The sequence below is a fragment of the Enhydra lutris genome, unplaced genomic scaffold (genome assembly GCF_002288905.1).
Source record: "Enhydra lutris kenyoni isolate GAN:26980312 unplaced genomic scaffold, ASM228890v2 scaffoldscaffold4, whole genome shotgun sequence".
In the NCBI taxonomy this organism is placed as follows: Eukaryota; Metazoa; Chordata; class Mammalia; order Carnivora; family Mustelidae; genus Enhydra; species Enhydra lutris.
In genome coordinates this window covers 37308588-37380354 of record NW_019154088.1, presented here as the reverse complement: position 1 = coordinate 37380354, position 71767 = coordinate 37308588, and the positions used below count along the sequence as shown (strand labels likewise).

Sequence of the window (71767 nt, the reverse complement as noted above, 5' to 3'; positions counted from 1 at the left end):
TGCAGGGAGTACAGGTAGCAGGTAGCCTCTGGCAGACACCCCTTCCTGTGTGATCTAGTGGATAAATAACAAGGGAGTACAAAGGTGGGGTCATTTGAGCCTTATGTGGGACACTGACAGGCATTCCTCACTCCAAAGCTCCCTCTTGGGAAGTTTGTAGAGCCTGCACTGTGGTTTGACTTTGTCCTTAATCCTGCCTTCTCCCCCTTCCTTTCACAAGTGGTGATCCTTTGAGCCCCAAATTTTCTCATCATCTACTTCTAGAGTACCCAGCCTCAGACACTAGTGATCCAAAGACACAAAACAGGGAGATGGCAAAACATACATTTGGGGCCATGATTCGGGCTTGTCACTCCATGGTTCATTGTACCTTTGTTGCTTTTGAGTTGCTGAAGGCCGTGTGTTTTTTTTTGTTTTGTTTTGTTTTGTTTTTTTTAAGATTTTATTTATTTGAGAGAGAATGAGTGAGAGAGAGCATGAGAGAGGAGAAGGTCAGAGGGAGAAGCAGACTCCCCAAGGAGCTGGGAGCCCGATGTGGGACTCGATCCTGGAAGTCCGGGATCATGACCTGAGCCGAAGGCAGTTGCTCAACCAACTGAGCCACCTAGGCGCCCGAAGGCCATGTTTTAATTCTGTCCGCTTTTTCTTATTCTGCCTGCTTTAGAGTCCTAACAGAAAAGAGATGAGTGTTCCATTTTGAGGGATGGCACTACTCTGTGCTTGAGGAAATGTTCTGGAAGGACTATTTACCACGTGTGGAGAGGATTCAGGGAAACCAACAATAGATGTAACATCCCCAGGCATGAAAGAACAAGGAGCACTACCTGGAGAGAACTATAGGCAAGGCCTGCCCAACAGGAACTCAGTTAGAAAAACCTCACTCTCCAACTTTCTGAACTCCCAATGGTAACTTCCATTGACCAAACCCAGCCAGATGCCAGAGAATAAGGGAACCCCTTTGGAGCAGTGGACTGAGGAATGGATAGGGAGGAGCAAAAAGAGAATATGCCGCACATGGTCATTATTCCTTTACTATGTGTTTTTGAGTAATAGTATACAACATTTTCAACATCCAAGATGATAAGTGTGAGATATTTGCTGATCAGGGAATTGAACTGATTAGTCTCATCTATGCATAGGAAAGGAATCTAGTATTTGTTGAGCACCAATTTTGTACCAGTGAGCTTAATATTTCACATACAAATCTCATCCTTTAGAGTGGATATTATTTTTTTTTTAAAGATTTTATTTATTTATTTGACAGAGAGAGATCACAGTAGACAGAGGCAGGCAGAGAGAGAGAGAGAGGGAAGCAGGCTCCCTGCTGAGCAGAGAGCCCGATGCGGGACTCGATCCCAGGACCCTGGGATCATGACCTGAGCCGAAGGCAGTGGCTTAACCCACTGAGCCACCCAGGCGCCCCTAGAGTGGATATTATTTATTGAATGCCCAGATGTATCAGACACTCTTCTAGAGACGGGAGATATACAAGTGAACAGGACAAAGTCCTTGATCTCTTGAACCTTGCATGCTAATGAAGGAAGACAGACAAGAACAAGCAAACAAATGAGCAAGATAACTGCAGGTAGTGATAAGTAATTATGGAGAAAAGTATCTACTTAGATAAAGTTGTCAGGAAAGTCATCTCTGGAGAGTGACATTTTACTTAAGGTAGGGGAATAGGAAAGCAGAACATTCTGTACAGAGGGAAGAATTAGGGAGGAGGTCGTACTTCATTGTCTGAAGCTTGATTACCAAAGATTTAAGGGAAAAAAATGAAGGAGGCATATCGGATGCATTCCATTATGTAAGAGACAAGTCTTTAAGGTGGAAAATAAATTGGCAATACAATAAAAAAAACAGAAAGGCAGGGGCGTCTGGGTGGCTCTGTGGTTAAGTGTCTGCCTTTGGCTCAGGTCATGATTCCAGTGCCCTGGGACCGAGCCCACATTGGGCTCCCTGCTCTGTGGGGAGCCTGCTTCTCCCTCTCCCACTTCCTCTGCTTGTGTTCCCTCTCTCACTGTGTCTCTCTCTGTCAAATAAATAAATAAAAATCTTAAAAAAAAAAAGACAACAAAAAGGCTGGTGAAGAGCAATAGGAGATGAGGTAGGAGACAGAGAGGTCCAATCATGCAGGGACTTTGGGCTGTGGAAATAAGTATAAGTTTTATCCTAAGTGCAATGGGAAGCCATAGGAGGTTTTAAGAAAGAGAATAACATTATTTGTGTTTTTATTGTATAATAATCATTATAATTTATAATAATTTATAATCACTTTTTTCCTTTGCTAACTTCTACTTATTCTTCTAGTATCTTAGGCTAAATCACTTAATAAATAAATTGATGACTCAATAACTTTTTATTGAATGAACGAAAAATACATTCATGAATGAATCAATGAGTTGATTTACTTTCAAGAGCAAGATTCTTTATGCCTCGTGACTAAATGAAATTTTATCTTCAACTGTGCTGCTCAATTACTCTCTTTCTCTCATTTCAAAAAGAAAGTCAGGTAATCCTTTTGATTACATTTTCTTTTAAAAATTTGACAAAAGGAATTGGATCTCATATATATCTTTGTCATTGCATAGGTATTAGTAGCAGCAGTGTTAATATTCAGCAAGCAGTTTTAGAAAACCTTTGGATTCCCAAACATTGTAGGTAATGCTTGACAGGTTGCTATATAAATAAGTGAATGAGTAATAGTACAGACATATTTAGTATTCTGATTAATTTCTAGTCATCAATAGCTTAATGTCTTTTAAGAACGAATATGGGTCAATTTTACATACTCTTATGCCATTCCTTCCAAAATCATCCACTTTCACTGTCTGCTGCCATCCTGTCCCCATTTATGTCCCTTTCCTTCTTGCCTCTTTTGGTGCCCATGTCCCTAAGTACTTCATGTCCCCAAGCTTCTTTAAGAAAAAAATTAACTCACAAAAATATCAGTAACTTAATGTTTACACCTCCCCCAGATACTAAATTTTTAGAAGAGAATATAGAATACAATTTCTGCATGAAAATGAATAGATAATTTCTTTTTGTTTATTTATTTTATCTACTTCTTTAAAAGATGTGTAGAATAATGGATCTACTACTATCATTCTCCTTGTTTTATTTTGTTCTCTTCTCTCTCTTCCAGGTTCTCTGGGACATAGGAAAAAATGCCCTCTGTCAATGGACTCATGCTAGGATCCGGCAAAATACTTAGCTTCTTGGAGCTTCAAAGTCTTTGCTCATAAAATGAGAGACTTGTGCTTAAGGACCTCCTCCACAAGTCCTTCCAGCTCACATATCACATCATTCTCTGAAACATCACTGATGACTGCAATCAGAACATCAAATTGGACCTGGTGAAACTTCTGTTAATGAGCCCACACTGGATTTCTAAAACTTGATGGCCACAGATTGAAAACAAATAAATAAAGAGGGTGTAGGGATGCATCCCACTATGTTGGATAGAAGGGATTGGGATATGAAAATACCATTAAATAGTAATATAAAATAAAATGTGCATTCATTCTTTTCTTTAGTGATAGCTTTTGAGTGTCTACAATGTACTAGATACTGTATGAGGCATGTGGAACACATGAAGGAATAAAGCAGATAGACAATGTCCTTGCCTCCATGTGTAAGGGCCTGCCCCTCCCAGAGGAACTGGCTTGTGGACCCTGGATGTAGGGGCGGGGCAGGCCGGGTGGAGATGTCCAATCGGTGGAGCACGCGTATATCCACTTGGGTGAATTGGGATTCCATTAGCCGCCTGTGTAGGAGCGGGGCTCAACCACCCCCATAAAGGTTGGTCTGCGAGGCTGGTGGGAAGAGAAGAAGGAGAGCTGTCAGAGGAAGAAGAAGGAAGAAGAAGAAGCAGAAGGAGAAGAGTCGGCGGGAGCAGCAGAGAGAAGAGTCGGCAGGAGCAGAAGAAGGGCTGTAACAGCTCTTGTAAGAGCTATAAGCGCCACCTGCGGTCCCGCTGCCGGCAGTCCGGACGCCAGCGGTTCCGCCACCAGCGGTCCCGCCGCCTGCGGCTCTGAGCCGCCAGCGGTCCCGACGCCTGCGGCCCCGAGCCACCAGCGGCCCCGAGCCGCCTGCGGTCCCACACCGCCCCCCACTCCCCCGCCAGCGGTCCTGATGCCTGCGGCCCTGAACTGCCAGCAGCCCCGAGCCGCCAGTGGCCCCGACGCCAGCGGCGCCATGGGGAACAGCCTAGATGCCAGCAACCTCGCCGCGAACCCTGAGCTGCTGCCTGGCCAGAGCTGTGTCATTCTGGGCAGCGGCTTCATCTGGGAAGATGCCTCCTCTGTGAGCGGCCCTGCAGGAGCACATCGTCAGGAAAGAGGCTTCCTCCAGAGTGGCCTCGCCAGAGCAGCCTTGTCTGGGGAGCGGCCTCGCCAGAGCAGCCTTGTCAGAGTGGCGTCATGGGGAGCAGAGTCTGTGTCATCAGTGTTGTCCTCCTCGTCATCATCGCTGTCGTCATCGCCTCATCGTCATTGGGAGAGGCCTTGTCCTGGGAGCGGCTTCCTCCAGAGTGGCCTCTTCTTGGGAGCGGCTCCAACCGGGGAGACCGGGGAGTGGCCTTGTCGGTGAGCGGCCTCGTCTGGAGCGGTGGCCTCATCTGCGGAGCAGCCTTGTCCGGAGCGGCCTTCTTGGGAGTGGCCTCTTCTTGGGAGCGGCTCCAACTAGGGAGCAGCCTCATCTGAGGAGCAGCCTCCTCCAGAGTGGCCTTCTTGGGAGTGACCTTGTCGGAATCATCATCGTTGTCTTTTCGTAAGAGACAGCCCTGACCGGTCAGTTTGATTTTTGATGCTTGGTGTGAAATAAAGCTTTGTTTGATTTTCACTTTATATCAGTCTCCTTCTTTTGATCACGGACCCTAACACATGGAGTTTATAATCTACAGGAGCCAAGACAAACAAGACAACTCATTTCTAGAATAGAAAAGAGATATTCAGGATTCATGATTAGGGATTGGTGATTAATTTGTTGTGAAGCAAGGGAGAAGGAAATGTCAAGGATGACTCTGTTTCCTAGTTGGACAACTGAGAGGGAATATGGTGGCACCACTAACAGAGACAGGAGCACAGGAGAGGAGCAGGATTGTAAGAGAGGTGGAGGAAGATCATGAGTTTGGTTTAGGACATTTTAAGTAAATGAAAGTAAAGCAATGCAAATTATTTCCAGAAAAAATTAAAATTTGATGGTTTTGAGAAATTTTTCATAAGCCTTTTTTCAAAATGCTTACCTAGGGGTGCCTGGGTGGCTCAGTTAGTTAAGCATCTGCCTTCAGCTCAGGTCATGATCTCAGGGTCCTGGGATCAAGCCCCCCATTGGGCTCCCTGCTCATCCAGGAGTCTGCTTCTCTGTCTCCCTCTGCCCCTCTACCTGCTTGTGCTGTTCTCTACCTCTCTCAAGCAAATAAATACAATCTTTTTAAAAAGGCTTACTTATTTTGAAACAATTTTAAATCTTTTTAAAAAATATTTTATTTATTTATTTGACAGAGATCACAAGTCGGCAGAGAGGTGGGCAGAGAGAGAGGGGGGAAGCAGGCTCCCCACGGAGCAGAGAGCCCAATGCGGGGCTCGATCCCAGGACCCTGAGATCATGACCTGAGCCGAAGGCAGAGGCTTTAACCCACTGAGCCACCCAGGTACCCCAACAATTTTAAATCTTCAGAAAAGTTGTAAATGTAGAATTCCTCTATATCCTTGACCCAGGTCCCCCCAATGTCAACACCTTATATACCCTTATATAAACATAGTACAGTGATCAAACACAAGAAATTAACATTAGTATAGTACATTAACTAAACTACAGATTTTACTATGATATTCCTAGTTCTCTGACTAATGTCCTTTTTCCGTTCAAAAATCAAATCCAGGATACTACATTATATTTAGTTATCATTTCCCCTCAATCTTCTAGGACAATCTGTGACAGTCTCTTACTCTTTCCTTGCTTTTCATATATTGATGCTTTTTAATGTCCCTCAATTTGGATTTATCTAATGCTTCCTCTTGATTAGACTGAAGTTAGTCTGTGGGAAGAATATCAGAGTGGTGTACCCTTATCACACAGCCTATCGGTGGGTATACATGATATCAATATGTCTAATTACTCATACTATTAATTTTGATTACTTGGTTAAGATTTGCCAGGTGTCTCCAGTGTAAAGTAACTGTTTTTCCTTTTCTGTATTCTGTTCATTTGACAGGAGTTGTAAGTACAGCCCACTTTCAAGAGAGGGGAATCTAACTCCATCTCCTGGGGGGATGACTATCAAAGAACTCAACAGTAAGTTGTCCAACAGTAAGAAAACTGGTTCATTATCTATATTTACTTATTTGTTCAACCCTAGCATACATATAAAATAGTTTCAGATTGATAACCCAGACTCTGATAAACAAATTTACCAGTCAGACTTAGATGTTTATGTGTAAGACTTTTTGTCTTTAGCCCTACAGTAGCTAACCAGAACAACTTTTTATAAAGCCATTTAGGTCAGCTCCTTTCCTAACCATCCCCTTCAGTGCAGTTATGTCATTCATTCATTTGTTTTTGGTTTTGTTTTTAAGATTTTATTTATTTGAGAAAGAGAGTGAGCGAGAGAGAGCACAAGTGGGGTGGGGGGTTGGGGAGCAAAGGGAGAGGGAGAAACAGACTCCCCATTGAGCAGAAAGACTGATGTGGGACTTTATCCCCGGACCCTAGGATCATGACCTGAGCTGAAGGCAGAAGCTTAACTGACTAAGCCACCCAGACACCCTATGTCATTCATTTGTAATACAGCTAGATTTATGTCATAGCCTACATTCCATCTTGGGTTCCCTTGCCATTCAAGCTGATTTTTTTTTAAGGATTTTATTTATTTGTGAGGCGGGGTGAAAGGGAGAACGAGTTGGGGGGAAAGGGTAGAGGGAGAGGGAAAAGAAGACTGTCCACTAAATGGGGACTCTGGGATCATGACCTGAGCCTAAGGGAGCCGCTTAACCAACTGAGCCACCCAGGCACCCTCAAGTTGATTTTTTAAAAATTTGCACACAGTAAAATCAACTCTTGGTAGCATAGACTTCATTAACTCTATGTAGCATAGAGTTCCTTTTGACAAATGCATAGTTGTGTACCCACTATCACTGTACCATACAGAACAGTTCAAAGTCATTTCAAGTTAACATTTAAGCCAAAAACTTATTTTATCAGAATTATGTGGAGAATTCTTAATTTTGCCAATTCCATTCATGAAGCTTATTAATTCTTTTTTTTATTAACATATAATGTATTATTTGCTTCAGGGATACAGGTCTGTGAATCATCAGTCTTACACAATTCACAGCACTCACCATAGCACATACCCTCCCCAATGTCCATAACCCCTAATTCTTAAGCAGAATAGAAAGATACTTGACATTTAAGATTACTGAAAGCAAAATAAATATATCTTTTGACTGTTGGAAGACAAAATTCCAATAAAGGTTACCTTTGAGTCTTTCTACCAGTTCAAAGTTGAAGGTGCTTAAATGAATAAATATATCTTTTGTGACTTTTTTCATTAGGTAAATCACAAGGATTAGATAAATCACACAAATATGATACTAAGTGTACAAAAAGAAATGCAAAATAAAAATCAATTATAACACTCATCAAATTTAATTAAAATACATTTGGAGGAGCACCTCGGTGTCTCAGTCATTAAGCAGCTGCCTTCAGTTCAGGTCACGATTCCAGGGTCCTGGGATTGAGCTCCGCATCAGGCTCCCTACTTGGCGGGAAGCCTGCTTCTCCCTCTGCCCACTCCCCTTGCTTGTATTTCCTCTCTCACTGTCTCTCTCTCTGTCCAATAAATAAATAAAATCTTTCAAAAAATTATAAACATACATTTGGAAATATAATAACTAGTTTTTAAAATGTTGTTTCTCGGGGCGCCTGGGTGGCTCAGTGGGTTAAAGCCTCTGCCTTCGGCTCAGGTCATGATTCCAGGATCCTGGGATCGAGCCCCGCATCGGGCTCTCTGCTCAGCAGAGAGCCTGCTTCCTCCTCCTCTCTCTCTCTCTCTATCTCTGCTTCTCTGCCTATTTGTGATCTCTGTCTGTCAAAATAAATCAATAAAATCTTTAAAAAAAATAAAAATAAAATGTTGTTTCTCAAATAAATAATTTTCATGACCCATTCTTATGCCAATACACTGACAGGCAATTTTGTCTCCTTTTATATAACTGTCCTCCAAATAAGCTTTATTCCTAATGAAGTGGTGGTGGAAATGGCAATGAAAAAGGAAGAGAGAAATAACTGGAAGGGTAGGAAGGGCTTAGGTAAGGGCTGATTGAGGTGAGGTAGGTGCCCTGGGCTGTGAATACTGGCCTCTCCTCCATAGGCAGCTTTCAGAGCAGAAAGGATTAAGAGAGAATGGACCCAGCAGGCTTGTCCTAGTTCAAGCACACATGTTTTTTCTTCTCCTCAGCCTGTCTCTATGGGATAACACTCAATGATTTACCACACACTAGCCTACTATTTAGTTTAAAAAACAACAAAAGTATACCATCTGACTAACCTCAGGAAAATGCATATGATACCATTTTAATTGAGCAAACTCTATAAACAATGTACAGTTAATGATGAAGACATTAATCATTTGAGAGGATGTTTTCCAAGGCTTTGTACACAAACCAGAATTGATCCACTAAATTCATTCTAATTATACTACTAAATATACCCAGCCTTTTAGCCGCAGGAGTAACTATGACTTGAGCTCACCATAGCTTCATAGAAGGCAATCCAATAACAAAGGTCCCAAACATTTTGTATTATTACCACCTTAGGAGATTATTTTACATTTCCTCAGGACACAATATTTTTAAACACTACCATTTATGATGTATATGAGTCTACAGTTTTCATTAAAGCAAGATTTCACACAACAACCATCTTAAGTATACATTTTCTCCACCAAAAAATATTTGACTTGACATCATATCAGTAAGATTTTTACTGACTCACAAAGTTGTTGTGGGGCAAGGTTGCTAGTTGAGACCCCAAAAAATGTGGCATGATGTCATCCCAGCCAGTGAGTCTAAGCTGACAACTCATGATTTTTTTCCTGGGTCATGTGGGATATTATGTTTTGTTTATTTGTCTCCCACAATATGATGATAGATGTTGGGAATTTTTCTTCACAAGCCATACTATTTTGGAAGCTTCTGAAAATATCTGAATATTGTTAGTGTTATGGTCAGTTTAGGAATGACAAATTCCCTTCCTAGTTATAAATTTTTCTCAAAGACTTATTTATTTATTTTAGAGAGAAAGAGCAGGAGAGGGTATAGTATGGGGGAAGGGCAGAGGGAGAGAAAGAGAATCCTAGCAGACTGCTCAGAGATCATGACCTGAGCCAAAATCAAGAGTCCAACACTTAACCTAATCAACTGAGCCACTCAGGTGCCCCTCTAGTTATAAATTTTTAAAGCATGTTAATCATGTCATTGCTCACTTCAACACTGCAGATCTTGATATCACTCAAGGAAATTCTAAAAATGGTCTCCACTACTGTATTAACTTTACTGTTCTCGATAATTTTTTTTAAAAGATTTTATTTATTTATTTGACAGAGAGAGGGGCAGTGAGAGAGGGAACACAAGCAGGGGAAGTGGGAGAGGAAGAAGCAGGCTTCCCACTGAGCAGGAGCCCAGTGCGGGGCTCTATCCCAGGGTCCTGGGATCATGACCAGAGCCGAAGGCAGACGCTTAACAACTGAGCCACCCAGGTACCCCTCAATAATTTTTTCTTTCTCTTCTTTTTATTTGTTTGTTTCTTTCTTTTTTTTTTTTAAACACAAATTACCCTCTGGACTAAGCAGTATTCTCTAACCGAAGGGACATCAGGTATCAACTTAGTTAACCTCATTAACAATGAGAATAAGTGAGTAATTAATATTTGGATTTGGAACATATTATGAGATCCTGGAAGATAATTGCCAATACTTTTTAAGTGGCATGTTTCTTGGGGCACCTGGGTGGTTCAGTCAGTTGAGCAGGGTCATGGGATCCAGACCTACCCCATGCTGGGTGCTCAGTGGGGAGTCTGCTTGAAGACTCTCTCCCTCTACCCCTCCCGCATTCTTTCTCTCTCACTCTCTCTCAAAAATAAATAAATCTTTTTTTAAAAACAGAATGTTTCTTAAACTTATATTAACATGAATTTATATTTCTCAGCACATATGTAAACCAAAGGCAAAAAAGAACCATCTTGGTAGTAATCTTAGGGGCAAGAGAAATTTGGTTGGGATTTAAGTTTCCTGCAAATAACCACAGAAGTAAAAATTCACATTACAACCACTGTATACTATGACTAAGCCTGACTCTGTTATAATAAACTTCTTTTTTTCTCCAAGATTTTTATTCATTTATTTGAGAGAAAGAGTGTGCACAGAGGTAGAGGGAGAGAGAGAAGCAGAGAAGCTCCATGCTGAGCCAAGAGCAAGACCAGGAGCTTGATTCCAGATCCCAGGACGCTGGGATCATGACATGAGCTGAAATTAGACAAAATCGCTGAGCAAGGGGGGAGGAGTCAAGATGGCGGAGAAGTAGCAGACTGAGACTACTTCAGGTAGCGGGAGATCAGCTAGATAGCTTATCTAAAGATTGCAAACACCTACAAATCCAACGGGAGATCGAAGAGAAGAAGAACAGCAACTCTAGAAACAGAAAATCAACCACTTTCTGAAAGGTAGGACTGGCGGAGAAGTGAATCCAAAGCGACGGGAAGATAGACCGCGGGGGGAGGGGCCGGCTCCCGGCAAGCGGCGGAGCAACGGAGCACAAAATCGGGACTTTTAAAAGTCTGTTCCGCTGAGGGACATCGCTCCAGAGGCTTAACCGGGGTGAAGCCCACGCAGGGTCAGCGTGGCCTCAGGTCCCGCAGGGTCACAGAAGGATTGGGGGTGTCTGAGTGTCGCAGAGCTTACAGGTATTAGAACAGGGAAGCCGGCTACAGAGACAGAGCCGAGGAGTAAGCTCTAAGCTCGGGGTTACCTTGAACCGGTTGCAGGCTCGGTCAGCTCGGAGCGCGGCCGGAGGCAGGGTGACGGGAGTAAATCGGCGCTGTTCTCTGAGGGCGCACTGAGGAGTGGGGCCCCGGGCTCTTGGCTCCTCCGGGCCGGAGACCGGGAGGCCGCCATTTTCATTCCCGCCCTCCGGAACTCTACGGAAAGCGCTCAGGGAACAAAAGCTCCCGAAAGCAAACCCGAGCGGATTACTCAGCCCGGCCTCTGGTAAGGGCGGTGCAACTCCGCCTGGGGCAAAGACACTTGAGAATCACTACAACAGGCCCCTCCCCCAGAAGATCAACAAGAAGCCCAGCCAGGACCAGGTTCACCTACCAAGGAGTGCAGTTTCAATACCAAGGAGAGCAGCGGAATTCCAGAGGAGGAGAAAGCAAAGCACGGAACTCATGGCTTTCTCCCCATGATTCTTTAGCCTTGCAGTTAATTTAATTTTTTTTCTTTTTCTTTTTTTTTTCAATTTATTTTTCTTCTTCTGCTAAATTTTTTTAACTTTTACCCTTTTCTTTTCTAACGTTTTTTAACTAGTTTATCTAATATATATATATATTTTTTTTTCCTTTTTATATTTTTTTTCTTTATTGGTTGTCTTTTTTTAATTGTTTCTTTTTTTTTTTTCTTTTCTCTCTCTCTCTCTCTTTTTTTTTTCCTTCTTTCTGAACCTCTTTTTATCCCCTTTCTCCCCCTCATGATTTGGGATCTCTTCTGATTTGGCTAAAGCATATTTTCCTGGGGTTGTTGCCACCCTTTTAGTATTTTACTTGCTCCTTCATCTGCTCTTATCTAGACAAAATGACAAGGCGGAAAAATTCACCACAAAAAAAAAGAACAAGAGGCAGTACCAAAGGCTAGGGACCTAATCAATACAGACATTGGTAATATGTCAGATCTAGAGTTTAGAATGACGATTCTCAAGGTTCTAGCCGGGCTTGAAAAAGGAATGGAAGATATTAGAGAAACCCTCTCAGGAGATATAAAAGCCCTTTCTGGAGAAATAAAAGAACTAAAATCTAACCAAGTTGAAATCAAAAAAGCTATTAATGAGGTGCAATCAAAAATGGAGGCTCTCACTGCTAGGATAAATGAGGCAGAAGAAAGAATTAGCGATATAGAAGACCAAATGACAGAGAATAAAGAAGCTGAGCAAAAGAGGGACAAACAGCTACTGGACCATGAGGGGAGAATTCGAGAGATAAGTGACACCATAAGACGAAACAACATTAGAATCATTGGGATTCCAGAAGAAGAGGAAACAGAGAGGGGAGCAGAAGGTATATTGGAGAGAATTATTGGAGAGAATTTCCCCAATATGGCAAAGGGAACAAGCATCAAAATCCAGGAGATTCAGAGAACCCCCTTCAAAATCAATAAGAATAGGTCCACACCCCGTCACCTAATAGTAAAATTTACAAGTCTTAGTGACAAAGAGAAGATCCTGAAAGCAGCCCGGGAAAAGAAGTCTGTAACGTACAATGGTAAAAATATTAGATTGGCAGCAGACTTATCCACAGAGACCTGGCAGGCCAGAAAGAGCTGGCATGATATATTCAGAGCACTAAACGAGAAAAACATGCAGCCAAGAATACTATATCCAGCTAGGCTATCATTGAAAATAGAAGGAGAGATTAAAAGCTTCCAGGACAAACAAAAACTGAAAGAATTTGCAAGTACCAAACCAGCTCTACAGGAAATATTGAAAGGGGTCCTCTAAGCAAAGAGAGACCCTAAAAGTAGTAGATCAGAAAGGAACAGACACAATATACAATAACAGTCACCTTACAGGCAATACAATGGCACTAAATTCATATCTCTCAATACTTACCCTGAATGTTAATGGGCTAAATGCCCCAATCAAAAGACACAGGGTATCAGAATGGATAAAAAAACAAAACCCATCTATATGTTGCCTACAAGAAACTCATCTTAAACATGAAGACACCTCCAGATTTAAAGTGAGGGGGTGGAAAAGAATTTACCATGCTAATGGACATCAGAAGAAAGCAGGAGTGGCAATCCTTATATCAGATCAATTAGATTTTAAGCCAAAGACTATAATAAGAGATGAGGAAGGACACTATATCATACTCAAAGGAACTGTCCAACAAGAAGATCTAACAATTTTAAATATCTATGCCCCTAACATGGGAGCAGCCAACTATATAAACCAATTAATAACAAAATTAAAGAAATACATCGACAATAATACAATAATCGTAGGGGACTTTAACACTCCCCTCACTGAAATGGACAGATCATCCAAGCAAAAGATCAACAAGGAAATCAAGGCCTTAAATGACACACTGGACCAGATGGACATCACAGATATATTCAGAACATTTCATCCCAAAGCAACAGAATACACATTCTTCTCTAGTGCACATGGAACATTCTCCAGAATAGATCATATTCTCGGTCCTAAATCAGGTCTCAACCGTTATCAAAAGATTGGAATCATTCCCTGCATATTTTCAGACCACAATGCTCTAAAGCTAGAACTCAATCACAAGAGGAAATTTGGAAAGAACCCAATTACATGGAGACTAAACAGCATCCTTCTAAAGAATGAATGGGTCAACCAGGAAATTAAAGAAGAGTTGAAAAAATTCATGGAAACAAATGATAATGAAAACACAACGGTTCAAAATCTGTGGGACACAACAAAGGCAGTCCTGAGAGGAAAATATATAGCGGTACAAGCCTTTCTCAAGAAACAAGAAAGGTCTCAGGTACACAACCTAACCCTACACCTAAAAGAGCTAGAGAAAGAACAAGAAAGAAACCCTAAACCCAGCAGGAGAAGAGAAATCATAAAGATCAGAGCAGAAATCAATGAAATAGAAACCAAAAAAACAATAGAACAAATCAACGAAACTAGGAGCTGGTTCTTTGAAAGAATTAATAAGATCGATAAACCCCTGGCCAGACTTATCAAAAAGAAAAGAGAAAGGACCCAAATAAATAAAATCATGAATGAAAGAGGAGAGATCACAACGAACACCAAAGAAATACAGACAATTATAAGAACATACCATGAGCAACTCTACGCCAACAAATTTGACAATCTGGAAGAAATGGATGCATTCCTAGAGACATATAAACTACCACAACTGAACCAGGAAGAAATCGAAAGCCTGAACAGACCCATAACCAGTAAGGAGATTGAAACAGTCATCAAAAATCTCCAAACAAACAAAAGCCCAGGGCCAGACGGCTTCCCGGGGGAATTCTACCAAACATTTAAAGAAGAACTAATTCCTATTCTCCTGAAACTGTTCCAAAAAATAGAAATGGAAGGACAACTTCCAAACTCATTTTATGAGGCCAGCATCACCTTGATCCCAAAACCAGACAAGGATCCCATCAAAAGAGAGAACTACAGACCAATATCCTTGATGAACACAGATGCAAAAATTCTCGCCAAAATACTAGCCAATAGGATTCAACAGTACATTAAAAGGATTATTCACCACGACCAAGTGGGATTTATTCCAGGGCTGCAAGGTTGGTTCAACATCCGCAAATCAATCAATGTGATACAACACATTAATAAAAGAAAGAACAAGAACCATATGATACTCTCCATAGATGCTGAAAAAGCATTTGACAAAGTACAGCATCTCTTCCTGATCAAAACTCTTCAAAGTGTAGGGATAGAAGGCACATACCTCAATATTATCAAAGCCATCTATGAAAAACCCACCGCAAATATCATTCTCAATGGAGAAAAACTGAAAGCTTTTCCGCTAAGGTCAGGAACACGGCAGGGATGTCCGTTATCACCACTGCTATTCAACATAGTACTAGAAGTCCTAGCCTCAGCAATCAGACAACAAAAGGAAATTAAAGGCATCCAAATCGGCAAAGAAGAAGTCAAACTATCACTCTTCGCAGATGATATGATACTATATGTGGAAAACCCAAAAGACTCCACTCCAAAACTGCTAGAACTTGTACAGGAATTCAGTAAAGTGTCAGGATATAAAATCAATGCCCAGAAATCAGTTGCATTTCTCTACACCAACAACAAGACAGAAGAAAGAGAAATTAAGGAGTCCATCCCATTTACAATTGCACCCAAAACTATAAGATACCTAGGAATAAATCTAACCAAAGAGACTAAGAATCTATACACAGAAAACTATAAAGTACTCATGAAAGAAATTGAGGAAGACACAAAGAAATGGAAAAATGTTCCATGCTCCTGGATTGGAAGAATAAATATTGTGAAAATGTCTATGCTACCTAAAGCAGTCTACACATTTAATGCAATTCCTATCAAAGTACCATCCATTTTTTTCAAAGAAATGGAACAAATAATCCTAAAATTTATATGGAACCAGAAAAGACCTCGAATAGCCAAAGAAATATTGAAGAAGAAAGCCAAAGTTGGTGGCATCACAATTCCGGACTTCAAGCTCTATTACAAAGCTGTCATCATCAAGACAGCATGGTACTGGCACAAAAACAGACACATAGATCAATGGAACAGAATAGAGAGCCCAGAAATAGACCCTCAACTCTATGGTCAACTAATCTTCGACAAAGCAGGAAAGAATGTCCAATGGAAAAAAGACAGCCTCTTCAATAAATGGTGTTGGGAAAATTGGACAGCCACATGCAGAAAAATGAAATTGGATCATTTCCTTACACCACACACGAAAATAGACTCAAAATGGATGAAGGATCTCAATGTGAGAAAGGAATCCATCAAAATCCTTGAGGAGAACACAGGCAGCAACCTCTTCGACCTCAGCCGCAGCAACATCTTCCTAGGAACATCGCCAAAGGCAAGGGAAGCAAGGGCAAAAATGAACTATTGGGATTTCATCAAGATCAAAAGCTTTTGCACAGCAAAGGAAACAGTTAACAAAACCAAAAGACAACTGACAGAATGGGAGAAGATATTTGCAAATGACATATCGGATAAAGGGCTAGTGTCCAGAATCTATAAAGAACTTAGCAAACTCAACACCCAAAGAACAAATAATCCAATCAAGAAATGGGCAGAAGACATGAACAGACATTTCTGCAAGGAAGACATCCAGATGGCCAACAGACACATGAAAAAGTGCTCCACATCACTCGGCATCAGGGAAATACAAATCAAAACCACAATGAGATACCACCTCACACCAGTCAGAATGGCTAAAATTAACAAGTCAGGAGATGACAGATGCTGGCGAGGATGCGGAGAAAGGGGAACCCTCCTACACTGTTGGTGGGAATGCAGGCTGGTGCAGCCACTCTGGAAAACAGCATGGAGGTTCCTCAAAATGTTGAAAATAGAGCTACCCTATGACCCAGCAATTGCACTGCTGGGTATTTACCCTAAAGATACAAACGTAGTGATCCAAAGGGGCACGTGCACCCGAATGTTTATAGCAGCAATGTCTACAATAGCCAAACTATGGAAAGAACCTAGATGTCCATCAACAGACGAATGGATAAAGAAGAGTGGTATATATACACAATGGAATACTATGCAGCCATCAAAAGAAATGAAATCTTGCCTTTTGCGACGACGTGGATGGAACTAGAGGGTATCATGCTTAGCGAAATAAGTCAATCGGAGAAAGACAACTATCATATGATCTCCCTGATATGAGGGAGAGGAGATGCAACATGGGGGGTTAAGGGGGTAGGAGAAGAGTAAATGAAACAAGATGGGATTGGGAGGGAGACAAACCATAAGTGACTCTTAATCTCACAAAACAAACTGAGGGTTAATGGGGGGGTGTGGGGGGGTGGGATTATGGACATTGGGGAGGGTATGTGCTATGGTGAGTGCTGTGAAGTGTGTAAACCTGGCGATTCACAGACCTGTACCCCTGGGGATAAAAAGATATTATATGTTTATGAAAAATAAAATTAAAAAAAAAAAAATCGCTGAGCAACCCAAGTGCCCCTGACTCTGTTATAACTCCTAATTTGTTTTCAATATCTCATACCTATGGTATCTTACCTAAAGGCCTCAGTGCAGATATTTTGCATTTTTCAACATTAAAGTCCCTTGTGATTAGTTCTCTTGAACTTTAAAGCATATGCATTATTAGAAACAACACTATGGCAGACAATGACATCACTAGTATAGCTCTGAGGCGTATGATTCTGTGATTCAGCTGGACAGGACAAAGTGCAGAGATATCTTTCTAAACTCTTGGGAAAGTAATCGCTCTACAAATGTCTTCTGTTTATCATTCTTCCTGGTCTTTTCTTCCTCCTCTTATCCTCATCCCATTTCCCCCTTCAAAAAAGTACAACTTTTGGGGCGCCTGGGTGGCTCAGTGGGTTGGGCCGCTGCCTTCGGCTCAGGTCGTGATCTCAGAGTCCTGGGATCGAGCCCCGCATCGGGCTCTCTGCTCAGCGGGGAGCCTGCTTCCTCCTCTCTCTCTGCCTGCTTGTGATCTCTCTGTCAAATAAATAAATAAAATCTTTAAAAAAAAAAAAAAAAAGTACAACTTTGGCTTTGTCAAGTGCTACAATCCTTGACATCAATCTAGGATTCTAAATCAAATGTCATTTCCCACTATAGTTGGATGATAAAAATATAGAAAAGGATTTTTGTGGGGCACCTGGGTGGCTGTCAGTTAAGCATCTTACTCTTGGTTTGGGCTCAGGTCAAGATCTCATGGGTCCTGGGATAGAGCCCAGGTCTGGCTTCCAGCTCAGCCAGGGGTCTTCTTGAAGATTCTCTCCCCTGCCTCTTCCCTCACTTGTGCAGGGGGTGTTCTTTCTCTCAAATTAATAAATCTTTAAAAAGAAAAGTAAAGAAAAGGGGGTTTTGTGTGTTTATAAAGCCTTTTTAAAAGAATAACCTCATTGGGTTGTTACAAGTTATGAATACTATATAAACTTTAAAAGCTTCAGTAATAATGTTGGTTTTGACCTGTAATTAAAATTCCTAACCCCTTTCCCAAGAGCTGACAAGATGGTGGAAGTGGAGCAGCAGAAGCGCACATTCTGCAAGTTCACCTACAGCAGCGCAGTCCTTGACCAGCTGCTGGACAGTCCTAGGAGGTTGATGCAGCTGTACAGCACCCAGCAGCAGAAGAAGCGAAACTGGAGTTTGTGGGGGGAAGCCACACTCACTGTTGGAGCCCCTGTGCAAGACCAAAAAGGAAGCCTCACCCCCCACGGCATAATCCCGAGGTGTTCCTCTGGGTCATGATCATCATCCCCAAGATGGTGGGCAATGTGGGGGGCATCTAAAATGGCAAGACCTTCAACCAGATGGAAATCAAGCCCGAGATGATTGGCCACTACCTGGGCAAGTTCTTCACCACCTACAAGCTTGGGAAGCACTGCAAGCCTGGCATCAGGGCACCTACTCCTCCTGCTTCATCTCTCTCATGTAGCCTGTTTGGCCAATAAAGGCACACAGACTTCTCTTAAAAAAAAAAAAAACTGATTACAAAATAAGTAAAACAGTAACATCAAATAAACCAAAAGGAGAAGGGAGCTTTGCCTTTATTCTTTGAGCTGCCAAAATATCTAGAAATACTTAAACCATGTGGCTACCCAGAAAGGTTTAGGAACAGAAGTAGTACTTTTTTATTTGGGGAAATACTAAAACACTGAAATCATGAATAGAAACAAAAGAAGTGCCACCTGCACTGTATTAGTTTGAAATTTACAAGTACCCATCCCCCAGTAGATCACTAAACTATAACTTCACATAACAAAATTTATCAAGCTCTTCTGATATTACTTTATGAATTGTCACATCAGCCTCCAAGGACACATGAGGCATTTCCAAATTTTTGCATTAGTTATATTTCAAGAGCTGTTCACCTGCTGGTTGATGGGCATATGCACTTTGCAAATTATGTGTAACTGGAAATCAACTTACCCATGGGATTTCCAGAATTAACTCCTAAAAAGTCAATATTAAATAGAACTATGTTAGGGTAAGCTACGATATGGCATAGTAACAAATAAAACACAAAACATCTCTTTGACTAAGAAAAGGAATGGCTTCTTTCTTACTCACAAAGTCAGTTATGCAACTTCATGTGGGGGCTTTCTTCCAGGTGGTGCCTCAGGGATCCAGAACCCTTCCATTTCATGATTTTGTCATCTTGAGCATGGGCCCTCTGATGTTAATGTAAAAGGGATAGAGACTGTGTGAATGATAATGCATGGACTTTTATGGCCAGGCCTGGAAGTGTATCTCCATTGCCCACTATCACTGGGCAGTACCTAATCACATGGCTACAAGCTAACTCCAAGGAAAGGTAAGATATGCGCACCCAGGAGGAAGATATACTTGATGTCTAGATAGTGTCTAGCTAGCTAGTTTCTACCACAAGAAACCTTGTAGTATGGTTTTGTGCAAACATTTATTATCCTGAACTAGGCCTATACAAAGATCTGTAATGTTAATCTTTGCTTCTGTAATTTCAGCATAACATGACTTCTTTAAACAAGCACTAAAATGCGATTTTGTTCAAATAGGTAAGTACTGAACAACTGTGAGTATGAGGTCATGTTCCCTGACGATATGTAGAATGTGACTGTTCTATCTTGCCTGAAGATGCTGAATCATATACTTTAACTCAGTGGAGTAGACATGAGACTGATATTGTTTTATGAAAGCTAGGAGTTCAAAAGTTCTAATGACTAAATAGAAAGTCACCTCCCAACCCCACCTTGAAAGTAACGCAAAGGAGAGCTTGAGGACAGACCAAGACTTCTCAAAAATTAATTTTGCACTTGTCCAACATACAGAATGATCCAGACATAATGTTCTAAATCAGCATTGTCCTATAGAAGTAAACAGTGAGCCACATGTGTATTATTCTAGTGGCAGGGCATCTGAGTGGCTCAGTTGGTTAAGTATCTGCCTTAGGCTTGGGTCATGATCTTGTACTCCTCTGTCTGCTGCTCCCCCGCTTCTGTGCTCTCTCTTTTAAACATAGACAAATAAATAAAAATAAAGATTTTATTTATTTATTTGACAGAGAAAGGGAGCACAGACTGGGGGAGAGACAGAGGGAGAGAGAGAAGCAGGTTTCCCACTGAGCAGGAAGCCCAATGCAGGGCGAGATCCCAGGACCCTGAAGTCATGACCTGAGCTGAAGGCAGAAGGTTAACCAACTGCGTCACCTCTGTGCCTCAGGGGAGCATTTTTTAAAAAGATTTTATTTTTAATTATGTGGGGCTCAAACTCACAACCCCAAGACCAAGAGTCTCATGCTCTACCAGAGCCAGCCAGGCATCCCTCAAGGGAGAATTTTTTACTGTCCTGGCCTCCATTCTCATTTGGCTATTTTTTAAATGTGTACTAATTTTTAAATTTTATTTTCAACTGAAAATATGAGTCAGAAGTTAAAATTCAAACTTGCAGAAACAAGAAAAACACTGAGGAAAATAACCTGAAATCATAAAGAAATTTGTGATGGATATGGTGGTGGTCTCTTAAGCTCCCCAGCTCAGCAAGCAAAGGGGTACCAAACAGGGTGGTTAATCATCATTAGGGTTTTCCAGAGAAATAGAACCAATGGAATGGATATCTATACACACACACACACACACACACACACACACACACACACACACACACACAAAAAAAGATTAAACGAAGGGCGCCGGGTGGCTCAGTAGGTTAAAGCCTCTGCCTTCCCCTCAGGGCGTGATCCCCCGGGGCCCTGAGATCCCCCCCCCCCCACCCCCCCGCCCTGCATCGGGCTTTCTGCTCAGCAGGGAGCCTGCTTCCCTTCCTCTCTCTCTGCCTGCCTCTCTGCCTAGCTGTGATCTCTATCAAATAAATAAATAAAAATCTTAAAAAAAAACTTGAATGAAAAGTCCCAAGATGGGCAGTTGGCAAGCTGGAGATCCAAAAGAGCCAATGGTGTAGTTCCAGTTCAAGTGTGTAAGTTAGAGATCCAGGAGACCCAGTAGGGTTAAATTTCAGTCCCCAAACCAGCAAGCTCTGAACTCAGAAGCCAATAATTCAGTTCAAGTCCAAAAGTTGAAAAAAAAAAAACCGCATCCCAGTTCAGAGCAGTCAGGCAAGAGGGGCAGCCTTTATGTTCTATTCAAGTCATCAACTAATTGGATGAGGGCTACCCACAATCTGCTCTACTCAGTCCACCAATTCAAATGTTAAATCTCATCCAAAAATAACCTCACAGACATACCCAGAATAATGTTCGACCAAATATCTGGGCACTTGTGGCTCAGTCAAGCTGAAACATAAAACTTACTATCACATAATCCAAAAAGCAGAGGATGAACTTGAATACTTATTTAATATCTAGATTTTTATTGTTGTGCAAATGAAAAGCATTTCATTCATCACCCATCCTAGTGTTTTTTGAGATCCAAAACCCCACAGAAAAAACAAAAGCTTTGATAAATAAGTAAAAAGCTTGTAAAACCATCATTTGTACAGTGTCACTTAAAAACAAATTTTTCAGAGAAAAAAAGGGCATATAAGTGAACTCCTGTAAAGCATACTCCTTTCTTAATACACATCCAAATGAGTAAAGAGGAAAATGTCATTTTTTATTAACAAAATTGTCACTTATTTTGACATTTTTTTTAAAAAGCCCAATTCATATTACAAGCTCCAAATTAGACCCGTAAAAGATGTTTCACATCAAAATTTTAAAAGGATGTCAGGAGCTAACAACAAATCCCTATTTTCTTGGCACAGTTAACTATTTCAGGTAACAAGTAAAAGAAATTCAGAAAGACCCTATAAATATCCCTCCAGTTGAAAGGGATGTGTGCTGAAAGCATAAGCAGGGTACAAGAAGGATAAGAAATTCTTTTTTTTTTTTTTAAAGATTTTATTTAATTATTTGAGAGAGAGAGAGCATGAGAGGAGAGAGGTCAGTGGGAGAAGCAGACTCCCTGCTGAGCAGGGAGCCCGATGTGGGACTTGATCCTGGGACTCCAAAATCATGACCTGAGCTGAAGGCAGTTGCCTAACCAACTGAGCCACCCAGGCGCCCCAGGATAAGAAATTCTTTCAGAACATATTTGATAAGGGCAGTTCTAGAAATTTCATATAGGAAATGGCACTCTACTTGGAAAAAGATGGGGGATTTGTTTGAAATTATGTTTGTAGAAGATGCACAGTTTTTATTTAGATCACACGTTCATTAGAGTGTCCAGAGAGTTTATGAGGATAAAGGTGTCTCCTGAGACATCTTTTGGCACCTCTGCTGTCATCTGTTTACAGATCTCAAAGGAGGCAGGCCAGAAAGATGAACCCTTTGAGCAAGGACTCTCTTAAATTTTTTAATGAAAATTTTGAAACAAACACAAAAGCCTATGAATTCATGTATACAAGCTTCATGTATTCATCATTTAGCTTCCAACTCTTACCAGCTTTTTGTAATCTTATTACCTCTTTCCCCCACTCACACTGTTTTTTTTGGGAGGGCTAGCTATTAAAGTAAATCCTAAATATCATGTAATCTCACCCATAAATAACTCCAGTGATAGTAACAGATAAAGACATAACTACAATGGCATCATCACATTTAATAAATTTAACCCTTTAACACATATTCCTTAACACTTTCTAATACTTAGACTGTATAATTTTTCTCAGTTGTTGCAAAAAAAAAAACCCTTTTACAGTTGAACAAGATTCAAAAAGATCCACATTCAATTGATATTTATTTATCTTGTAAGTCCTTATAAGTGTAAAATAGCTCCCTTTCCCTCCTCCTCTTTTAGAAAACGCAGGGTAAAGAATTCTTTCCCTTTATTCATCAATTCTCAGGGGCGCCTGGGTGGCTCAGTGGGTTGAGGCCTCTGCCTTTGGCTCCAGTCGTGGTCTCGGGGTCCTGGGATTGGGCCCTGCATTGGGCTCTCTGCTCCATGGGGAGCGTACTTCCGCCATTCCCTCTCTCTGCCTGCCTCTCTGCCTACTTGTGATCGCTGTCAAAAAAAAAAAAAAAAAAAAAAAATACACTTCACAGAACTCAGTATTGGTAAGGATGTGGAGAGAGAAGTACTCTTTTTTTTTTTTTTTTAAGATTTTATTTGATAGACAGAGATCACAAGTAGGCAGAGAAGCTCCCTGCTGAGCAGAGAGCCCGATGAGGGGCTCGATCCCAGGACCCTGGGATCATGATCTGAGCCGAAGGCAGGTCAGGGGTTTTAACCCACTGAGCCACCCAGGCGCCCCTGCCTATGTTTTTTAAATTATTATTATTTTTTTAAGTAATCGCTAACCCCAACATGGGACTGAATCTCATGACCTCAAGATCCAGAGTTGCATGCTCTACCTACTACGCCAGCCAGGTGCCCTTTGGCTATTTTTTTTAAAATATTAGCAGCATCATTACAAAGTGAAAAATATCTTAACTGGATGAGAGACAGTGATTCAGTGAATTGTTTGGATAAAATTACATAATGTACTGATTTACTCAATTATTTATTCATTTACTGTGTTTAAATAGATGGTATCTGAGAAGACATATTTATTTTTAAATTGAAGACATTTTTAACTATATATGAAACGTTTGGGAACTTGAAGTCAAACAGAAAAAATGTATAGCTGTAGCTATACAGAAACCTACTACAATAAAAACTTCAGGAGTAGTAGGTGTAAATGCAGGTGCTGTGCATTTGTTACACAAATATACCCAGCCTGAATGACATTCTCCAGGAATACTTCTCACCATAAGTAAGAATACACATATATCATTTGAGTACCTTTATTTGGATTTTTAAATTTTTTTTTTAAAATTTTTAAAGATTTGAGGGGCGCCTGGGTGGCTCAGTTGGTTAAAGCCTCTGCCTTCCGCTCAGGTCATGATCTCAGGGTCCTGGTATCGAGCCCCGCATCAGGCTTTCTGCTCAGCAGGGAGCCTGCTTCCTCCTCTCTCTCTGCCTGCTTTTCTGCCTACTTGTGATCTCTGTCTGTAAAATGAATAAATAAAATCTTAAAAAAAAAAAAAAGAGGGGCGCCTGGGTGGCTCAGTGGGTTAAGGCCTCTGCCTTTGGCTCAGGTCATGATCCCAGGGTCCTGGGAACGAGCCCCGCGTCGGGCTCTCTGCTCAGCTGAGAGTCTGCTTCCTCCTCTCTCTCTCTGCCTGCTTCTCTGCCTGCTTGTGATCTCTGTCAAATAAATAAATAAAATCTTTAAAAAAAAAAAAAGATTTATTTGAGAAAGAGAGTGCTCTTGCATGTGAGTGGGGAGAGGAAGAGGGAAAGTCTCAAAAAGACTTCCCACTGAATACAGAGCCCATCATGGGGCTCAATCCCATGACCCCAAGATCAGGACCTGAGCCAACCCAAAACCAAGAGTTGGACGCTCACGGACTGAGCCACCCAAGTGCCTCTAATTGGATTTTTAAATGACAGATTATTTGTGTTTGCACATGTGCACCATATATATGCATATGTATGTATATATAAACAAAACAAAAAAACAGTAGTTACCTGTGTTGAAGACCTGAAACATTAAGTTGTTTCACCAAAGGGGTAAACATATGATTCCATGACATGAATTAATAAAATAGTATATTTATCTGAAGAAATTATCTGGAATTGAGATACATAAAGATGTAAGATAGATTCAAAGATACTGAGGCAAGGCTGATATCTAGGGGCACCTGGGTGGCTCAGATGGTTAAGCGTCTGCCTTTGGCTTAGGTCATGATCTCAGGGTCCTGGGATCAAGGCCCACATCAGGCTCCCCACTCACCAAGAAGCCTGCTCCCCCTCTCTCCCTGCCTGCCTGTGCCTACTTGTAATCTCTCTCTGTCAAATAAATAAAATCTTAAAAAAGAAAGTTTATTTATTTTTTTTTAAAGATTTTTTTTTTTTAATTTATTTGACAGATCACAAGTAGGCAGAGAGAGACAGGAGGAGGCAGGCTCCCTGCTGAGCAGAGAGCCCGATGCGGGACTCGATCCCAGCACCCTGAGATCGTGACCTGAGCCGAAGGCAGAGGCTTTAACCACTGAGCCACCCAGGTGCCCCAAGAAAGTTTATTTTTAAAAAGACTGATACCTAACACGTTTAAGCTGAAAACAAAGAGAAAAGACAGAATCAGATAGGCGTACTTAAAGAGATACTGGTTGGAGTGCCTGGGTGGCTCAGACCCTTGGGCTAGGGTCATGATCTCAGGGTCCTGGGATCCAGCCCCAGGCCCAGCTCTCTGCTCAGCAGGAAGCCTGCTTCTCCCTCTCCCACTCCCCTTCTTGTGTTCCCTCTCTCACTCTCTGTCAAATAAATAAATCTTAAAAAAAAGGAAAAAAAAAGATATTGGTTAAGAATGTAACTCCATCAGGGCAGAGATTTTGTTTTTTGTTTGTTTGTTTTTAATACTGCATCGCTAAACCTAGATGATAGCCTGTTACACAGTAAATGGCTAATAAATATTTGTTGAAAAAAATCTGTTGAATTATATTGATTTCTATTTCTACTAATATGGAAAGATAGTCACCTAGGCTAACCATCCCACTGAAAACATTCAAAATGGCTGGGTAAAATATAAAAAGAAAATCTTTAAAGCATTTATGAAAGCACAGGAAAACTATTGTCAAATGAGACGTAGAAGATGAGTTCTTCCAGGGACAAATACCAAATACCAAAGTACTAAAAGAACTATCTGAGAAATGAACCAAAGGAAAATAAATGAGATCCAGAAAAATATCCCACAGGAGAAATAAGCATTTTATGCATGATAAAGTTGATGGTGTGGATTGTTGGATCAGAAGAGGAAGAAGCCACAGGCATAGCACTTTCCATTTTAACTTAAAAATCAGGTGGCTTATATACCACAAAAAATGTATACATATGTTCGTTGAAACACGTGAACAAGTATATTGGTAGTAGCAGTGTTCATACTGGGGCTTCAAACTTGGTGGGAACCACACAAATGCCCATTAACAAGAGAATGGATACATAAATTGTGGAATATGCACACAGTGGAGTAATACACAGCAAAAAAACATAGTTACAAACCGCAAAATTAATGAACCTCACAAACCTAATGTCGAACAAATATAAAAGAACCCATTTATATAAAACACAAAACAAGCAATAACAATTATCCTGATTCCTAACAAAATGCCATGTTCATAGATTGGAAGACTCAACGGGGTCAATCCCAAATTAATCTGTAGATTCAAAGCAATTCAAATAAAAATCCCAACTTCTTTTGTGTGTGTTCCAAGGCTGACTTTCAAACTTATACCAAAATGAAGATAGGCAAGAATAGTCAGGAGAGTCAAGTAAAGCAAGGTGGGAGAAACCTCTTCTACCTGATATTAAGACTTAATATGAAGCTAAGGTATTAAGACAGTGGTATCAACTCAGGCATAGAACAGACCAGTAAAACATAGAGCTTAGAAAGAGAACCATGAATATATGGATACCAGATAGAAGAAAATGATGGTACTGCAGAATAATGTGGAAGGCACAAACTTCTCAATAATTAAAGTTGGGCAATCAGACATTCATCTGGAAAAAAGAAATGAAACTTAACCCCCAATTTGCACCATAACACAAAAACCAGTTCCAGGAAAATAATAAAGTTATTTATGGAAAGTAAGATAATAAAGTTCCTCAAAGATAAAATAGGAGACTATCTTTTTGATCTTGAAATGGGGAGAGGCATTTTATATAAGATGCATGAAGTATTAACCATAAAAATGTATGGATCAACTGAACATTATAATCAAGAAATCTTCTTAATCAAAAAATACCATTTAAAAAGTGAAAAACCAAGCAACTAAGTAAAAGACTTGCAGTGCATACATTCAACAGACTCATTTCCGGAATACAGAACTCTTAAAATCAAGAAGACAGTTCCCAGAGGATACCTAAAGGGTTTTTTTTTTTTTTTAAATGGAAAACAATAGTCATCTAGAAAACACACATACAAAAATACAAAACTTATGACCTAGCATTTACACTCTTATATTGTCTATCCATGCATATGTTTGCCAAAAGACATGACTGTTCTATAACAGAATTATTTTTAAGACCCTAAAATTGAAAACAATCTCAATATCCCCATACTGGTGATTGGTATCTACAGTGAAATACAAAAATGACTCAGAAACATGTGAGCAAAAGAAATTAAAATACAAAATACATTATGATTTGTTATGTAGAGTAGAAAATAGGACATGAAAAAATAAACTATGGTTAGGATGCATGAATCACTTTCAAAATCATGAAGGAAATCAGGTAAGTTGTCCAGATAGTGTTGTTAGAAAATAAACTGAGATATGCTAACATTGTGAAATTTGAGCAAATATTGATTTGGATCTGGGCAGCACTAAACTGTTAGGAGCTAGGGGAGAGGCTCTTATATTCAAAGATACTGTACTTAAAACAAGGAAATCATTTGATTGGATATAGTTGAAGGAGTTCTCTTATCTGTGAAAGCCAAGTTGGCAGGCTGTGATTGGTTGTCCCCAGATTTTTCAGTCAGAGGACTTTACTCTGGTTTAGGTTTTGGTTTGCTTAAGTAGGCTGCCACCAATTAGACTTTCCTTGTTTTATTTAAAAATTATCTCTGAGGGTGGAAAAGGGAGGGTGAAATCATTGGAAGGGGTTTTTGGGTCCTGGCAATGTTCAGGCATCACCCTTCACCTGGTGATTCCACAGGTGTTAGCATTCTGACAATTCATGGAGTTGTATATAGTAATGTGTATACTTGTTTTTTTCAAAATAAAATAGCAATCTATTTATCTATGTATGAGTTAGTTACCTAGGAATACATTTAGTGAATGATGTATAAGACCTTTATGGGAAAGGCATTAAATGAAACCCGAATAATGGAGATATTCATGTTCATAGTTTGGGTCACTCCTGACCCACTCCTCTATCCCCAAATCTGTTCCTTCTCATTTCAGCTAATGGCAATTCATTTCTAGTTGTTCAAGTAAAATCTTTGCTCATTCTGACTTCTCACACCACATAGTCCACTAGCATATCCCTTGGGAGCAATCTTCTAAATATATCCAAAACCTGATCACTTCTACCACTTAACCATCTTGGCTTAAGTCACTATATTTTGCCTAATTATTGCAGATAATCTCTTGCTTTTTCGTTCCTGCTCTTGGTCTCGTTTCCTTTTCTCAACACAGCAGTCAGAGCAACTGTTTAATTATACTATCACTTCACCGATCTGTCCAAAACCTCTAATGACTCTCTACAGATAAAAGCTAAGGGACTTGGGGCACCTGGGTGGCTCAGTGGGTTAAAGCCTCTGCCTTTGGCTCGGGTAGTGATCCCAGGGTCCTGGGATCAACCCCCACATCGGGCTCTCTGCTTGGCAGGGAGCCTGCTTCCTCCCCTCTCTGCCTGCCTCTCTGCCTACTTGTGATCTCTGTCAAATAAATAAAATCTTAAAAAAAAAAAAAAAGCTAAGGGACTTAAAATAGCCTGCAATGCCCGATATAAGCTGGACTGCCAATTACCTCTCTGAAATACTTTAATGCTTTTCTCCCTGGTTACTCAGCTTCAGCCACAATGGCTTCTGGCTGCATCTCAGTTCATTGTTTCAAACAAGCATAGCTGGATGTGCTGGAAGAGGAAACTAAAGTTGCAAAGACAAGAAATTGAATCACAAAAGCCACGTTAAGGACCCGTCATAGTTTCTTCATAACATTGCCTATAATGCACAAGGCTCTATTCTAGGTATTTGAAATAGAGCAATAGGTTAAAAATAATTTAAAAATCTTGCTCTCATGGAGCTTCCATTCAAGTGGAAATTAGACAATAAACCAAGTATGGGAACTATACAGTAGCATGGTAAATGTTATGAAAATAAGCCAAGTGGACAGTGAAGGCAATTACGAAATCAAATAGAGTACTCAGATGACAATAGGAAGTGGTTGTAGGTATTTGAGTATTATTTTTGGGAAAAGACCATGCTAGGAAGCATAAAGAAAAGTGTAAGGAACTTTCAGATTCCTCAGGTTCATTCTTATCAAGTTGTAGTCTTCCCCCATTGACTTACTAGCAGGAAGATCCAACCATATAAATAGTAAGCATGTCTTCTGGGCCAGTGGAACAGAATAGAGAGCTTAGAAAGAGAACCATGAATATATGGATACCAGATAGAAAAAAATGATGGTACTGCAGAATAATGTGCAAGGCACAAACTTTTCAATAATTAAAGTTGGGCAATCAGACATTCATCTGGAAAAAAGAAATGAGACTTAACCCCCAATTTGCACCATAACACAAAAACCAATTCCAGGAAAATAATAGTTATTTATGGAAAATAAAATAATAAAGTTCCTCAAAGATAAAATAGGAGACTACCTTCTTGATCTTGAAATGGGGAGAGGCATTTTAATGGCATTACCTCAAGAAGGGAAACTGGGTTAAAAAAAAAAAAAAGGGAAACTGGGTGACTTTCACTCAAAGATTTCAAGGTTTGTTTTTTTAAATTCACATTAAGTAACTGAACCCTTAAACATTTAATGACTTCTTTTGACAGCATTGGCTCATATTACACCATATAATCATTAGTAGCTTTACTTTTAAATTTGTAGTTTATAAACTCAATTTATTACTTTGCTTAGCCTAGTTACTAGAGTATACATGTATAATCATCAGAGTTCTAGACCTAGTGCATGGATGAGCCCTAGTATGGAGGTACAACTCATTTAAGATCAGTCTTCCAATTTGTGTGGTTGTGTAAACCTTGGAATTTTAGAGTAAGAAAGATGTTTCCTAAATAGTTCCTTAGATGTCTCCAAACTTAATTTCAGTCCTTAGTCTCTAGCCCTATCCATCTTCAGGTTCTACATTTTCCACAAACGCTGATCCGTAACATCTAATAGGAAGACCCCTCTATCTGAAAAAGATACAGAAAAACCCTGGGAAATGGTCATTACTTCTACATTCTAGCATTCCTTGTATTTCTGTAAGGAACCAATTCAATTACATGGTTCTCTGAAAACAAATTCCATTTAATTTCACTTCTAAGTTCAAAGCATTAGTTGGAAGCCCGAAAAAAAAAAAAAAAAAAAAAAAAGAAAAGAAAAAACCCAACCCCGTCTTAAAGCCTTCCAGTTTGTAAGTGCATACACTAGTTAAAAAACTTAAATAGAATTCTATATGGATTTTAAAATTGCTCTTCATATGCCAAAGATTTTTTTTTCTCATGCTTTTATAGCCCCACTCTCAAAATTGGGCTTAAAGCCAAACTTATTTCTATAAGCACCAGACCAATTGTCCAAATTTTCCAGGTAAAAATGAGTTAATAAAACTTAATATTGTTCAAAGGATCTTAACACATACAATTATTTTAGAGTCCTTGAATACAGATTTTAGGAACCAAGTTATGTTCAAGGTCATCCCTTTTAAGTTTTTAACCAACCTTTCTCCCATCATGTTTCACAGTATAAAATCTATACTGCATGCTGGAGATCATAAAACCCCTGGATGAAGTGACTCCTAGAAGAAACTGGCCCAGGAATGCAGGCAGATAGCTCTGCAATTTGCAAAGTTCTATTCATTTACTCTTTAAAGGATTTTTTAAAGAATATTCTAACATGTTCTTTTGTATTTTTTACAGTGCTGGAAATGCTACTGACATTTTCACTGTCACCATGTACTTGTCAAGGGGAGAAACAAACCGTCAAGCCTAAGGCTAGTCAATGTTATGAACTCAGAGGCCATTTGCAATTAAAGTGCTCTCTTGTAATAAAAGCATCAAAAAGTTAATACAAGTACTAGTCTTAAGCAGTCACACATCTAAGCCACATTTATTTGCACATGTATAGTAATGGCAACAGATACTCCAAATTCATACAAATTTATAAAACAACAAATAATCACTTGGTACACTTGTGTGTTATCTTGCTTACAGATTCAAGTGTAGATGAACTTCCTTCATTCTGTAAACTTTCATACAATACTTAACAAAAAACTCTTGAGAACACATATTGGCATGTTTCAGTTAGAGCCAACACAAAAGTTAAGACAAGACCACAAACTCAACCAAGTTTAGAATATACTTTTCTACCTCCCTCCCCTAGAAAGTGATTATTTTCTTCAACAGATGTATATGCTGTATCACACAAGTAGCCATGGAGACAAAAGAATGATGCTCCCATAATCATGAAGAAAATGCCAACCAAATTATACTGTTTTATCTACCAATAATGATTTGTATAGGAGAAACAGGGGGGATGCTTAGATTAAAATAACAAGGGAGATTAGAAAAAAATAGTGAAAGATTTTGAGAACTATGTTCCCCCTGAAAGCTGCAAAGATCTGACTATGACAACTCAAAATAATCACGTAAGGCAAATAAAAATGAAAAAAACCTTCAAAGACATTCTAATCACGTTCAGTATCTAGTGATAAAAGCTGAAAATGATTATCAAGAGAGTATTTATTATACAAGTGTCAACGAGGACATTCCAAAACTAATGAAAGAAATGCACATTTATTTCTACAAAAGCAATGTATAATACAGAATCAGAAGGGAACAGACTTAAAGATTTACCTATTAAAATATACAGATTCTTACTGAAGAGTATAGGATATTTAAAAAAGATGACAAGGGATGTTAATCTTTTTTTATTATTATTATTTTTACATATTTTGGAACCTCACATAATTTTGATAAATAACTCTTACAAAATTATGCAAAAAGTACAAGAATGTCTGGTAAACAAACAGTCTGTATTTTCCAAAAAGATTTTTTACAACATGCAATTCTTAAGGCAGCATCCTCCTTACAAGGAAAGGTAATCCTTTTACTCATCAAGAAATCTTCTGCTGCAAAGAATAGGCTAAGAAAGCCTGGCTTCTTCCATTAACGCCTTTTGTCTTTCCTGTCTGATTTTCGGTCTCTTTCACTTCTTGAAGATCTTTTGCCTGATCGACTACTCTCTGATATAGACCTCTTTCTGTCGGACCGGGAATTCTTATCCTTTGATCCTTTTGTATCTCTACTACTACCACCTTTTGAAGATTTGTGACTTCTTTCTAGTCCTGATGTATCCCTTCGCTTCCGATCCACGCTCCTTCTGTGCTTTCTATCTCTGTTATGTCCCCGGCCCCTACTCCGACTTCTACTCTCACTGCTACTAGTGGTGCTGCTGCTACTGTCTCTGCTGCTGCTGCCACTAGTGCTGGAGCTGCTACTGGAACTACTGCGACTACTACTGCTGCCACTGCTGGAACTGCTTCCACTGCTGCTACTAGTGGAACTACTACTAGAACTACTACTGCTACTGCTGCGACTTCTACTCTTGCTGGTTTTATTTCTAGCTCGCCCTCTACTTCTGCTCCTAGTTTTGGTTTTGGTTTTGCTCTCTGAATGTACTGTTAAGACTGGCTCTACTGTCACCTCAGTGAGTTTTACAGATTCCACAGGAAATTCCTTCCTCTCAGGTAGCAAATGCCCTTGCTCCTGAAAAACCTGAATTGATGGCTGTAAAACAGCTAATGGCAAAGTCTCAGGTTGAGAGAGAGGCTGGGCTTGGAGCAGTGCTTGGGGCTGGGGCTGGGACGGGGGCTGGGGCTGGGACGGGGGCTGGAGCTGGGGCTGGGGCTGGGATGGTGGCTGTGGCTCAGGCTGCAGCTGTGGCTGCGGCTCAGGCTGCAGCTGAGGCTCAGGCTGAGACTGAGGCAGGGGCTGGAGGTGAGCCACAGGCTCAGGCTGGGGCTCAGATTCTTTCTCTTCTTTTTCCTCAGGCTCATTTTCCATTTCTAGAGCACTGGCATTCTCTTTCACGGGAGAAAGAGATTTACATTCTTTATCTGGCTCAACTTCAAATTCCATCTCTGGCTCCAGTTCTTTGCTAGTTTCGTTTTCTGAAGGTTCTACACTTTCCACTTGATTGGTTTCCATTACCTCCTGCTCAGCAATTACATTTTTGACACTCTCGACCATCTCTAGCACATCCATAACTTCTTCCGGTTGACTATCCTGCTGCTTCTCACTTTCCCTTACCTCAGTTTCCTCCTCCATCTTGACCTCCATTTCCTGTTTTTGTTCCTCCTCCTCCTGTTCTTTCTCTGCATCACTATGAACTATACCTATTTCCTTTTCCTCTTCCTCTCCTGCTTCCTCTATTTCTACGTCATTGTGCTGATTACCTGTCTCCTCCAACTCTTCCTCTCGCTGAGCCACCTTACCCTCTTCTTGTTCCGCCTTCTGTTCTTCATTACGCACCACCTGATGCTCTTTTTCCTTCATTGATTGTCTTCTAGGCCTAGCCTCCATTTTATTTATTTGTTCTGCAAATTCAATGCGTCTACCTTCAAATAAAGCTAAAGGATAAAAATTTACATGTGTAAATAAAACATTCAAACTCACAATTTGACACTTAGGCACAAATTGTTATCAAGCTTTATCTAAGTGTCTTTTTGTAAAGAGACACAAGACTGATTATGGCAAGTAATTACAAACTGAAATGACACAAGCGAAGTTCCCCCGGAAACCTATATACTAAGATATAAGTAGCAAGTAACTACACCACATTAACTGATGGGAAAAAAGGACAATTTTTTGCTTTTCTACTTCATGCTGGATGAGAAAGAGTAAGACCTCTTTAAAATAAAATCATTCTTATGCCATCATGTCCTGCATTAATGTTTCCTATCCTAGAAAGACTAATCCTCTAATCCCATCTCAGCAGTGTCTACCTTTGAATGTGTGCTCCTTCTATGGATTACACCAATGTTCACTTTTTTCTTGCTTAATCAGCATTTATGTCTGGCTATAAAGTCATCCTATCCAAACGCTTAAGAAATACACATGCATTAAGCACTATCTACAACACGGTAACTTTCAGGTTAAATTCCATCATAAATCAAATGCTCCTGCACTCCCAACTCATTAGCATCTTAGATTATCTTTTTAAAAAATCAACTACTGAAACCCTATTACAGGACACAAATGTTTATGTGTGGGTGTATTACCTTATCCTTATTTACCTTATTTAAAAAATTTCACTGGAACTCTTCACGTACACTTACCATTCATTTTTCTCTGTGACTCTTCTATTAATTTTTGGGTAGCTGGACACATTCTTCCAGGAATATAGAACAAATGGGGCTTTGTCTTAGTTCTTATATATTTAATTATCTTGGCATTATGTTCATTCCATTCTTCTTGCTAAAGAAAAGGTAAAAGGTGAGGTTTTCGTTAATATGAAGGATTACCAATCCTAGAATTCCAATTCCAAACTACTACTCACCAGCTGCGCAAGCTCAACCTTCTGTTCTAAAAGCCGCAGTTCTGTCTGTTTAGCACGCCTCTCTTCAAACAGTTCTCTCCTCTCATTTTCAACTTGCTTTCTTTCTTCTTCTGCCTGCACTTCGAGTTTTTGTTCAATTTCCTGGCGCCTCTTTTGCTGAAGATAAATAATTATCTTTGAAAACTTACCACACATTCTGATTATGTGAAATGCTGCAATTTTACTAAGTTATCTTTATATGCTTCATATTTGCAATTCAGGATACCAGCTAATTCAAACAGCACTTAGCATTTGAGGCTAATCGCAATTTCTCTTTGAGGAAACAGGGACTATGTAAAAACCTAAATATCAAGGACATTAACCATATTATCAGTAACCATTCCATTTAAATTAACTGTTAGGCAACATTCTTTCATAAAACCCAAAAAAGAAGAGCAATGTCTTTTTAAATTATCTTCATAGTTACTCTTCCTTCCAATCAGATAATGTGACAGAAGTGACATCCTATTTTCACACATTATTCTTTGAAGACTTTTATATTCCTCAGGAAAGTTAACATACAAAAGCTCTAATAAAACTTTATTAATCTATAACTGAATTGTTATCTCCCTTTCCACCATAGTTCTCCTTTGAGAAGCAGTGACTTGATATCGAACACCAAGGACACAATATTATAGCTTTTATAAAAAAACCTCTAGAAAGATTGCAGTTGAATGAATGTAGAAGGCAGGGAATGTTTAGGCTTTTGCTTCCTGAGTGCCAACTGTCTCTGAGTGTATAAATAACTTAAAAATTATAATCACTGAACTAGTTACAATGCTGACCAAGTTCAACTCCCTTGTTTGAAAGAAAGCACTCTGAGGCCTAAAGAAATGAAGAGTCTTGTCCGAAACCACAAAATGAGATCGTTGTAGAGCTGAGATCAGAACCCAGGTTCTCCTGAGTCACAGACCAAGGCTCTTTGCACTGAAAGAGAAGTTCATGCAGTTACTTCATAGGACCTCAAAAGAGACCAGTTAAAAATATAACAACTTCAGAAAATTTTATAAGCTTTTTCCTTGGCTTTAATTTAGGCCTGCAATTCAGTTTTGAGAGTTTTTTTTGACTCTTCTCAAAAACATGTAATGAACTCCTTTTGAATACTTAAAGAATCAAAGGAAAACTATATAAATACCCTTTCAGTAGCAACAGTGGATTCTTGTTTAAATTTCTGCAAAGTACCCATCAATAAGCCAAATATTCGTCGGTTCCTAAAGAAGACAAAGAGAAAATTCAATTTCAGTAGGTTGCACTTCATCTAAGACCGCCACTTCCTACAAGAAACATACTACAAACACCTGAACAATTCTTAAATATAAATATTTCTAAAACTGCATGATTTGACAGGAAATTTTCCCCATTAAAAAAGAACTAAAGACAGGGTGCCTGGGTGGCTCAGTGGGTTAAGCCTCTGCCTTCAGCTCGGGTCATGATCTCAGGGTCCTGGGATCAAGCCCCGCCATCAGGCTCTCTGCTTGGCGGGGAGCCTGCTTCCCTCTCTCTCTGCCTGCCTCTCTGCCTACTTGTGATCCCTCTCTTTGTCAAATAAATAAATAAGATCTTTAAAAAAAAAAAAAAAAATACAAAACTAAGGATACCTTTGCTTTCCCTTTTCATCCATATTTTGATCCTGGATAAGGTCTCTACGTGTGCGCTCTTTGGAGGTAGCTACAACTGAAGACTGCAAAGCTGGCTGCAGGAGAAAATAAATCTCAGTAATTTAACAACCATATGAAAAGGCAGCACTCTCAAATGTAGTAAAGACAGAAATACTACATTCATCCCGTAAGTAGTTCTTTTCATCTCTATTACCTTTTTAACATCATCATCCTCTGGGTCGCTTTCTTGGCGTGATTCTCTCCTTGTCCGACGCTCCCCGCCCAGCCTGACATAGGAAAAATAATTTAAAAGGCCACTGTAAAATCTGACTTAAGTACTACCAAGGACAAGTGATTACTTCTACTATGACTTATTTCCGTAAGTCTCATCTCATCAGTCTCCATCCCATTTCACTCTTTCCTCTGGTAGTAAAAGGATAAAATGTGTCACCAGTGCCCAGTCCAAATACTGATCTATATTTCTCAAGTGGATTAAGTTTTTACAGTACAAGACAGGAAAGTAGCACAAATATTTTCTCGATCTTATTCTTCTCATAATATTTATTTTGTTAAGATTTCTGTTACTGTTAGTGAAAACTGAGTTCTGAGGGATACAGGCTTAGTTCAGTCAAATACCAAGGGAACCGACTCAAAGAAGTGGTATACTACTCAGTTCTAACATAACTCAACAAAATTTATTTAATACCTGTATCTGTGGCTACCTCAGAAAATAAAGCATACAAGTATGTCTTCAAATGTTTTCCTCCTACGTACCTACTGACTGCCCCTTCAAGGTCTCTCTGTTTGGCTGGGGGTCCTCCTCCACTATCTGAGAATCCACGCCTGCAATTAAAAATGCTCAATATAAACGAAAATTAAGATAAATATTTACCCTTAGCAAGATAATTTCGTTGAATTAAAAAAAAAAAACCCTTCCAATCACAACAACCTCAAATGGGCATCCACTCCAAGATGCTTTTTAGCACTTTTTAAAAAATATAAAAATAAATTAAGTGTACAGAAAATGGGTAATGTATTCTTCAGTCTCTAGTTTTGCATATAAATGAAGTTCCAAGATAACTACATAGGAAACTATAGCTGATCACAGTTTAAACAAAACAAACACAAACATATCTAATGTGGGCTCTACAACCGATTTTGTTTAAACCTATAGTTAATTTAGTAAAAGTATCTACCGTCTTAGCATAAAAATTAAGTCCTAAGAAAGTCTTACCTCAGCAATAAACTACCACGTCCTCTACCTCCACCAGGACCAGAAAGGGCCAGCAATCTGGCTTGGATGGGCCTAAAAGATATTTACAAATTGTATGAAAATCATGCTTGGACTTATTTAATTTAATGTCACCAAATACTTTCACGGATGCGGTACATCATAAAGAGAAAAATAACCAGAAAAGTTCTAAAAATACGGTTTCAAATCCACGTGCCTCAAACAAGACAGGAAGTCCTATTTTAACTTCCTTGTTTTTTCAAGACCATTATCACAGAAATTGTATTTACTTCGTTCCCACTGCACATTAATAAGCTTCGATCAGACCCTAATTTCGTCAACTCCGAAGAAGTTGCACGTGGGAAAGAGGGCAAATGCTTGGGTGAGAAGCAGCGGACAACGTCCCAGGAGGGTCTCCGGGCCAATACCCGGTCAGGTAGCCGCCGGTTGGGGAAGGGGCTTTGTGCAGCAGTTCCCGGCCTGCAGGGCCGAGGGCGGGAATCGCAGGCCGGGCCTTCCTACAGGCCAGAAGACATGCCGGCATAGCTAGGACCCACCTGCCTTCCTCTCGCACTTGAGCTCCGAGACCTACGTCGAGGGCGTGGAAGACTCCCCACCTCATCCAGGACCGGATTCTACTGCCGCCCCCGGGACAGGCCCCGATGTTCTAGCCTTCTCAAGGCTAGCCGCCCTTCCCGCCCCCAATTCACCCCGGCATGATGGCTGTCTCTCGGAGCCAGCCTGTCTTATCCACCTCTTACCTCACGTCATTCGGATCCCGTCCGGTGAGCTTGCGAATATTCTCATCTACGTTCTTTAGGCTCTCTTTGGCCTTTTCTAGCTGCTCCTGCAAAGTTCTCACCGCGACCGCCATCTTCTCTCTGCAGCAGGCTTCGAGACTGCTCTACAGGCCGCGCCTGGCTCTGTCGCGCCGCGAGACGCGAGAGGACTGACAGCAGGGTCCAGCCAATGACAATAAGCGTTGTTTTGCGGCCTCAACCACTCAGCGTCCGGAAGAGGGAGAAGCTGCCGGCCTCTGTGACTCTGGGCCAATGAAAAGTCTTCTGAGCGGCTGACTCCCTCCCCCAATTAGTTGCGGTGGCCGGGCTCCGTTTCTAGCGCAGAGCCTGGGCGCACTTGAGAGGCTCTGGGGTTTTCGGAGACGCCGGCTCGCCCGCCTGCTCTTGCGGTGCGGAGCGCGGAGTCTTCCAGCCCTTTTAAACTGGGATATGACGTGCCTTGTATCTTTTTAACCACCTAATTACATCAGAGTGGGATGGAGGCGAATCTTTTCCCCTCCTGCCGTGTAAAAGATCAGATTAAGAAAGGGTGCGGCCATTCTGTCGGTGCGCATGCCCGGGGTGGGGGTAGGGGGGCGCCGGCGTCCCTACATTGGGTTAAACCAAAACGAGCAGAGGGAAGCAAAAAATGAACATGAAAAGTCATTAATCGTAATAGCTAACAATTTTTTTTCCGGTACCGTATGAAACGTTTTATATACCTTGTCTCTCAACTCAAAGCTTGAATAAAATGCGGATTATTACTGGTAAGGAAATTGAATATGGACATAAGGGTAACTCCCTAGGTCAAGGTAGCTGAGAATCACTATTTGATCAGACCCTGTGCAAGGGTGTACTAAATGAAAAAAGCTTAGATGAGACTGAGACTGGCATTATCGTCTACACCTGGCCTCTACCGCTGGTTAGTTTAAGATGGGGTCTAGAGTAGCGGCTCTGTTGTTACTTGTGCGTATGCGACAGAGTGTCCTGTGGTTCTGTTCTTTGTACATGGCCAACAAGAACCATTTTGTTCCAGAAATGCATTTGCAAATTACAGCTCAAAAAGCATTTCCTCATAGAAACAGTGTTATGAATAATCTTAGTTCTCATCATCTTTTAGTCGGGCATCAAGCTTGCACGAATCATTAGTGGGACAACAGTATTTAACTGGTTACCATCTTAATTCATCTCTTTAAAAGTTCCTTTGTGGATCAGCAGTAATCTAGGCTCTGAGGATAAAACCTTGAACAAGATCGCTGTGGTTCCTGTTTGTGGGGTTTGTAGGCTCCTCGGGGAGCAAAAATCATTCATGTACTCATTCATTCATTCACAGTATTTGCTGAGTGCTTACTGTGTGACAGGCATTTTTCTGGGTACTGGGATAGTCAGTGCAATAAAGATCTCTGTCTTCAAGGAGCTTGGGGGAAAAGTATGGAGACACAGGATAAATAAGTTACATGGCATGTTGGAAATGGAGAAATTCTATGGAAAAAAATTAAAATGGGTAAAGGGGATAAGGGTTGATAAATAATAGTAATTCTGATTAAAAGCATACTTAGTCCCATTGATCCTTACTCTAACACTGTGTAATAGACTAAACATAAAGGATGAGAATGTGGTAATAGTAGATCCCAACCACCAAATGTAATACCCTGGTTTCTCTGCAGATCCTATAAATCTTTCCCCCTTTACAACCACCAAATGTAACAGTGTTTCCATGGGAAACACTTTTAGAGGCAACCAGAAACAGGATCTTTTCCTGCTTCCGTAGGAGGTACTACTAGAATCCTGGGCAATTTAACACAGCTTTATGGGGGAGAATTAGGGGGCTGTTGTGTTCAACATTTAGCAGATGCTCAATAAATACTTGTTTCCCATCAATTCCAAAATATTCCAAGAACACCATGTTACTGTTTGAGAAATCAACCTTAGTAAGTTGGTCAGTTGGTTACTCTTTTACCTCAGTTGTATGCTTGGACTCCTTTTCCTTGATGGTAATGATGAAGGGAAAAATGCAGTCAGGACATAAGGGACATGATTTCAAATAAGGGAAATTTGGGTGCTGGAAAAATTAAGATCATGTTTGCAAAATAATCTCTGAATTGCACTAATGTTATTAAATAACAAAAATTCAACAGTAAATTGTAAAGTTATAATTAGCTTTATTAATTGATTCATGAATTGGGCAGCATTCCATCTAGCAAGCAGAGGGGGAGCTCCAAAAGGCTACAGAAAGGGAGATATTTTTACAGGTAAGACAAGGAAGTCATAAAGAGAAAAAAGGATTATTTCAGGTAAGGTCACCTTCCTTTGGGGACAAGAGGGTATTAGTAGGTGTATTACCTCCTCATCTACCTTTGGGGGTTGGAGAAAGCCTCTGTGACCTTATTGGCATAGACCAGAAAAGTTTACTTACCAGTTACCTCTATGTTTCCAGTGGAGAAAACTACAATTAGGTTAAGCATTAAGCTCCAGTTTGATGACATGGCCTAGCATTAATGACTCTATTTTGGGCCTGTGGTTTTCTTTTTAACACTGTTTTCATAGGCTAGGGGGAATGTATATGTGATGATCAAAAAAACTGATGCAAACATTAGAAGGGACATGTTTTTTAAAAAAAGAAAAGAAAAAAGCTGTCATTATTACAATTATGGAAGATGATCTTAGTTTTTTTTGAAGATTTTATTTATTTGAGAGAGTGGGCTCAAGCAGGAGCAGAGGGAGAGGGAGGAGCAGAGTCCCCGCTGAGCAGGGATCATGACCTAAGCCAGAGGCAGACACTTAACTGACAGAGCCACCCAGACAACTCTGGAAAATGATCTTAAATTCCTGTGAAAGAATATGGAGAGTTGAGAGATGATTGTTAACAACTAGAGAAAATTCAATATGTAAACTTGGGGGAAACATTTAATTAAATATATTAATATCACAAGGGAAAAAATCTTCCTTGTGAATTACTAAGAATCAATCATAAGCTAAGCAACACCTTTAAGTCAGAGTTTGCCAAATTTAGAAGGTGCTTATGTATGTGTTTGCATCTTTGTAGGAGTTAAATCCCACATCTCCCATAGATCCTTTATTTTTAAGATTTTGTTGATTTGTCAGAGAGAGTGCACACACAAGCAGGGGAGCTGCAGGCAGATGGAGAAGCAGCCTCCCTGCTGAGCAAGGAGCCCAATGTGGGACTTGATTCCAGAACCCTGGGATCATGACCTGAGCCACCCAAGCGTTCCTGCTGTAGATTCCTATGAGCTACTTCCCACAGTGAGGTCGCTCTTCTGGTCTTTCGCACTTTTTCATGCACCTAATCGTCTGGTTCTGTATTTTGTTTTAAATGAACCTCGCCCTTTGCTTACTTCATCCCCCTTAACTTATACCTGACTCCCAGTAAACTTTTTGGTGGCCAAAATGACTAAATCTTTTTGCATACCCAGGTTTAATCCACAATGAATTGGGATAATTTCTTAATATAGCTAAACTTCATAGCCTGAAAAATGATTTACTCATTCACTCTCTTTACTCTTCCTATTGAGGAACACACGGCAGAAATGAAAGCTTTTGATGAAGCTAATTCTTGGCAGTGCTAACGTATAGCTAGTTAACACACATTTCAGCAGGCACTCCTTTGTCTTATTTTACCCCTTCACACTCCCGCCCTTGCACCCCGAAGTCACTTGTGAGAGGAAACTTCCCCACGTCTGGGTGCGAACAGTTCAACCCAGAGAATTAATTCTGTGACCATAGAGCTGGAGGAAGGCCGGGATAGACGGGACCGGAAGTTGTTTTTCCGCCCCCCGCCCAGGGGCCGGATAGGGTCTGGGCTGGCTCTGTTTGTTTCCGGGTGCTGTCAGATTGTGTTGTTGGGCCTGAGGACTTGGTGGCCCTGTAGTGGGCTCGTCCCGGTACCGGACTCACGCTTGTACCAGGCTTGGGGACGTGGAGCGAGTTTTTCGGTCTCCTAGCAACCAGGAACTGGCTGTGGACTGAAGGAGTCGCGGAGCCGGCGTCCAAATCGCTCAGGCGCTAGCCGGAACCTTTGAGCCCGGCCCAAACCAGAGCCGAAACCCGGCGTTTGGAAGACTAAGCAGGAAATGGCGGACGAGGCGTTGTTTTTGCTTCTCCATAACGAGATGGTGTCTGGAGTGTACAAGTCCGCGGAGCAGGGGGAGGTGGTGAGTGCTGCCAAAAGCCCTTGAGGTGCTCGCTTCCACAGCACATATACCAAAAGCCCTTGAGGTCCTTTTGCGGTGACATTCTTTGTTTTCTCTCAGTTCTTTCCTTCAGCCCTTGTCCTATCGCCCCCGAAGGCCCTCCGAAGTGTAGACAAACTTGTCCACTGCCAAGTATCCTACGCCTAAAATCTGTCAGCTCTATTCAGTCTTTCATCCTTTTCACTTTCGCATATTGACTTTTTTTTCCCCGCATTCTCATATCTGATTCCTGCAGGTCACAGATTTTCTTACTTTTAGCGTTGTCGCTACCATGATTTATGGCATGGTTAACTGCACAGCTGGTTTTGGCACCCTTACTTAATTCTGTCACTCCAGCACTACGGAGCCATCCACTGGGCACAGTTGTGAAACTACCCCCAGCTCCTATCCATAATCATCAGTATTACTGCACGCACCTCTCAAACAGAAGGGTAATGCGATTTGAGATTAAAGGGAAGTTTGCAGGCGTTACTATAATTAGGAAACAAATTTAATTAAAAAATTAGTTATTTAGTGCCCATTATAAGTCAGAGGTGGTTCTGCGTGCTGGCGGTATAGTAATGAAACAATGACCCCATTCTCCAGGGGGTTACTTAGAATTTGTGGGAAACATCATTTATTCAGAAAATATTTATTAAGTGTTTATTGTGAGCCTGATATTGTGCTAAATGAGATCAATCCCCCACCTCACAGTCATTGGGAAATAGGTGTCAATGAATAATTAATGTATTAGGTTGTAATTAGGTATAAAATCACGGAGTTCTAATGAATATTATAAATTGGATATTCCAAAGTCATACTTAAGTCAGAAGCCCTCTCTGTGATGCTGTTGATCAAGAAGGGTGGACAGTGGGGGAAGGGAAAGCATCTCAGGAAAAGGTAAAGGCATAGGGGTATGTATGAAAGAGTGTAGTGCATTTAAATATGCTTAAGTATTTCACTGTGACTAGACTGAATGGATGGAGAGTGAGAAATGTTGAGAACTGAAGCTGGAAAGAGCCCTGTATGCTGTATGATTAAAGAATTTGACGTTAGCAGTGGGGGTGTTTTTTGTTTGTTTTTGTTTTTGTTTTTAAGAGCTAGAGCACGAGCTTGGTGTGGGGTGGGGCAGGAGAGAAACTTAAGCAGACTCCACACAGTCAGAGCCATATGTGGGGGCTTAGTCCCATGACCCTGAGGTCTTGACCTGAACCAAATGAAGAGTTGGACACTTAACCGCCTGAGCCCACCCATGTGTCCCAGTGGAGAATTTTAAAGAGGGGAATGATGTGGTCCATTTGCATTTTAGAAAGATAATCCAGTGTTTAGGTTGGAGAGAGAAGATCCTTGTAGTGGAAAGATTCATTATTTCAGGAGTCGGCAGGAGATGATGAAGATCTGAACTAAGAAAAGGAGAGAATGGTTTGAAAGGAGGTAGACTCTCTAGGACTTGGTTAGGTATAAGAGTGAGAGTTGAAAATTATCCCCAGATTTTTAACTTGAGCAGCTGTCTTGGATGGAGAGGAAATAGAAGAAAGAGATAAAGAATGAATTATTTGGGGGCACTGGGTGGCTCAGCTTGTTAAGCGTCTGCCTTCCGCTCAGGTCACGATCCTAGGATTGAGTCCCACATCCGGTTTCCTGCTCAGTGGGGAGTCTGTTTCTATTTCCCTCTGCCCCTCCCCTGCTCGTGTGTGTGTGTGTGTGTGTGTGTGTGTGTGTGTGTGTGTTTGTGTGTCACACGCATGTGTGCTCGCTCTCGCGCTCTCTCAAATAAAATCTTTGAAAAAAGTTTAAAGAATGAATTATTTTGGGGCTCCTGGGTGGCTCAGTGTGTTAAAGCCTCTGCCTTCCGCTCAGGTCATGATCCCAGGGTCCTGGGATGGAGCCTCGCGTTGGGCTCTCTGCTCTGTGGGGAGTCGGCTTCCTCCTCTCTGCGTACTTGTGATCTCTGTCGAATAAATAAATAAAATATTTTTTAAAAAAAGAATTATTTTGAACATGTTGGATTTCTGAGGTGTGTGTAGGAATCTGGGAAAGGTACTGCTCATGTGTAAACCACAAGAAGGATAGTGTATTAGTCTATTAGGCTGCTATAACAAAACACCATAGAGTGGGTGACTTATGAACAGCAGAAATTTATTTCTCACAATTGTGAAGGCTGAAGAGTCCAAGATTAAGTCACCAGCAGATTCTGGTCTGATGAAGACCTTTGCCTGGTTCATAGATGGATGTCTTTTGCCTGTGTGTTCACATGGTGGAAAGGGGCTAACTAGCTCTCAGGTCTTTCTTATAGTGGCATTAATCCTGTTCTTAACAGCTCTATCCTCATGACAGAATCACCTTCCAAGGCCCTTATTTCATAATACTATCACATTGGGGGTTAGGATTTCAAAATAAGAATTTTGAGGGAGACATGTTCAGTCTATGACAGAAGAGCATGATGCATTCGGAGATATTAAAAAGATACCAGGGAGAGTATTGGAAATGAAGGACTGAATGGTTCTTATTCAGACACATCTGTAATAAAGCGTTTTTTCCAAGTTACACACTTTTGACTTCATTATCATCAAGAACCAATAGTTATTAGTGTTTAGCATCTATGCTAAGTGATAAGTAGCAGACATTTATTGTTTAAGCAAAGTTAGCCTTCCCTTTACCCTTTTCCCAAAGAATAATGAGTAACACACCTCTTTCACTCTTTTATTATTAAACCCCTGCCCCCCCCACCATCATGTGTGCAATCAGTTCTCTTTACACCCCTCTCTCTACTTTCCCTCTTACAACTTTCACCCTGGAAAAACTTTTTTTCAATCCCTCTTTTCTCGGGTGGATTAACCAAAAAAAACCAAAACAGCTGTTGTAATCATGACTGATAATATTAAGAGATGTGCTAGTCATATAAGGGAAAGGAAATCTGTAAGTTTTGAATTATTTAATCTAAAAATAACTTTTGGAGGGGGGGCCTGGGTGGCTCAGTTGGTTAAGCATCTGCCTTTGCCTTGGATCTTGATCTCAGAGTCCTAGGATGGAGCCTCACATTGGGCTCCCTGTTGGGTGGGGAGCCTGCTTGTCCCTCTGCTGGTCCCCCTGTTTTTATTCTCCCTCTCTCTCCTGCTCTCTGTCAAATTAATAAATAAAATCTTAAAAAAAATAAAATAAATAAAAATAACTTTAGGAGTGCCTGGCTGGCTCAGTTGGTAGAGCGTGCGACTCTTTTTTTTTTAATTTTTAAAGATGTTTATTTCTTAGAGCACAAGAGTGGGGGAGGGGTGGGAGAGAGAAACTTAAGTGGATTCCATGCTGAGTGTGATCCCATAACCCTGAGCTGAAACTAAGAGGTAGACACTTAACCTTCTGTGCCACCCAGGTGCCCCAACTGAGCGTGCAGCTCTTGATCTTTGGGGTGTAAGTTTGAGCTCCACACTGGGTGTAGAGATTACTTAAAAATAAATCTTTAGAACTTAATAAAAAATATTTTTCTTATTGTACTTTGTTTACACTGGGGAATTGAAAGTGCATATAAGCAAAAAGAATTTTTTTTAAGGTTTTTTATTTATTTACTTGACAGAGATCACAAGCAGGCAGAGAGAGAGGAGGAATCAGGCTCCCCGCTGAGCAGAGAGCCTAATTCGGGGCTCGATCCCAGGACCCTGGGATCATGACCTGAGCCGAAGCAGAGGCTTTAACCCACTGAGCCACCCAGGCGCCCCAAGCAAAAAGAATTTTAAAAAGTTAAAGTGGTGGTGTTGATTAGAATTCATTTTGGAATTTAGGTGTTTGAGGTTTTGTTGTATTAGTGTCTGTACTTTAAGTGTACTTCAGATTTTTCATAATAAATAAACGTATAAGAAAGTCACATAACCCTGACATTAAACAGTGGTTTTTATATATCTTCAAAGAGATGAAGTCATAAATTTTGAGGTGAAATAAAGAAAAGAACCAGTGTTCTCACCCTCCAAATCAATGATTTTCACACTATGCTTAAGGAGGAATTAAATCCTTAAAAACTGAATAATTGGGCATTTACCGATTTATGGAGAATAGATTTTTTTTAAAAGGTTAATAGTAGGGGCGCCTGGGTGGCTCACTGGGTTAAGCCGCTGCCTTCGGCTCGGGTCATGATCTCAGGGTCCTGGGATCGAGTCCTGCATCGGGCTTTCTGCTTGGCAGGGAGCCTGCTTCCCTCCCTCTCTCTGCCTGCCTCTCTGTCTACTTGTGATCTCTCTCTGTCAAATAAATAAATAAAATCTTTAAAAAAAAAAAAGGTTAATAGTAAAATATTTTCAAGTTTAATTTTTTAAAAAAACTTGGTACCCACTTGTGAGTATTCACAGATACCAAGGTGAGTGAACAAGTAGCAACATCAGAAGATATTTACAAGGGCATCATTTAAAAGCTTATGTGATCAGTAGTTAGGATTTGAGAATGTCTACATAAAGTCATATTCCCTGCTAATCAACATACTCTTGGATGATTCCACAAAGGCTGACGAGTTACTTATTCCACCTGAGCATTTTTTTTCCACCTGAGCATGTTTTGAAGTGAACTAGAGAATAACAGAAAAACAAATGATTTTAAGTACAATAGTAGATTTATGTGCAGAGTGTTATGACAGCATAGGGCCTAAAGGAGCGCCAAGGAAGGCTTTTAGGAGATATGACACTTGAGCTGAATTTAAAGCATCTATGGTCTGTTGGGTGGCGAAGTTTGTTGGGTGTCCTACTTTTGGTTTTGGCTCTGGTTATGATCTCAGGGTCCTGAGATCAACCCCCAGGTCAGGCTCCATGCTTAGTGGAGAGTCCGCTTGAGATTCTCTCTGTTCCTTTTCCTCTCCCACTGCACGCATATGCTTGCTCTCTTAAATAAATAAATCTTTAAAAATAAAGGGGCGCCTGGGTGGCTCAGTCAGTTATGTGTCTGCCTTTGGCCCAGGTCATGATCCCGGGGTCCTGGAATTGAGCCCTGCATCAGGCTTCCTGCTTAGTGGGGAATCAGCTTCTCCCTCTGCCTCTCCCCTGCTCATGCTCTTTCTCTTTCTCTCTTTCAACTTAATAAACACAATCTTAAAAAAAAAATAAAGGCTATATTGTGTATGGAACAGCATGTGGTGTTCCATACACCGTATGGGAGGTGGCAGAAGAAAGCATGGAATTACGGAGTTGCAGAAATTTCAGAGTGGTAGAAGGAGAGATGTTTGTGGAGATGTGGCTGTTAGTGAATCTGGTTAACTAGCCAGGATCATTTAAGGAAAAGCACATACTGCCATGCTAAGGAGTTTAAACTTTATTTTGAAGAAAGGGAGAGGGTGCTGAAAGGTTCAGTAGAGAAATAACATGATTTAGTTTTTAGAAAGTCTTTGGCAGAAATACAGAAGATATAAATAAAAGGAAGAAAAAACTAGAGATAAGGAGATCATTTGGAAGGCTCTAACTGGAAACCAGAAGAGAAATGTGAAGGGCTAACTTAAGTAGTAAGGATGGAGAAAGAAGGTAGATTTTGAGAGCGTGTAGACGATAGGCTCCACAGAACTGCAGTGCATGTGGAAGGTTGGGAGTAAAGAGGTGAAGAAAATGGAAGTTTTCTGGTTGCAGTAACTAGGTGGATGGTGGTGCCATTAATGAATTTAGGGAATTTTAGAGGCAGCACAGGCTGAGGAAATTAAGATAATATCTTTTTTTTTTTAATTTTACGTATTTTTTTTGAGAGAGAGAGTGTGTGTGTGTGAGCACACACACGCATACTCATAGGAGCCAGGGTTAGGATGGGTAGAAGGAGAGACTCTCAAGTCAGCTTTATCTGAGCATCCAGCCAGACACAGGGATCGATCCCATGACCCTAAGACCACAACCTGAGCCAAAACCAAGAGTTGGTTACTTAATTGACTGAGCCACCCAGGCCTCCCTCATTTAATTTTTTTTTTAAAGATTTTATATAATCTCTACACCCAGTGTGGGGCTTGGACTTAAAACCCTGGGATTGAGTCACATGCTTTACTGACTGAACCAGCCAGGTGCCCCAAATACCATTTTGAATATGCCTAATTTGAGGGGGCTGTGGGACTTCTCTATAGCTATGTCCAATAAAGTCTACTATAAACGTGCAGATTTAGTAGTCACAATCTCATTAGTAGAATACATGGTTCCTTAGAAGAAAGTTAACCAAATAATGAGGCCTGTGATATACTTAGTGGAGCCTAACAAGCTTCAGAATACATAAATACCCCTGCCATTTTGGAGCTATATTCTAGCAGAGGGTGGGGATGTGAAATTAGTAAAATGTATATAGTATGTTAAATGGTGAAAGATGTTCTTTGGAGACTAATTAAGCAGGGAAATGGGATAGGGCATCAGAATCACTTTTAGGGGGCTGCTTTTTTTTAAAATTTTTTTTTATTTTTAAGTAATCTCTACACCCAATGTGGGGCTTGAATTTACAACCCAAAGATCAAGAGTTGCATGCTCTACCCACTGAGCCAGCCAGGCACCCTACTTTAGAGGTCTTCTTAAAACACAGACTACTAACCCCACACCTACAGTTTCTGATTCAGTAAATTGAGTTTCAGAATCCGCAGTTTTACAAGTTCGTACATGATGCTAATGTTACTGGTCTTGGGGCACACTTTGAGAATCACTGGAATAGAGAATTTCTAAAGGGGGAATAATGTTGCAGTTTTAAAGAAGATAGTTTAAATGAGCCTCACTGATGTGGGCGGGTGGGGGATGGGTGAAATACATAAAGGTAATTAAGAATATACTAAACAGGGGCGCCTGGGTGGCTCAGTGGGTTAAGGCCGCTGCCTTCGGCTCGGGTCGTGATCCCGGGGTCCTGGGATCGAGCCCCGCGTCAGGCTCTCTGCTCAGCGGGGAGCCTGCTTCCCTTCCTCTCTCTCTCTGCCTGCCTCTCTGCCTACTTGTGGTCTCTGTCTGTCAAATAAATAAATTAAAAAAAAAAAAAAGAATATACTAAACAGTATGGAGGTTCCTCAGAAAGTTGAAAATAGAGCTATCCTACAACCTACCCCCAAAATACAAATGTAGTGATCCAAAGGGGCATGTGCACCCCAGCGTTTTTAGCAGCAATGTCCACAATAGCCAAACTATGGAAAGAACCAGATGTCCATCAACAGATGAATGGATAAAGAAGTGGTATTACACAACGGAATATTATGCAGCCATTAAAAAGTGAGATCTTGCCATTTGTAATGATGTGGATGGGACTAGAGGGTATTATGCTAAGCAGAGTAAGTCAGTCAGAGAAAGACAATTATCATATGATCTCACTGATAAGAGGAATTTGAGAAGCGATATAGAGGATCATAGGGGAAGGCAGGGAAAAATGAAACAAGATGAAACCAGAGAGGGAGATAAACCATACTGAAACAAACTGAGGGTTGCTGGAATGGAAGGGAGTGGGAGGGATGGGGTGGCTGGGTGTTGGACACTGGGGAGGGTATGTGCTTTCGTGAGTGCTGTGAATTGTCTAAGACTGATGAATCACAGACCTGTACCCCTGAAACAAATAATACATTATATGTTAAAAAAGAATATACTTACTGTGATAAGCACTGAATAATCTATAGAATTGTTGAATGATTATATTGTACACCTGAAAAAAGAAAAAAAAAAAATGGGACTCACTGAGATGGTGACATGTGAATGAATACTTGGAGCAAGGGTGTTGGTCATTTGGATATCTGGATGAAGAGCTGCCTGTGCAGGAGACCCGAGATTGGAGCATGCCTGGCATGTTTAAGAACAGCAAAACTAGTATTGCTGGAGCTCATGTGAGTGAAGAAGAGTTGAAGGTTGAAGCCATGCGAGATAGAGAAATCTGGATTATAGGCGGCTTTGTAGATGATCCAGAGGATTTTGAGAGTCTTCAGCATATGGGTAGTATTTAAAGTCAAGCCTAGATGAGATTGTCAGAGAAAGAGCAAGCCAACTCAACTGCATGATTCCTGGCATAGGATGGTGGGGTCATTAGTTAAGACACTGAGAACAGGAAAGTTTGGATGACTCTAAGAGACATTTTGAAGCAAGGAACAGTAGAATTTAATGACTTCCCAAAGGGAATGACTGATGGAAAGGTGGTATTTTGATTTCATTTTTGCAACTAAGGGGAGAATAGTTGAAAATGGGCCAGGGGTTGGGGGGGAAGGTTAGCAGGAGTAATTAGGAAAAGGGGTTGGCATTTCTGAAAAGTAGTAAGTAACAGTTCCCTGTTTACCTTGTTGCCTTATGAAATGATTAGTACTAAGAAATCTCAAATATAACTTATAATTCACTTTTTCGTAGAATATTTTAGTGAGGGTGCTTGCGTGGTTCAGTCAGTTAAGCATCTGCCTTTAGCTCAGGTCATGATCCCAGGCCCTGGGATTTAGCCCTGCGGCAGTCTTCCTGCTCAGCGGTGGAGTCTGCTCCTCCTCCTCCCTCTCTCTCTCCCTCTACCCCTCCTCCTGCTTATGCTCTGTCTCTTGCTCACTCTCTCTCAAATAAATAAAATCTTTTAAAAAAAAAGAAAATTTTTTAGTGAAAAAAGGTGTAACCACTTACATTAAGTCAACATAACAATTTTTAATATTAACATTCTGGCATTCTAAAAATATTCCAAACTATTATTTTTTAAAATAGGAAAATGGACGCTGTATTACTAAGCTGGAAAACATGGGGTTTCGAGTGGGACAAGGATTGATAGAAAGGTGAGCAGTATGGATTTGAAAATTTTCTTCCAGGTAGGTTATAAACAAAGGTGATCCATTTCAAAAGATTGTATAAAATTTGAAATACTTTAATTCCTAAATTTTATTTATTCTCTGTTCTTTAATTCACGGATTAAAATTTCTTTTTAGGTCTGATGCTATTTTAATTCTGTTATCCAACTTTCATGTTTTAATATTTGAAGAAAATGTATATATATATACTTTAGACTTTTTTCCTAAAAAATTTGGTGTACTGAAACAACTATCTAAAATCTTGTTGCATTTTCTACTTAAGGTCTAGTAGGTTCTTTAACCTAAATGGATTTTTGTTTAAATGCAAGGGATGGAAATGCTTTAGAGTCTGTGTTTATGTGTTTAATAATCTTGTAATTTATAGATCAATTCATAAGACATTCCTTTCTCATCTGAATAGCTGAATCTGGTTATATTTTATATAACAATACCATGATTATGCTTAGCCTTTTTTTAATGTGCTAGAACGAATTATACATAAAATTGCTGCTTACTGTTAAGACTAATTTTAGCACCATAATTACATAACAGTGTGAATTGAGATGGGATCTTCTTTTCTTGGTGCTTATCACTTTATGACTGTCAATAAATGTTCACTGCTGTTCTGGCATTTCAAAATTAGTGAATAATATAACCCTCCTGCTTTCTTTGGAGGAAAAATACTAATTACTTTCAGTTGGTTTTTTTAGGTTTACAAAAGATACTGCGAGGTTCAAGGATGAGTTAGATATTATGAAGTTCATTTGTAAAGATTTTTGGACTACAGTATTCAAGAAACAAATCGACAATCTAAGGACAAATCATCAGGTATTTAGACAGATTAAGGCCCATTTTTTAAGCCTTTAACTTAATATAAATGTTCTATTTTAGTCATTTATTTAATATATAAAACAGAATAATTTCTAGTCAACTTTGAAATGTTTCTTTTATATGTTATTAATATATCATTACTTTTTTCTGTAATAGAATATAGTGAATAAGAACAAAGAGACAAATATCGGTAATGATAGCTGGTTTTTTCCCCTAATTAAATAACTTAAGTTTTAAAAAGTAGCAAATGTCAGAATGATAAAGGTTTTAGGATTTGGTTCCTTAGTTATTATTACTTGGTGGTAATTTCCTGCAGAACCACAGATATGTCACATTTGTTTTTAGAGTAGTCTCTAAAGTTTAATTTATAGAGCATATTTAACTTTTTTTTTTTAAAGATTTTATTTATTTACTTGACAGAGGGAGAGATCACAAGTAGGCAGAGGGGCAGGGAGAGAGAGAGGGGGAAGCAGGCTCCCTGCTGAGCAGAGAGCCCCATGCGGGGCTAGATCCCAGGGCCCAAGACCACGATCTGAGCCGAAGACAGAGGCTTAACCCACTGAGCCACTCAGGCACCGTGCACATATTTAACTCTTAAGTAACTCTTGCATTATTTAGTTGATGTCATTTTTCTCTTAAAATAATTTGTTAATATAAGATTTAATAGATTACATGGAAAATTATGCATCTAAGTAGATTTACTTTGTTTTATGAAACTCAAGGAAATATTTAGAGTGGATTTGACATTTTGATTAAGGATTAGAAAATGAAAATAATTTATCTTGTAGCTACCACTAGCTTTAATTTTTTCATATAACAATATCTTTGTAAATATTGAAATGCTAATGAGAAGAAGTGACTGATTATTGGCTTTCTTGATTTTAGCTAATATATAACTGCTAATTTTACCTGGACATGCATTTCTGATTCCTTTGCACTAGACTGCGGGTTCTTTAAGGATAGGAACTATTTTATGTATCTTTTTATCTTTACTATCTTCTTTTTTTAAGTTGTTTTTAAAAAATTTTTTGTAACTTACAGTAAAAATTTTTTTTACTTTTTTAAAAGATTTTATTTATTTGACAGAGAGAGACCCACAGCAAGAGAGGGAACACAAGCAGGGGAGTAGGAGAGGGAGAGCAGGCTTCCCGCTGAGCAGGGAGCCCAGTGTGGGGCTCCATCCCAGGACCCTAGGATCATGACCTTAGCTGAAGGCAGTTGCTTAACCAACTGAGTCACCCAGTCACCCCTGTATCTTTAGTATCTTAAAGCATTCAAGAAATATTGTTGTTATAAAGTTCTGAACAACTCTTCAGCTTGAGCACTGCAAAATTCCTTCATTTAAAGAAATTTGACCAGTGGAAAGGAGAGTTTTAATACCTTAAAAAAACTCTTGAATTGTTTTGAAGGGAAGAAATAATTTTTAAGGACTACAGACTACACTGACTTTTGATGTTTTTTCTGTTTTTGAAACAGGGCATCTATGTACTTCAGGACAACAAATTTCGTCTGCTTACTCAGATGTCTGCAGGAAAGCAGTATTTAGAACATGCATCTAAGGTATTTAACAGAGTAGAAGATTGGGGTTTTCATAGGGAAAGTATAATGCCAACCACAACAGACTTATGAGTTTAGAATAGGTTTTAAAGTTGTTCTTTTTTGTTTAAGCACTTCTCTTTCTTTCTTGTTTTTAAAGATTTTATTTATTGGGATGCCTGCATGGCTCAGTTGGTTAAGTGTCTGCCTTTGGCTCCAGTCATGATCCTAGTGTCCTGGGATGGAGTCCTGAATTGGGCTTCTTGCTTAGCAGGGAACCTGCTTCTCTCTCTCTGCCTGCCATTCCCCCTGCTTGTGTTCTCTCTCTCTCTCTGACAAATAAATAAATAAATAAAATCTAAATAAATAAATAAAGATTTTATTTATTTGAGAGAGAGAGAGAGCACGCACAAGTGGGGGAGGAGCAGGGGAAGAGGGAGAAGCAGACTCTCCGCTGCATAGCACAGAGTGATGCAGGATCACTATCTGAGTGGAAGGCAGATGCATAAACAACTGAGCCACCCAGGTTTAAGTTCTTTTCTATGAAATAGGAGACAGGTGTTCATCATATTAAAATAGCCTATATTAACCTCTAGCTGAATAGGTTTATGATGACTAATGAAACACTGTAACCAAATGCCATTGAAAGGTAAATTAATGTTAGATTCTTGAATATAACATAGATATATCAGAAAAGATAGTCTAGCTTATAAAACTGGCGTTAGTTGTGCGAAATTACTCACCTCAGTTTATATTTACAATCTCCTTTAGTTAAAGTTTTTTAATATTGTTAACATTTGTTTCAAAGAATACATGTTTTGTGTTAAATCTTAATCTGTCTAATCTGTGTTTCTGGGTTTGTATTTTGTAAGACAACTTAAGTGGTGATTCTTAACTTTATGGTTTTTTTTTTTTTTTTTTAAATTTGACAGAGAGAGCGATCACAAGTAAGCAGAGAGGCAGGCAGAGGGAGAGGGGGAGGCTTCCATGCTGAACAGAGAGCCTGATGTGGGGCTTAATCCCAGGACCCTGAGATCATGACCTGAGCTGAAGGCAGAGGCTTAACCCACTGAGCCACCCAGGCACCCCTATGTATTATTTTTTTAAGCAGTGTTTTATTTTTTTAAAAAGATTTTATTTATTTATTTGACAGAGACAGTGAGAGGGAACACAAGCAGGGAAAGTGGGAGAGGGAGAAGCAGGTTCCCTGCTAATCAGGGAGCCCGATGTCGGGCTCGATCCCATGACCCTGGGATTGTTGGGTCCTTTATCAAAGGAACGAGACGGAGACAAAGTTACGCAAAGCCTTATTCTATGCCAAGCATTAGAAGTTAGACTGACCGGCCAGGGAAATGAGGCTGAGACAAAGTGAAAGTTATGTAAAGCTTTATTCTATGCCAGGCATTAGAAGTCAGACTAACCGGCCAGGGCCGCCTCTGAAGAGAGCGACGCCCTTTGGTCTTACAGGCTAGTTTTTATAGGGCACAATCACAGGCATCTACATATGTGGCTTTGGCTGATTGGATGTCTCCTACCTGTGTGTTTTAGTAACAGTTACCTGGAACCGATACTAGTAACTGTTGAGGCATTTATTAAACAACAAAATGGCCTTGTTTTAGGTATGTGTTTTAGTAATAGGTACCTGGAACCAATATAAACAAAATGGCCTTGTTTTAGGTGTGTGTTTTAATAACAGTTACCTGGAACTGATATCAATAACTGTTGAGGCATTTATTAAACAACAAAATGTCTACCTAGGCAACATGGAGTCACTATGGCTAAGTAGGCCCAGGCAGGCCCTAGGGGGTTAACATGTTTTAACATGGAATCGACCCCAACAGGATCACGTCCCTGAGCTGAAGGCAGACACTTAATGATTGAGCCACCCAGGTGCCCCTATTTATGTATTTTTATTTTTATTTTATTTTATTTTATTTTATTTTATTTTTATTTGAGAGAGAGCAAGAGGGAGAGCACAAGCTGGGTGAAGGGCAGAGGGAGAAGCAGATGCCCTGCTGAGCAGGGAGCCCGATGTGGGGCTCAATCCCAGGACCCTAGGATCATGACCTGAGCCAAAGGCAGATGCTTAACTGATTGAGCCACCCAGGTCCCCAGCAATGACTTATTAATAGCAAGGCTTAACTAAATCTCATATTTATCAATAGCATTGCTATCTTTGTAAATTCTTAATATTCTTTACATTTTTGTTCCTTTCAGTATTTAGCATTTACGTGTGGCTTAATCAGAGGTGGCTTATCGAACTTGGGGATAAAAAGTATTGTCACGGCTGAAGTGTCTTCAATGCCAGCCTGTAAGTTGAATTCACATTCCTTAAAAATGTTTTTAGTGCTTATTTTTTCAAGTCTGGTCTTTTTCTGTTTGTTTTGTTAACTTAGAGAAAATTTAAAATGCTAAAGCCATTTTGTTTTATCAATGTTGACATTTAATGTAATATGTAGAATACTTTATTCATATTCAATGATTTTTAAATTCATAATGGACAGTGATTTAAGAAGGTGTGCTAAAGTAATCCAAGTGTATAAGACAGTTTAAGTGGTGATTCTTTTATATATTTATGTATTTATTGTTATTTATGTGAGAGAGAGCAAGAGTGAGTGACAGAGCATAAGCGGTTGGCCGAGGGGAGGGAAGAAGCAGAGGGAGAGGGAGAAGCAGACTCCCTGCCGAGGACCCTGGGATCATGACCTGAGCCCAAGGCAGATGCTTAACCAACTGAGCCACCCAAGTGTCCCTATGTATTTATTTATTTATTTATTTATTTAAAATATTTTATTTATTTATTTGAGAGACAGAGATCACAAGTAGGCAGAGAGGCAGGCAGAGAGAGAGGAAGGGAAGCAGGCTTCCTGCTGAGCAGAGAGCCCGATGCGGGACTCGATCCCAGGACCCCGAGATCATGACCTGAGCCGAAGGCAGCGGCTTAACCCACTGAGCCACCCAGGCGCCCCCTATGTATTTATTCTTAAAGATTTATTTATTCTGGGGGTGGGGAAGGGCAGAGGGAGAGGGAGAGAGAGTCCCAAGTGGACTTATGTTCAGTGCGGAGCTTGACATGGGGCTTAATCCCAAAACCCCGAGATTATGACCTGAACTGAAACCAAGAGTCAGATGCTCTACCAGCTGAGCCACCCAGGTGCCCTGTGATTCTTAACTTTTTAAGGAAATTTTCTGCATTATTCTTTTAATAAATTTCCCTGTAGCATTAAAAATGTCTTTTTTTTTTTTAAGGATTTTGTTTACTTATTTGACAGACAGAGATCACAAGTAGGCAGAGAGGCAGGCAGAGAGAGAGAGAAAGGGAAGCAGGCCTCAGGCTGAGCAAGAGAACCTGATGCAGGGCTCGATCCCAGAACCCTAGGATCATGACCTGAGCCGAAAGCAGAGGCTTTAACCCACTGAGCCACTCAGGCGCCCCTAAAAATGACTTTTTAAAAACAGTTTTCTAGGGGCACTTGGGTGGCTCAGTGGGTTAAAGCCTCTGCCTTCGGCTCAGGTCATGATCCCAGGGTCCTGGGATCTAGCCCCGCATCTGGCTCTCTGCTCCGCAGGGATCCTGCTTCCTCTCTCTCTCTCTCTGCCTACTTGTGATCTCTCTCTGTCAAATAAATAAATTAAATCTTAAAAAAAAAAAAAGTTTTCTAGAATAAAGCTAGATAAAGCCAACTAGTCTTTTATTGCTAAACTCCTTTCCAAGGATCTTTTTTAGCAAAACTACCAACCAAGAATAAAATTGACTTGAGCATCACTCTATTTCCTTTCTATTTACAATGATAATAGGCAGTGAAATACCTAAAAGGTAGGAATCACAAAGAGAAGCAAAGATACCTATTCACAAAACAAATAATCTTCTCATAAAAATGAAATTGACTTTATTGAGTATAATGAAAAGTTGTTTGACATAGCAGGTTTCTTCATTGAAACTACTTTCTGATGTCACAGAAAATTGATGTTTAGGCTTGTTTTCTTTGTACCTAAAATCAGGAATGATTTTTCTTTTTTTTTTTTTGCCCTTAGGTAAATTTCAGGTAATGATACAGAAGCTATAAAACGTACTGAAATGCGAGGCAAGGCTTCAACAGTGTAAAGAGATAAGTTATTCCTGTATAAAATACTTCAAGTAGCAACGATTTAATTACATTATTGGACATTTGATTTGATATAAGCTATTTGCTAACTTATGTAATGAAAGATGCACTCTTAAGCAGGAGTAATGTTGTATTTTATTAATTTAACACAGACCTTGTTAAAGCAGATAAGGAGACGTTCTCCCGTAACACAGATTTAACTGAAACTATTCAGAATGAAAAAACCTGATTTCAAATAACTACATCCCAATGTGTAGGACCCTTATTTTAAACATTCTTATTTGCTTATAGTGGTGTGTATTTAACCATAGATAGAGAAGCAAAACTCAGGGTTTGATAAGTCAGCATTAGAAAAGTATGCATCAATCAGAATCATTTCTGTAAGAGTGAACAAATTTTGGTTTTGCTTTATGAATTTGTTTTAGTTATTTAAGAAAAGCAAACAGACACTAAATTAAACAATTTTTATTTTATTATAATTTATTTCTATTAAGAATTTTTATGCCTATGAGGATTTTATTATATACATCGTGTATTATGTGTTTGTGTGATATATATATATATCCTATGTAATCACTTATATTGCTTAAAAAGTTCATTTTACTTTAACAGAATTTTGTCCTTAATTTTACTTTAATAGAATTCGGTCCTTGAGAGCTCCATTAATGTAATAAAAGTGAAATATAGATTAGTTTAAGTGTGAAGTCAGTGACTCCAGGGCCAAAGAATATTACATATTTAAGGAAGGAATTTTATACTTACTCCTGTTACAGTCTTGACTTTCAGCTTCTCTCCCCATGTGTGGAAGGGCTGGTGAAGGTTCTAAATCCTTATCTTTATTCCCTAATTACTATTTTGCAAGAGCAGAGAGGTGGATAATTGGACTAGGCACACCAACTTGAGCAGAGGGGTGGTGGATAACTGGATTATGCACACCAACTTTCACTGGACACTGTCTTCTCAGTGGGTTGGGGTCAGTGCTCACCTTGTACGCCCATCATCTCTTCATCTGATAACCAAGAGGACAAGCATAAAGATGAAAACCATCAGATTGAGGATAATGGGGTGCAGAGATAGAAAGCACCTTAATTGTGCTTCTGAATTCCCAATCCTGGAACTGCTTTTCCTTTGAACTTTTTGTTACATGAAATAATAAATTCCTTAACTTGTTCAATCTACTTTTGGTTCTGTATTTTGTTACTTTCTGTACACCTTAAGCTTAAAATATGTTATATGTCAGGTATATCTCAAGCTGGGAAAAATTAGTATGCAAACTTGTATGTATAAGGATTTTCCCTAGTTATGTGTTTACTGATGGCATTTGATTAAATTATGGTACTGACATAAGAAAATACTGCGCAGCTGTTGAAAAGGAGGAAATCTATGTGCATTTATGTACATGGAATGCTGTTAATTGATGTTAAGAGAAAAAAGTTTATTATAGGATACTACAGATATAATGTATAAATATACATGATTGTGAATATCCGCCTGCAAAGTTAAAAGTAAATTTTAAGTAGATGGAGACTTTTTACTTTTAGCTTAATATTATTTAGGTTTTAAAATAATCATTTGCCACAATAAGGATATTTATATTTGAGGTAAGAAATCATGATAAATCAGTGATTTTTTTTTTTTTAAAGATTTTATTTATTTATTTGACAGAGATCGCAAGTAGGCAGAGGGGCAAGCAGAGAGAGAGGAGGAAGCAGGCTCCCTGCTGAGCAGAGAGCCCGATGCGGGGCTCGATCCCAGAACCCTGGGATCATGACCCGAGCCGAAGGCAGAGGCTTCAACCCACTGAGCCACCCAGGCGCCCCTAAATCAGTGATTTTTAAGCTGTGTTTTTTTGAGTCCTAAGTTTCACAGGGTGACCTCGGCTGAGAGTTGGTAGGGGGCAGGGTACAGGCATGAAGCTAGCAGAAGTTGGGAGGCCACCTAGTAGAGGCCTTGAATTAGGGAGAAAGGCATTATAGAGACTGTCATCAGCAGAGAGGATTTATTATACCTCAGGATGCCCAGAGCCACAGAGAAGAGATTGTTTACTACATAAAAGACAAGCCAGTGATACACATCATCAAGTATTTAAGCCAGTACGCTTGAGGAACCAGGTATGCCATTGTTTCCTCTTTCAAAAGGGGGACTCTGGGTCATCAGCTATAGACTGCCTAGAAGAAGGAATGCTTCTCCACTCTCGCACAAAGTTGTATCAATCCCATCCAAACTGCCCTTTTTGAATAATAACCCTTTCTTTGAAGCAGGAGTTCTTCGGAGGAATATTGGAGAAAACTCTCAGGACCCATACCTGGGATGGGACAGGATAGTGGTGAAAACTCATTTCCTCACGGTATAAGGTTCCGTTTCCTTTTTTTTTTTTTTTAAAGTTTTGGGGGCCATGGATGCCTATTCAGTAGTGTATTGATGTTTATGAACTCCTCACAATGTTTTTATGCACAAATAAAATACATTAAGACTACAAAGGAAACAGTTGTATTGATGTTATGAAAATATTTTTAAAATATACTTTATATTAAGGCAATATATTTAAAATATAGGTGAGAGGTCAAAAAATAAATAAATAAAAATAAAATACTGGCAAGGGGTGCCTGGCTGGCTCAGGTGAAGAACATGTTCTTGATTTCTGGATCATGAGTTTGACCTGCTCCGTTTCCAATAATTGCATTATTTCATCTTAATTATAGTTCTCAAGGCCTCTTAATGAACAGCATACTTGTTTTTTTTAATTAAAGAGATCTATTTTTCAAAAGTAGAAAACTATACTGTATGGTTGTGATGGAGTGGCTCAGTGGGTTAGGTGTCTGACTTGTCTTTAGCTCGTGTTGTGATCTTGGGGTTGTGAGATCGAGCCCTGGGTCAGGCTCCACACTGGGCATGGAACCTGCTTAAGATTCCCTTCCTCGGGGCGCCTGGGTGGCTCAGTGGTTTAAAGCCTCTGCCTTCGGCTCAGGTCATGATCCCAGGATTCTGGGATTGAGCCCCACATCGGGCTCTCTGCTCCATGGGGAGCCTGCTTCCTCCTCTCTCTCTGCCTGCCTCTCCGCCTATTTGTAATCTCTGTCTGTCAAATAAATAAATAAAATCTTTAAAAAAAAAAAAAAAAAAGATTCCCTTCCTCTGCCCCACCCTCCTCCCTCTCTGAAAAAACTAGGGGCGCCTGGATGGTTCAGTGGGTTAAGCCTCTGCCTTCTGCTCAGGTCATATCAGGGTCCTGGGATTGAGCCCCACATCGGGCTCTCTGCTCAGTAGGGAGCCTGCTTCCCTCTCTCTGCCTGCCTCTCTGCCTACTTGTGATCTCTGTCAAATAAATAAATAAAATCTTAAAATAAAATTAAAAAACCCAAAACTATACTGTGTACTGCATACATAAACTGTTTAGTCAGTGGCTTCTACTAACCATGACACAGCTTGATCTCTCAGGTCTAGTGATCAAACCTCATAAGAAGACTTAGGATTGGAGATGTCACCAGAATCTGTCCATTTGGCAGGGGGTGCCTGGGTGGCTTAGTTAAGCATCTGCCTTCCACTCAGGTCATGATCCCAGAGTCCCGCATCTGGCTCCTTGCTCAGTGAGGAACCTGCTTCTCCCTCTGCCTACTGCTTCCCCTGCTTGTGCTTGCTCCCCCCATCCACCCCATGTCAAAAAAACATAACTTAAAAAAAAAGATTTTGAGAGTGTGCACATGCCCATGAGCAGGGGGGAGGGGCAGTGGGAGAGGGAAGCAGACTCCCCACTGAGCAGGGAGCTGGATGCCAGAGTTGATCCCAGAACTGTGGGATCATGACCTGAGCCAAAGGCAGATGCCAACCAACTGAGCCACTCAGGTGCCCCAGATCCGCAGATATTTCCAAGCCTCTTTTCCTTTTCTCTCCCCCCATCCCCCGACCTCCTACTGGAAAGACTTAAATTTTTATTTCTCCCACCTTCCTCAGAGCTAGAGGTGATCATGTTATACACTTGTGGCCAACAGATGAACATATATCTGCTGTGAATTTCTGGGGAAGGTTTTGCTTTTATGAGAAAATCAGATGTGGAAGGCTCTGCGTCGTTCCCCCTTTTCTGGTCTTGAATACAGACGAGTTATCTTTTTTTTTTTTTTTTAAAGATTTTATTTATTTATTTGACAGAGAGAGATCACAAGCAGGCAGAGAGGCAGGTAGAGAGAGAGGAGGAAGCAGGCTCCCTGCTGAGCAGAGAGCCCGATGCGGGGCTCGATCCCAGGACCCTGAGATCATGACCTGAGCCGAAGGCAGCGGCTTAACCCACTGAGCCACCCAGGCGCCCCCAGACGAGTTATCTTGAACTGCAGTGGCCATCTTGTTACCATAAGGGAAAGGCCACAAGACTCTCAGAGACATTGGTATTGTGGAGTCATTGACCCAGTGCCAGTAGCCAGCTCTTCCTGACTTCTGGGCATGTGAGAAAAATCCCTACTGAAAAACTGTTGCTATGTGAATCATCTGTTAAAGTACAAAACATTCCTATCTGATAAAGAAATAGAAAAATTTTAAGTGATACGAGCTAGAAATCTGACAGACAAAAGAGATGACTTATTAGGGTGTAACAGAAAATGATTTAAGAAAAAGTTTTATGTAATAAAGCAGTTAGAAAAGTATTGAGCTGGGATACCTGGGTGGCTCAGTTGGTTAAGCCGCTGCCTTCGGCTCAGGCCATGATCCCAGGATCCTGGGATCGAGTCCCACGTCAGGCTCCTTGCCCTGCAGGGAGCCTGCTTCTCTCTCTGCCTCTGCCTACCACTCTGCCTGCTTATGTGTGCTCTCTTTCTCTCTGACAAATAAAAAAATCTTAAAAAAAAAAAAAAAAAAGTATTGAGCTTAAAGGGAAAACATTTGATTAGTTTGTTGCTGACTATAAAAACATTTGCCATTTAACCAAGTTTATCTTAATTCTAAGGACATCTATTCATTGTCTTTTGTTTTGCTCAAGAGTGAAACAAGGGGCCCCTGGGTGGCTCAGTCCATTAAGCGACTGCCTGTTGCTCAGCAGAGTCCACTTCTCTCCTTCTGCCAATCCCCGCTTGTGCACTCTCTCTATTTATTTATTTAGATTTTATTTATTCATTTAATTGATGGGGAGAGAGAGACAGCAAGAGAGGAAACACAAGCAGGGGGAGGGGGGAAGGAAGAAGCAGGCTTCCCGCTGAGCGGGGAGCCTGGGGCTCAATCTCAGGACCCTGGAATCATGACCTGAGCAGAAGGCAAATGCTTAAAGACTGAGCCACTCAGGCGCCCCAATGCTCTCTGTTTAATAAACAAACACAATCTTAAAAAAAAAGAGTCAAACAAGACTTTAATAACCAAAACACATTTTCAGTAAGAGTTTATGTGTATATATATAAAGAAACAATGAAAAAGCACCAATGATCTCTAAAATTTATTATACAGTTTCTGTACAGGATGCTTCACCAATAAATGGCACTGAATTTGTTTTAAAAACATGTAATTATAGAAAACTGTTTAAACTGTTCTGTCACAAACTGGCTGGTTGGGATTTTCCAAAGAATACTTCAGACACTCAAATCAATATATCTTCTGAATGTCAACTTGAAATGCACAGGTTAAGATGAAGACCCTTCAAATAATGTTGAAGATGGGATTCAATTCTCACTTGAGTTGTCACTGTACATCCTCAGACTCAGGCTGCCTTCATCACAAGTATCTTCTATCCCAGAGAGACCAGCCAAATCAAGATGGTTCATCAGCTAAATCACGTTGGTCAAAATACCTAATAAAAAAAAAAAGAATTTCATGTATATTAAAAATATTAGTAGCAGCACTACTTATAATAGCAAAACACCACAAACAACCCAAACATCCATCAATAAAGGCACTCATTGACTAAACTATGGTATATCTACATAGTGGAAGACTGAGGCTTTTTATAAAAGTCTCTTTTTTTATAAAAAGAAATGAGGGGCACTTGGGTGGCTCAGTGGGTTAAGTTTCTGCCTTCAACTCGGGTCATGATCTCAGGGTCCTGGGAGTGAGCCCTGCATCAGGCTCTCTACTCAGCAGGGAGCCTGCTCCACACTCCACACCACCGCTCCACCCCCACCCTGCCCCCCGCCACTGCCTACTTATGATCTCTGTCAAATAAATGAATAAAATCTTTTTAAAAAAATGAGGAAAATACACTGCTATATAGTGTGATTTCTAGGATTTATTAAGTGAAAAAAACAAGGTATAGAATAGTATATTTACTATGCTACCTTTTGTAAGGATGTGTAGGAATGCAGATATATTTATATATACTTATACTTTTAGAAAGAAACAGTAAATAGAAGGGTAAACCAAAAATTAATAAAATGGAAAACTACAGAAGAGAGAAAGGCTAGAGAGGATAAAGGTGGGTTCTAAAATATTTCAAATGCATCCTGAATTAAAATTTTAACTTTGAACAATGTAAATATTCTATGTAATTATAAAACAAGATTAAATGAAAAAAAAAAAAAGAAAATCCCCAAACCCAACCAAATGAATCTTTATCAGGTTGCTGGCATAACCACACAGAGGAGAATAATTTCAAGTGATCTTACATGTGATGTTCTGGTATATGTCCCTAGTGAGATATACCAGAGACAAAAGAACTGCAAAGAATTCTTAAACTGATTTTAGTAGTTGTACTATCAGTAACACTGTTAGTATATTTATTCTGAAACTATTATGTGTGGGGCAGGGAGAGAGGCCAACACGGGGCTCCATCTGAGTTCATGACCTGAGCCAAAATTAAGAGTTGACGCCTAACTGACTAAGCCACCCAGGCACCCCTCTTCTGCAGGTTTTCTTTTCCTTTTTTTAAAAAAGATTTATTTATTTATTTATTTGACAGACAGAGATCACAAGTAGGCAGACAGGCAGGCAGAAAGAGAGGGGGAAGCAGGCTCCCTGCTGAGCAGAGAGCCCAATGCAGGGCTTGATCCCAGGACCCTGAGATCATGACCTGAGCCGAAAGCAGAGACTTATTGCCCACTGAGCCACCCAGGTGCCCCTGCAGGTTTTCTTAAGTGAAGCCTATATAGTCTAAGAAAATTTTCTGGCCTAGAACTTATTTTTCATTTTTAAGTAATGTTCTGAGGGAAAAAAAAATAACCATGACCAATTACTCGATATTGCTTTTCTCATAACTGCACATTATAAAGTATCAGTGGATTAGTAGTCAGACGTTATATTTAAGTCTCTGATTCCATTCAGTACTAGTTTACTGAACCCTAATTAATGTTTCTGAACCTGTGTCTTCACCTGTGAAAGTAAAAGAAAAAACTCTTGAGTTCCAAGGATTAAAGACCCAGTATACATAGCGCCTAGGGCTTTCATTTAATCCTTATTACCAAGAGATAGGTAGTTTGATACGAGCATAGTCCAGAGCTTAGCTATGGAGCAAAGCTGCCTTGTTTTTGGATCCTAGCCCTACAATTTACTAGCTTTGTGATGGCAGGAAAATTGTTTTATCTTTTTCTGCCATGGTTTCCTCATCTGTAATTGGTAATAGCACCTACCTTCTAAGGATTCAATGAGTTTCTATTATGAAGCACTAAGAAAAATGCGTGGCACAAAGTGCCTAGTTAAGTATTAATTATCACCAGCAGCATAATTATTATAGATTGAGAAACTATATGTTGAATACATGTGTATTCTGAAAAAGTGTCTTGTTTGAGGAAGGATAATGGACACAGATTATTTCCCTTATCAATATTTAAACATAATATAAAGCTTTAGAAAGGTATTGGCATTAGATTAAAAACACTGACCAATGTATAAAAATTTCAAGTCCAGAAAGAGACTTGAAATAAATATGTGTAAGTATAATACACACATACACTCATACACACGAATTCAGAATATGAGAATGTTTTTAGATAAATTCCAGGTAGAATTTCAACGTTAAGAAATGAAATCAAACACATTCTAAATAAAAATATGTCCAAACTGAAAATGAATAAAGAACACAGGCAATTAAAAAAAATTACAATAAAATAAAGTATTTTTTTACCCTCACTGGTAATTAAACAAATGCAAATAAAAATAATTTGTATCTTTTTGTTATTAGAATGGAAATATTTGTATCAACTGAAAATGCCCAGTGTTGAATAGAAGACAGGCAGTCTCACTGACACTTTCATGGGAACACAGAAAGATATGAGTTTCTGGAAGGCCAACTATTAATAAATATCTCAATTTTAAAATACATGCAAGCCCTTCAACTTATTTCTAAGAGTTTGCCCTTAGGAAATAACAGAGCTATAACGTATAAGGATCTACACTGCAGCATTATTTATAGAGAAAACTCGAAATATAGGGAATTGAGATATATATGATATTGTTTCCTTTTACCTCAATTTCCTCTGCTTGAAAATGAAAACAGTATTTTCCATTAGTAACACTATTATAAAGCAAGGAATCAAGGATTACTTACCTGCTAACCAGACAGATTAATAAATTCAAAGCAGGAACCCGCTCATCATCTTTACTGTCCTAAAGAAAAAAAAATCAGAAAAATGTAGAGTGTTCTCCCTAGTATTTTTGAAACAAATTTCAATACGCAAAACATGAAACTTTGTTAGATAATAGTAATAATCATATGGAAGTAGAAAACCTCAAAGAAAAAGGAGAAAACTAGAGAGCTAACAACCCTTGAGAAACATCTGACATGATCTTTAAAGATTTTGTCACAGAGAGGGCACAAGCAGGGGGAGCGGCAGGCAGAGCGAGATGCAGACACCTCGCTAAGCAGGGAGACCAATGTGGGACTTGATCCGAGGACTCTGGGATCATGACCTGAGCTGAAGGCAGATGCTTAACGACTGAGCCACCCAGGTGGCCCCTGACATGAACTTTTAAAGAAAGGTCCTCAATAGGGAAAAGAAATAAAGAGTTGAAGATTCAAAGGAGAATAACTTGGAAGAAAGATTTTTTCCGGTTCCCAAGTAGGGGAGCAACCCCCCCCTAAAGTCCTAACTACACAGTACGGAAAACTATTTTAAAATATTTTAAAGAACTTAAAATTGAGGACTGAAATCGTGGCTTCTAGCCTAAGACATACCAGAAAATAGTCCAGCAGATCAGGGTTCTCAATTATATGGAGGTAGTTGCTGAACTATATATTTTACAAAGTGATGTTATAGAATGTGAAGTTTAATTTTATACATTTCAGGATAAAGTTACAATAACCTATCGAGAAATGTTGTAACAGACATGTCACATGTTAATTCAAACTTGGGACACACTTCCATGTTAGTGTACTCAAATCTGTGTCAAGCACTATATGAAACAAAGCTGAATAAAACACATTACCTGATACTAGCAGAGAAGATGAAATATCCACATTAATTTTAATGAAAGAAAAATGTGTAAAGTGCCCATAAAAAAATGTGAAGTATACTGGAAAAACAGAGGATGAAGAAATTCTTTTTAGTTGTTAGGATCAGGGAGAGTATCATAGAAAGTGGTAGAATATGAGCCAGAGTCTGGCAACCGTGGCCATTGCTGCTATAAACATTGGGGTATAGATGGCCCTTCTTTTCACTACATCTGTATCTTTGGGGTAAATACCCAGTAGTGCAATTGCAGGGTCATAGGGAAGCTCTATTTTTAATTTCTTGAGGAATCTCCACACTGTTCTCCAAAGTGGCAGCACCAACTTGCATTCCCACCAACATTGTAAGAGGGTTCCCCTTTCTCCACATCCCCTCCAACACATGTTGTTTCCTGTCTTGCTAAAGATGGCCTTCAACGGACGAATGGATAAGGAAGATGTGGTCCATATACATTATGGAGTATTATGCCTCCATCAGAAAGGATGAATACCCAACTTTTGTAGCAACACGGACGGGACTGGAAGAGATTATGCTGAGTGAAATAAGTCAAGCAGGGAGAGTCAATTATCATATGGTTTCACTTATTTGTGGAGCATAACAAATAGCATGGAGGACAAGGGGAGTTAGAGAGGAGAAGGGAGTTGGGGGAAATTGGAAGGGGAGGTGAACCATGAGAGACTATGGACTCTGAAAAACAATCTGAGGGGTCTGAAGGGGCGGGGGGTGGGAGGTTGGGGGAACCAAGTGGTGGGTATTAGAGAGGGCACGGATTGCATGGAGCACTGGGTGTGGTGCAAAAACAATGAATACTGTTATGCTGAAAATAAATTAAAAAAATGTAAAAAAAAACAACAAAAAAAATTTTTGAAATACATGTCAAATTTTACCTTTTCATACATAAGGCTAAGATGTGTACAAAGCAATTTTACCTGGGGAAAAACTATATGAATCAGGAAATATTATGGGGGAAAATATAATGAGCTGATTCTGAGATAAAAATGTAAATATTATGTCACAGAGTAATTACCTATAAACTCACTGGTATCTTAAAAAAAAAAAAAAAAAAGAATATGAGCCAGATTACGAAAACTAAATGGGATTTAGATGCAGACTGGAAGAGTGAAAAGGCACTTCTGGAGACGAAATAAGGTCTAGGAACAAAACATGTGAAATATTTACTGAGTTGCAAGTATATTCTGCTTGGAGTACAAGCCACAGAAGCTAGTTTGGGCCGTATCACGGTTTAACAAAAATATTTGTGAGTAGTCAATAGAGAACGAGTATGCATTTTGTGGAAGGGAAAGGAGGGATGAAAGAAAAAAAATCACAGGTGGACTTAATCTGGCATAAAGTTTATTTATATTATAATGCTGCAGGTATTCAAAACAATCATTGCACCAGAGACTGTTAGTTGACCACTCCAGCTTCTTGTTTTCCCTTGCTATTTAGCAAAGAAGTTCATTTTTACCTAGGCACCCTGTCCCCCCAGCTAAAAGTAAACACTACCCATAGTTCCTAATGGCCATGTGACTAAAGTCTGGCTAAATGAGCTAGATATATAGCCAGATGTGCTTGTGAAACCTCTGGGAAGCTTTGTTAGAGGATAACCTTCTCTTCTTTCTAGTTCCTATAACCAAATATAATGGCTGAACTCCAGCAGCTACCTTGGACCATGAGGTGAGCTTGGCAACCGAAGTCACATGAGGCAGAACTCAAAGGCCTGGGCTACTGCCATCTTAGATTTCCTCTGTCCACCTGAAGACTTCCTTTATCTAAGAAAAAATGTCCATTTTATTTAAGCTACTGTTATTTTGGGCTTTTTAAAATTATGTGGCCAAATCTAATCTTGACTAATAAAATATTCCACATTTTCCTATTTCAATGTAATCCTTTTTTATTACTACATAAATCAATGAGCACTTTCAATTTGAAATAGTAAGCTATAACTTACCACTAAGAGCCTTACTTCAGAGCACCTTCTTGCAAGCTGCCGAATCAGTGAATGAGCCTCAGGTAATAAAGGTTTTTCAAGACAAGCCAATAATGCATAAAGCCACCTTCCCTAAATAGGATTTTAGAAAAAGTAGTAAGTAGCAAATACTGTACCCTAAGTTTAAGTTATTTTTTAAAATGTCCAAAGTTGTGTCTGGTTATTTGCTATGAATAAATTAATGTAACATTAACTGTATTATGTTTGGATATAGACAACAAGGGATCATCTAGACAGCCAGCTGATATCTCTTGTATCTTCTTACCACAGACATAGGACATTGGACACTTCAAATACCCTTAGTTCCAAAGAGTTCATTTTAGAGATTCTTACTATAATGGAAGTCCTGATTTCTAGGCAGAAAACTACAATAAGATGTGCATAATCCTTGCAAAAATTAAGACACATATTTTTCCTTTGCCCTTTATAGACAGATATACAAATAAATAATTTTATAAGTTTATAACTTTGCCCCTTGTCTATACAAAGGAACTATACTCTAGATGAAATAATGTTTTGAGGGGCACCTGGCTGGCTCAGTTGGTGGAGCATGCAACTCTTGATCTTGGGACTGTGAGTTCAAGCCCCATCCTAGGAATAGAGATTACTTAAAAAAAAAATCTTAAAAAAATTATAAAAAATGTTTTGATACTTCCTTAAGTACCATGGCAAACAATCTATCCCCACTCTTTTTATTTATTTACTTATTTTTAAAGTAGGCTCCATGCTTAGCATGGAGCCCAATGCAGGGCTTGAACTCACGACCCTGAAATTAAGACCCGAGCTGAGATCAAGAGTCGGACACTTAACTGACTCAGCCCCCCAGACACTCCATCCCCATCCTCTTTTGAAATTTTTTTTTTTTTTTCAATTACAAAAGGAAAAAATACTCAATGAAGAAAAACTAAAGAATACAAAGAGCACAAAGTAAAAAACACAACCGCAACCCCATCCAGATAAAATTTCTAATTTAAAAAAGTGCTAATTTTTATCTTTAGCATATTTATATGTACAACATAAAAAAATAAAGTTCCATTATTGCAGTAACATTAATAATGTGGTAGTAACCTTGTGTAGCCATCTTCTTTACTTGCAATACACAGTAAGTATCTCCCATGTTGTTAAATGGGATTAATAACATCTCAACATAACACTTATATAAATACTCCTTAACCAAACACTTCCCTGTCACTGCTGGTTTATTCTTTTTTTCCCCAAACTCTGTGAGAGTATAATGATAGATATTATACCCCTAGGACCAAGTCTAGAGTTGGAACACAACAGGAGCTTAAATTAAGATCTTTATGGAATGAATGTTCCATTTTGAATGCACCATAATTAACCAATTTCCTATTGTTGAGCACTCAGGTTTAATTTGTTGCTGTTATATAAAAAATAGTGTGATAAATATCCTTGAACATAAATTTTAGAGCATCTCTGGTTTTTTGGGCTAAATTCCTAGAAATAAAATGGTAGTATCAAAGGGTATGTATGTTCATAAATGTTTCTGAGATATAATCAGTAAATTGTACCCCAGAAAAATTATATCAAATTATATTTCCACCAGCAGTGTATATGACTGAATTTATTCTGAGGAACAAATCACTCTGGAGAAACCTAAAGAATATTAAACAATGTTTACATAGCAATTCATGCAACAAACTAAATTAGCTCCTCAAGCTACCCCAAATCAGTAAGACTTTTTCTTAAACAAAAGATTCACATCCAAGTTTCTTTTATAAATAGTAAGTGGAATTCTCTTCTACATCAAAAAAACTATTATACATTTAAACTTGGCTCGAATTCTCAGGGCTGCGTTTACCGTATATACTGGCACTCAGGTATTCAAATGGCTCCTAAACCTCTACTGATGGTCTAAGATATATTTATATTTAGAGGCACCTTTTCTCAAAGTCAGTGAACACACTGTGGCGATACTAAAATGTAAAAACAAAACCCAAAACAAAAGAGCTGAACATATTCTTTAATACCTTCACATTTGGATGAATAGCAAGGCTGTATTTATTTCTCAAGAAGAAATTAAAGTAATCCCAAGTAAAGACATTTAAGAAAAGAGATCCTTTTTCCTTCTGCTAGTTTATGATAAGCAAACTTTGTAATATAGGTTTTTATACACTGATATTCTTAATAGGAAAGTTCTGATAACATGGTTAATTGGATAGAAGAATTGAATACCCTTGATTTAAGAGACATATTGACTCAAGGTTAGAAGCAAAGGGTTCATTAGGTTAAGATTTAGTAAATCAGCTGTCAGTTCCTCTGACAAATATAGCTACTTTTTGGTAATATGCTCTCACTAATAAATAGGAAAAGCCAAGCTTATCACCTTATTACCTTGGGAAATCTTCAGAAGTTAAAAAAAAATTCCAAAAAAATCTTACAACAAAGTTAATAAAATAAAGATTTAAGGAAGAGAAGGAAAACAGGTCAGGTAATACTGCTAAAAGGTCACTATCAGAGAGAAAGAATCGATGTAGAATTTAGAGTTCAACATCCAGATTCCAATGAACAAGTAATATGAATATATACAAAGTTATCTATTGAAGGTATACCTAATATACCTATGATGGGGAAAAATACTCACTTTTTTCAAGGAATACAAATTACATTTACTTAAAGTATTATTGTAAATTCACTAAATTTGAAAACAAGCAAATTATAAAATGATTATAATCATTAGATTGAACATATGGAATTACTGATAATCAAATGTTTTTAACCTACAAAAATGGCAAATGTACATGGTTCAACTTAAAGTGGAGCTGCAGAGAAAAAGAAGAAACCTTTGCTGATGGCACTATTAACTGGTTCATTCCTTTTGGAAAGCAATGTAGCAAAATGTAACAAAAGGTTATAAAACCCCGATTCAATAATTCTACTCTAGCAATATCCTGAGAAAATGGTAATTAAATTAAATTGTTATAAATGTTTGTAATTTAGTCATGATTATAAAATATAAGAACCCAAATAGTCAATAATGAGAGAACCAAGTAAACCATGAGACATTAAGACAATGGAAATTATATGAGTTACATTATCATACAGAACTATATATATTAAATTGGAGATAAAAAACCCAGAATAACATATTACAATATATAAAAGACATGTGTGGCCACTGAATCAGAAACAGTGATTTTATCTCTATTTATTTTTACTTATTTTTTAAGT

General features: G+C 39.5%; 3 protein-coding genes and 1 pseudogene across 5 annotated transcripts in view; 2 read left to right on the top strand and 2 right to left on the bottom strand.

Moving 5' to 3' along the window:
• The first annotated feature begins 17984 nt into the window (after positions 1-17984).
• On the top strand, positions 17985-18427 carry LOC111139738 (annotated as a pseudogene).
• A 12313-nt stretch (positions 18428-30740) lies between these two features.
• LOC111161606 (pinin, desmosome associated protein) lies at positions 30741-38511 on the bottom strand. 2 transcript variants are annotated; one of them, XM_022525375.1, is made up of 10 exons: positions 37839-38511; positions 37081-37152; positions 36621-36689; positions 36061-36133; positions 35847-35941; positions 35384-35459; positions 34210-34365; positions 33989-34127; positions 32655-33280; positions 30741-32582 (listed from the first exon to the last, which is right to left on the bottom strand). In XM_022525375.1, the coding sequence occupies exons 1-10, from the start codon at positions 37949-37951 to the stop codon at positions 31818-31820; spliced, it is 2184 nt and encodes a 727-aa protein (XP_022381083.1). In that variant the 5' UTR covers positions 37952-38511; the 3' UTR covers positions 30741-31817. The 2 variants fall into 2 exon arrangements, with proteins under 2 accessions (XP_022381083.1, XP_022381075.1); XM_022525367.1 differs by having other exon boundaries at positions 30741-33280.
• Positions 38512-41712: 3201 nt separating this feature from the next.
• On the top strand, positions 41713-58410 carry LOC111140688 (trafficking protein particle complex 6B). 2 transcript variants are annotated; one of them, XM_022492899.1, is made up of 6 exons: positions 41713-42028; positions 50680-50747; positions 51470-51587; positions 53067-53150; positions 55344-55437; positions 57162-58410. In XM_022492899.1, exons 1-6 carry the CDS (start codon positions 41948-41950, stop codon positions 57191-57193), a joined length of 477 nt encoding a protein of 158 aa, XP_022348607.1. In that variant the 5' UTR covers positions 41713-41947; the 3' UTR covers positions 57194-58410. The 2 variants fall into 2 exon arrangements, with proteins under 2 accessions (XP_022348607.1, XP_022348610.1); XM_022492902.1 differs by lacking the exon at positions 53067-53150 and having other exon boundaries at positions 57162-57675.
• Positions 58411-62544: 4134 nt separating this feature from the next.
• LOC111140527 (gem nuclear organelle associated protein 2) overlaps positions 62545-71767 on the bottom strand; it is a 21755-nt gene continuing 12532 nt past the window's right edge. Inside the window, exons 8-10 of the mRNA XM_022492757.1 lie at positions 68537-68647; positions 65685-65743; positions 62545-62996 (exon numbers count right to left, since the gene is read on the bottom strand). Coding sequence (XP_022348465.1) covers positions 62957-62996; positions 65685-65743; positions 68537-68647 — 210 coding nt within the window. The 3' untranslated portion in view covers positions 62545-62956. The remainder of the gene's footprint in view (positions 62997-65684; positions 65744-68536; positions 68648-71767) is intronic.

Coding starts and splice junctions, on each gene's coding strand:
- LOC111161606 (XM_022525367.1), bottom strand. CDS start 37,951: ATGGCGGTCGCGGTGAGAACTTTGCAGGAGCAGCTAGAAAAGGCCAAA. Junction 35,460..35,846: donor GATGAAAAGGGAAAGCAAAG/GTATCCTTAGTT, acceptor TGTCTTCTTTAG/GAACCGACGAATATTTGGCT. Junction 34,128..34,209: donor AGGTTGAGCTTGCGCAGCTG/GTGAGTAGTAGT, acceptor CCTTTTCTTTAG/CAAGAAGAATGGAATGAACA.
- LOC111140688 (XM_022492899.1), top strand. CDS start 41,948: ATGGCGGACGAGGCGTTGTTTTTGCTTCTCCATAACGAGATGGTGTCT. Junction 50,748..51,469: donor GGACAAGGATTGATAGAAAG/GTGAGCAGTATG, acceptor TGGTTTTTTTAG/GTTTACAAAAGATACTGCGA. Junction 51,588..53,066: donor ATCTAAGGACAAATCATCAG/GTATTTAGACAG, acceptor TTTTTGAAACAG/GGCATCTATGTACTTCAGGA.